Source organism: Echiichthys vipera (genome assembly GCF_963691815.1).
Source record: "Echiichthys vipera genome assembly, chromosome: 13".
Taxonomy (NCBI): Eukaryota; Metazoa; Chordata; class Actinopteri; order Perciformes; family Trachinidae; genus Echiichthys; species Echiichthys vipera.
In genome coordinates, this window is record NC_139838.1 from 9746832 (window position 1) to 9818920 (window position 72089).

Sequence of the window (72089 nt, forward strand, 5' to 3'; positions counted from 1 at the left end):
CAGCACTATGTACAACTTTTGCAAACTGGCAGCACAATTAGAGCTTGCATGAATATGTATTCTACATCTCAACAGATGATAGCTTATTCCGTTGTTGTTGTTTTTTTGGGGGGGGGGCAATTTTGTCATTTTATTATGTTAATTTAATGATCTGCTCAGCAAACAAGCAAGAACTTAGAGAGATGGAAAAAAATGTCTTGTACAGCGGGCATATTTTCAGTGAATTAAGGGTTTACTTCGACCAAAGCAGAGCTGGTGATTGTTGGAACAGTGACAAGACTAAAACCAAGACAGTTTTGACCACACATACACCTGCGCAAATATATCGGTAACTGCCGGTTGTTGGGCTGATGGTTGCCTGGTTCGGTAAGGTTTGATAACTGTGAGCATATTCTTCTGTGCCATTAAAGTTCTTTGTTGTCTAAAAACTGTTATACACAAAATAATGAGTCACATTGTTGCAATCTGTGACACGTTCCTGCGCACTGTAGTTTATTTTGAGTCAATACCATAGCATTCTGTTGCTCTCAAAACTCACTGGTGCACCAAATGTGTATATACCACAGCTGGAAATAGTCCCTAAGAAATAACACTTTTTACTTAATCAATGAGGAAATTCATCATCATTATTAAAAGAGAAATCATAACATTTACATATTCAGGACTTTCCCACTCGTTTAGTTACCACTTCATCAAGGGGTTTATGTAAAGGAGCAAAGGAGTCCGGCAGAATTATCCAGCTGAAGATGAAGTCTCATTATCTTCTTCGGGGCTTCCTGTTCAATTATGATGTGTTATCCACAGAACTGCAAATGTATTGGACCCCAACCCCTGAATCCTGACGCTCACCAGCTGAGTTCATGAAAAAGTCAGACAAAAGAAAGAAAAAAAAACGCTGCCGAGCTGAACTCAGCAAACTTGCAGCTATATTAGAGATAATGAGTGGCTGTCTGAATGCCTCGCTGGTTGAGATGACTGCTAATCAGCACCTCATACACACACACACACGGATATACACACACATGCTGGATTTTATATACTGCCTTGTGTATTTGAATATTGCCCTGTGCTGAGAGACAGCCATTACTTTGCCATCTAAATCATCAGTTCTGCCAGAACCCTCACCCTCTCCCTCCTTTATCAGCCTCCACTTTCACCAGCCACCTTCATGAGCCTTCATCCTTCCATTTATGACTTTCCCCTTACTCTCCATCCCTCTGTCGCAATGCTCTCTTTCTCATATATCACTCTACCCGCCCTGGTTTTTCCCCTTCACCAGTCTTGTCCTCACTTCTCTTCCCTCTCCCCTGTTTCTCATTATATCCACTCTCAGACTCCCGTTAGCCGCCTTCTCCCTCTCTGCATCAGCTCATTCGGCTCCGGCCCACTACCTATCCCTCACTCTTCTGCTCATTTATCACCTTTTCGTCTCAGACTGGCCTGGATGGACACTTCAGCTGGTACACAAGTAAGGTGAAATAGACTAGAGGGAGGAGGAGAATGAAATAATCAATAAAAGAGGAGAACTGACAGGAAAAGTAGAGGTACAAAAGGTGGTGGTGGTGGTGGGGTGGGGGGTGACATGAAAAGCACATACCTAGGTGGAGTTTTAAAAAGGAACAAGATTTGTCTGACAGTGGTGATTTATGTGGATTCCTCCACATGTTGGTGTGCACGATGGCTGTAGTAAGGACGATATTCATCATTTAAAGAGTTTGAAGGATGAGGATGAAGACTTTTTGCTTGGGACATGCAGCTTTAGCCTCCGTCTGTTGGCACAGCATCGTGTAGGGAACTGCTGTGTGCATATTGATGGTTTAAAACCAGTCAGATGGAAACATTAAAAAGTAAGCCAGAGACGGCATTTTCAACCAACTCCTGGATCTTAATTTTGTTTAATTAGCTAGCTGGCCACAGCGGGAGCGTGCCTTTGTTCCCCGGGTCCTATGTTCCCCGGGTCCTATGTTCCCCTGGTCCTATGTTCCCCGGGTCCTATGTTCCCCGCTTTGTATGTGACCGGGGAACAGCGGCCCTTTTTTTTAAAAAAAAAAGAAAGGGTCCGATGTACCCCAGTCTGTTATTTTTTCCACAATCAGTACCGAATTCCCCGGCAAATAGGCTTATGTAGACCCTCCTAACCCCGTCCCTCACCATATCCTCTAGTCCTAACAAAATGCTGAATTAAATCCGTGAAGGCAGAGGCTAATGCGACCAGGGAACATAGGGATGACCCGCCACAACTGATAAAATTGGCTAAAAACAATGAGCCTGCTGTTGTCTGTCTCTGTCTGAAATCAAGGACCAATGGGTCCAAAAATACAGATAAACTAAACTACAAATTTAAAATGGTAATCAGCCACCATTTTCATTGTAAACTGCATATGTCCTTCACACAAACTGTATGTGAACTACAGCTGTAACTAAGAGGGATGATGCTGAGCAAAAGCTCGATTGAAAATGAAAGAGAGATTCATTCACACACCAATCTTTCAAGCCATAAGAGTGGTTGTTAAACAAATGCATCTAGAGGGAAAGAGAGAAATCCTCTGAAATGAAAAGAGTAGCTGCAAACAAGCAAAGAGAAAGAGACTTTCCTGAAGCATGTGATAACAGATGTGGGGTATCGTGGCTGACCTTTAGAACACAGCAGAATTAAAGAAGAAACCTGTCCGACAAAGTAGAAACTTGGGATTGTAAGGGATTGAGGGAGCCTGTTAGAAGCTGGAATCTGAGTTGCTGTTGTTGTCCAGTCTGCACAGATGGACCAGTTGAAAGCAGGAGAAGACTCCAGTCAGTTTCCTTGTCGCTGTCATGTGAACATTCTCCTAACTAAAGTTGACGCCTACATGTACATATGCTCTTCTTTCCATTCTTCAACTTGATTATTTATGACATGTTAAGGGTAGCTTGCTTTTATTTTCTTAAGGGACCATTAGACACAATCAGAACTGCTTGGCTGACGGTCGAATAGCTTCAGAAACAGATTACATTTCTGTAACTTTACAAAACCAACAGTCTTCACTCCCACGTCATGTTGTGATTGGCCAGCTGTGTGGAGGTGCGAAATGAGGAAGGGTTTGAGCTTCTCTCTCTAAACCCCTTTTTAACAACTATTTCTTTCACTTTTCATCTAAATAACCGAGTGCAACTGTCCAAATGTCTTCCAGGAGAGACTCAGTCCTTCGAGAAAAGCCTTTCAGAACAACTCCAAGCACTTTTGAGTATACTCCAGCCCTATTGAGGAACAATTCACACATTTTGGCAATGTGCTTGTTTGCCAAATACAATCAGATGGGAATGAGGCTAGCAGTTTCCCTTTTGTCTTTGTGCTAAGCTAGGCTAGCCTGGTTCCAGACCTCTTGATAACCGCACTAATCTCAGATATTATTCGAATACATCATGTGTTATTCAAACACCTTAAGTCGGATTAACAGTCAACCAATAATCTTCGGAAGGTGCTAGCTAGCTACGTATATATAGCTAAGATATGATAGTGAATGTGGATTAGATTGATGCAGCTTGTTGTAAATCAACTTACAGAAATCACAACTCTTAAATGTGAATGACTGGAAACAGAGTGGCAATTCAAAAGCATAAATTCATGAAACCATATAATGATATTTGACTGTCCTCCACCTCATCCCTTATAGGTTGATTGTGGAAGCAGTTTATAATCTTTTTAGTGACCGCTAGTGGCCATAGTTGTTATCGCAAGAGCAAGGAAGTAAAGTGACAAACTCTGGATAAGGAGGCGTGATGGAACAAATGTCAAACAAATACAGGACTTTTACACAGGAGACTGGTGTTTGTGTTCCGTCTGAAACAAAACGTAAACGGTGACCTTTTTTAACTTAACCAACTTTCGTACATCACGTCATCATGATGTAACTGTAGTCATTACATCCATTGCTCACCCTAAGCAAATCCGTGATCTTTTTACAACCCTACCCAGGCAGTTTTGTTACCTGTTACCTCCATTTCCAAACGTTGAATATAACTTGATCACCGCAATCACATATTAGATGAGTTTCGTAGGCGGTTCAGGTAGATTCATCTGCTATCGTCCTATTCTGTAGATTAAGTATGAGGACGTGTTGAATCGTATCCAGTACGCATTTTGTTTTGAAGAGCGAGTTTCTCATCTGACAAGAGTTTGAAAGGCAATAAGCACATTACTCAAAGGGTTGGACTGTTCCTTCAACTATTGTCGTCACGCTCTGATATGTGTCGCTGCATCCTCTCTTGTCTTCAGAAATCAGGATAACTTTGTTGCCTTTGTTCTTCTCTGTGATCAAAGGGGAAAAAACACTGTTGATCATCTTGCCACACGCGACAAGGTGAACTCAGTGTCTCATTAAACTGAATGCATTAACACTATCTGAATCATTGAACATTAATATGATATAGTAGGCCATGAAATTATGAACGTACTTAATAACCGCAATACTTTTGAACTTGAAGTGGTAATTTTCCTGTTTCTTGTATCTAATCCAAGCACACATACACACACACACTTAAATAGTCCATTCTCCGGCTGGCTGCGGTCCAAACTGACACATTGGGAGAAGCAGCAGAAGGCAGGCCTGGCCCAGACAGCTCTGTCTCTGTCTATATGAGGCTGCGGGAGGCGACTCAACAGCTGTTCAAGGTGAACATCCAATGAGGCATGTGCGAATATTGAGCCTGAGACTGGGAGAGTGACTTTAAGACAGACAGAAAAAAGGGAAGATGAGTCAGAGAATCAGAGGGAATTAAATTGGAAGTGACAGACACAGAGAGACCATTACACCCAGTGTGGTTAGGGAGTGTCAAAGCTCCAAGTTCAGTATGATGAGATGTTTGAATGATAACAGAGGTGTTATTGAGTTTAGGACTCATCTTTGAAGCAGCTATGGAAGGGATATTGAAAGAAATGTATTTGGAAACAATAAGCAGTGAAAGGAAAAAATTTGAAGGGGCTCATGTTTTTGATGAACTAAATGTTTGAGTTTGCAACCGATGGACGGGAATGTGAGTGTTGTTCACTCTCACGACAGTTAAGTCACGCACTGTGTTTATATATATATATATATATATATATATGTGTGTGTATATGTTTCCCCCTGCTTAAATCTGAACTGAGTAGGGTGCTTCCGGAAAGATCATTTATGGAAACAAATTTTGACTGGGGAACAGACTTCGACAAAACATCTGACCGAACGTGAGCCACATCGGCAACAAATTTGAAACAACACTGAGATGACACTAGTTTCAGAGCAGCCTTTTTTTGTTTTTGAAACGGAAGATAATAATGTGAACTAGTTCATTTTTAGTTCGAAATGATACATTCTGAGTGTGAACTAGTTCATTTTGATCTGTGGGTGAACTGAACTTTGAGCTTAGGTTCTCTTAAGTGTGATCTTGCACAGCGCTGTATACCACATATAAATTGTACTACAATGGCCAAAAATGTATAATCCACCATAGCTTTACTTTGTGCCCATATACAGGTTGTGGAAAGATATTTGCTGCAGGCAACTTTACCACCATTTATAGATTTTAGTGAATGCTTACTTGCTTTTACAATCTCTCCAAAGCAAAGTTATTTCACTTGTATGGATGGCCCTCAGTACTTAATAAAACTATAAGACTTAAGAAATGTTTGCATTATAAAAAATGTGTCCCACTACAACAAAATGAGCTTCTCATTAAGCCCGGCCTTAAACCAAATTCCTGCTAACCTAACTGTCATGTGCCAATGGAAGACTATGCAAGTAGTTAAAGTCATCCCATTCACCCTGGTTTGCCTGGACTCTAGATGACTGGATGAGTGACTCTTGAGAACCTGAATTACTCACCATAACGTCCTACACATAGTAAAGAATAGTGCAGATTACTTATGGCATATATTTGTACTTGATGTCGAAGCAAATAACCAAGAAGCATGGATTTACAGCAGAATAATGGAGTCGGTGTTTTATGTACAATCATGACGTCTGTGTTTGAACCATTTTGATGTTCATGGGATAAAACCTGTTCATGAGGGCTAGCATGACTCTGCTATCGTTCACACCCATGGTATATATGCTATTTCTATGAAAATATAAATGTCTAATTATGTATTAACACAGGAAAGAAATAAAATATTTTCAATGCACCATTTATGTGTCTTGGTGTTTACTGTACATTACGCTAGTTCTAAATTGATTAGCTGATTAATAGATCCTTTGATCAACAGAGATGAATTCTAACAATGTTCATATGTTTTCTTGTGAACGAATAACGGTTTAGAAAATAATCACAAGTTTTCAAATTACCAATATGTTCTGAGCACTTGAAGCACGTGTCCATGTTGGCTTTAAAGATGAGGTTCAAAGTTCATTCTTTACCTTGGAAACGACAGCTGAGAAAACAATCTCACAACAAGCTCCATTTACAGCTCCATTACATCAGATCCACATACCAACCAGCAGTGATGGAAGGATTATTCAGATCCCATACTTAAGTAGAATAAGTAATACCACCAGGTAAAAGTCCTGCATTCAATATTGTACTTTAAGTAACGATACAGAATCAGCAGGATGCACTTAAAGTATCAAAAGTTAGAGTAGCCTACTCACACTGTGTGTCATGCCATTATGACGCTTTAGTATTGTATCATATCACATGTTATGTTGTGGCAGCCTGACAGGTCAAGGTGGAGTGGTTTAATCTATAGTTATGCTGCATTATATTTCATGCAGTCATCACAGTAAACCGACTGTAGAAGTTTTGCAAAATAACTAGGAACTACGAATGTAAAAGGTACTATATTAACCCTTTTATTGTGTTAGAAAGCTGCCGACAATTTTGGTATTAGCAGGTCAAATTTGCCCCGTGGTTTAACTCAGCCAAAAATACTCAAAAAACAATGGTTATCAACCAATACTGTTTTTCCTCCCATAGCTTACTTATCATATATGCATATACATGTAAACACTGTTTTAAATGCCATTTTTTTTAACCCATGGACCTTAAATCTCAAAATATACTACTTGTTTTCAATTTTAAAAACGATAAAACATTCACTTATTAGATTTCCTTTAATGGAGACAATGGGTAAGTATGTTATCTGACTATAATAGAGTAATATTAGAACACACCTAAAAAAACAAATTATTTGGGTTTTTTTCTTAAACTTACTATTATTACCAATAATGACATCTATGGTGTTACGGGTCAAAACTGACCCATATAGATTTATGTTAGGGTAAAAGGTAAAAAGTATTTTTCCAAAGTTTCATTTGCTCAAGATAGCAAATTCAAACTAACTAACTAACTGATAATGAACAAGAGCAAGTTTCTCTTAAATTGAACATTGACAACGTGGTTCGTATGTGAGTGTTCAAAAGAACACTTTCAAACTGAACATTTAAAAGACGAGTGAGTGCGTGTGTGTGTGTCTGTAGTGAAGAGGCCATTGACCCCAAACACTTGCCTGATTTGACGTCACTGTTGGTAGTACTTTTACCATGTTGCAGCCTAAAATCATTTAAACTAAACCATGAGGTGGAAGACACTGTGGGCAGGACTGTTTGGCCTCAATTCTAAGCATCATGTCTGGAGGAAACCAGGCTGCCAGGGGTGGTTTTCAAGAGATATTCTTAAAGAAGCCCTATTGTGCTTCCTGGGGGTGTTCCTGTCCTTAAGTATGTTAGTGCATGTAAAAGGTTCTAAGTCAAAAAATAAATATTCCACAGCAACTAGAGTTTTATCCCCCTCAGACAGCACTTCTGTTTACCTGCTGGGAACGCTTCAATAGCATTTCCGTGTTTACTTCTGTGAAAACATTACGTCATACCTTGACCCAGAATACCCTCCTGCTAGTTAGGTACGCACTCAAATAGACCTAACTAGTTAGCCGTTAGCTAACTGCTCCGTTGTCGGCTGCAAGGCCCAACAGAAAAGCCTTCAAGTACTTCCATCATCAGAGGAGGTGGAAACCCAGTGGATTAACTTTATTTTTTAAGGATTTTGTAAATTGGATTTTTTTTTTGTCGGAAATGTCCTCACAATGACTGGGTTCTGTAACTTTATGTTACTCAGTCACTTCAAAACTGAAGCACAGGATGGAACTGTAACTGTTACTGACTGTCTGGGATCAAACTTGGACAGAAGTGTCAAAAGTATTCAAATTCATTACTCAAGTAGAAGCATAGATACTAGGGTTTAAAAAGACTGCTGTAGAAGTAGAAGTATCAACCCGGAGGGATAACCACAAAATTGCAATAGCGACAGATAGGAAAGGGGGAAAAAACAGGAAACAGTATAGAGCCACTACAGGCTTCCTTAAACCTGTTGACGCAGTCAAATTTTGAATGTTAACAACTCTCACACCCCTCCTCCTCTACCACAGAGCTCCTCCGCTCTCTCTCATCAGTGCGCGTGTACCAGATTCCCGTGAACGTGCCTGTGTCTTCTCTCATCAATAAACGGCATGGAGTACATGCTACATGGAAGTAGGCTGGCTAACTTACTCATAGATAGTAATTGCTAACATAATTTTGCAAATGGCTAGCTTGACGCGTGTTCCTGTGATATTATAACATGTGCGAGGGGGGAGGGGGGATCTGTGGCGTGTGCAAGAACTGTGCCTGAGAGTCAGCTCTGCACTGAGTTGACAGGATGACTTGGGCGCTGTGGATTTTTGCAAACAACAGGCTCTACGTGCACGCAGAGGCGTGTTTTTGTTTTCTAAAGCTAGATGATTTATGTTGTTCTATTGGAGCATAGTGTCGGCTTCAGTGAATATGATCAAACAAATGTTGCCAATTGCACGTTTAAGGAAATAAAGCACTAAGATGATAAACTCAACCACCGCAAAATTGTCCAGGAGACCCAGAAAACACAAAACTAAAGGCAAAGGTAGCCCAAGAGACCTTTGATAGACAAAAAGGCTGGAGACACAACAAACTCTCCAGCACCCCTACTATACACTAGTAACCAGGCAATGGACAGCAAATACACACAAAGTTCTGCAGTAGTGTTTGTGTAGACACTTGACAACAGGGAGACCCTCTCACTACCTCTGATGGTGAGATAATGAGTCAGTCCAGAGCACTGGAGACTCAGGGTATACGAAGACTCTCCTCATATGGGCTTAATGTCCCTTTACATGCAAAACCTTTGTTGCTCTTATAAGCATTACTACTTGTGGCAATTTTGGAGAAATAAAGCCTCACTTGAGACCGCTTGTGAGTGATACCCTGCCCTGCCCTCTGCACAGGGAGACGGGGCTTTGACAGATCAAATGACTGCAGCTGGAGCTGTGTTCAATGAAAACTGCCATTACACCAGACATGTACATGTATATGTTTGCTTTCCGAGTTGTTAATAATTCTTTGATTTTCTGAAAGGAACTGTGTATAATTATTGTGCATAAGTGTGAATAAACATTTTTTTTAAAAACTTAACTTAAACTGTGTTTCTCTGTTGATTAAGCATACTAAAAAAGGCATGTCTCTTAAGAAAAGTTGTTCATTTTGACAAAAAAAACACAAAAATAAAATTTACAAATTCAAAAATCACAACATTTTAAAGCATGCAAGAAGTGGTGCTGGTTCTAGACCATCAAAGAGTTGGTGCCGCTCTGGAACCAGATTGACTGGCCGAGAGCCGGTTCTTTGGCTGTCGAAACAAGAAGAACCGGTTCTAGATTGGGCTCTGAAGCAGCCCTCAAAATGTCTTGGTCGAAAAGGGGTATGACAGACAAAAAGCCTGTTCAGGAGGATTGCGAGGACTGTTTAGCAGTATGGAAGGGCGAATGTGCCACAATAAAGAGAATGTGCCACAATAAAGAAGAACCAATAACCTCAGAGACTATCACGGTATTTCAAAATCTTGACCCGGGGAAAGTTTAGAACCGGGATTTGGTACCCATCCCTAGTAACAAGGCTATTTTTAAAATGTAGAAAGTACAGATAATTGCGTGAAAATGTAACAAGTAGAAGTAAAAAGTCTTCTGAAAAAGAATTACTCTCTGGCTAGCTTCCATATAGACAGTAGCTGTGTTTGACTTCGTTCCCTCATCCACTCACTTATTATTCTGTAACGAGATTTCAGACACTACACCGGAATTATAACAAATCGTTGCGTCAGTTATGCGCCGGATATATGTGTGACGGAAGGGTGTGGGTCAAGCATCATGAATTTGAAATTTGTTAAATATGTGTTTTTTGAAGATCACAGCATGTAAACCTATTGTAGTTGACCACAAAAATACAAAGATGACCCTGAAAACGAGCACAATAGGGCCTCTTAAAAAAACAACTTCTCATCGTCATGAAAATGTACTTGGTTTGAATCCATCAAACTCAATTAAATTCTTAATTAAAATACCCCACTTTGGCCTACCTCAATCTCTTCCCATCATATCGGCTGTGAGAAGAGTGAAACCCTCCAGGAAAAGCCAGGCAGTGGACCTTGAGTTAAATATGCAATCAAACTGCATAATGAACCTCACACACACATAGTTCCCAATAGATTACTATGACATTTACGGCACCAGTAGTTATTTTCACTATTCACAGATACACCACATTCAGGAACATTTCTGTATTTTGCAAGGGAGAGTCCTGAAGATGGTGGTGATGCAACACTTATGGATGCTACCTGGATGGCATCCATATGTGTGTGTTATTATTTTCAGGATCATGGCAGGCCTTTTTTCAAAAAAAATGTCATGTATTGCTTGCTATCAAAATACATGAGAGAGCATTGGTGTAAATGTTAAACCATAGACAATGCTGCATTCACACACACCTCAGATTGTCCCATTTTTCCTTTCCTTTCCCTTTTTACGTGCTTGTCCCTGCAATGTTCCTGCTTTCAAACACAACACAGCTTTACCCGCATTTCCCCTGAAATGTTTCCAGGTCTTGAGGTGGAAAATTGGTGGTACAGATTCCAATGCATATTGATATCAGCTCCCATTCACACATGACCCCATGAAGGAAATGTTCCTGAACATGTCACGGATAAACTGCATGTACTGTATGAAAGGGGTCCATCAAACAGGTTTTTCATGCTGGCCTAGAGGTGATCTAAGTGAAACAGGAATAGTTGCCCGATACATGGGATTTCTTGAGTGCTTGGTAAGAGCAGATGTTTTCTCTGTGAATGCTAATGAAGGGTGTGGGTGGCCCAAGCCGGCCTCCAGCATATGGGACGTGACAAGGTTATATTGGCACAAATGTGGCCCAGACCTTCAAACTCAAGACTGGTTTATGAGGCTGGATCAGCAGCTGCCGTGCATCAATATAACAACCTCTACACACACGCACGCACACACACGCACACACACACACATACACACACACTCATCCTGGGTATCCTGTGGAACCAAAAACATAAATTAGACTTTGTCTCAGGAGTGTTCAAGCGCAGGTGTTCACACACTTAGGCCCACATACACACAAGGTAATGGTGTTGTGTCAAGTAAAATGGTGATATTTGCTTTATAATGAATGAGGTAGTGGCAGATGATGACTCAGTAGATTGTCAGAGGAGGCTGATGGAGTCTAATGATGCAAACACTTCTGTTCTTGGTTCTAGCCTTGGATGACAGGGAGTGGTGATGTGTGCGTCTGATGTGACGTGGACATCAAGAATGAAGACAAAGACACTCAGACACACCCACAGCACATACAGAGACACACACACACATCCTTCTTAAGTCAGCTCTATTACCTATCCTGTTTCTCTCTCACCCTGCACTACTGTTATCTGAATATCTAGATGGAGGAACAATGCAAAGTTAATGTCACCATTTCTCCATCCAACTGCTCCAATACATTACCGCTGGCAGACCACATTAAGCATGGAATTTGTTAGATATATGAATTAAGAATGTCATCGATCGCAGCCACTGCAGATTAATCTTCTTTGAAGCTCAAACTATGGATTAGTTTGCTTCAATGTTTACTCAATGTGGAGCCAGTTTTACCGCAGTGCTTGTCTCAGCTAAACAATACCACTGAACACACACCAGTGAAGTTGCTTGTGTGGATGACAACCGCTGTATACCATACTCGGTACACTGTGACCGCTGCAGAGTCTGTTTACCCATGAGATTTTGCTGGTGAGTGAGAGCTAGAACCTTCCATGTCACTGTCTGCCTGTACGTTTAAGTTGAAAACATTTTTCTTTTTTCGCGTGTGTGTGTGTGTTGTTGTTGACTCTGACACCATATTTGCCCTTTCAGTGTTTGTCTTCATGTACTGTCAGCTAAAGGAAAGGGCCAAGGTGAGGTGAAAAGTAAGAGTGGTCTCCATGATGGCAAACCAGTAATGCTTTTGCTTGAAGGTGACGTCACCATTTCTGGTGACCTGTCCCCGGAAATGTCTGTGACTGAAAGATCTGATGATGAAATATAGGAAAAAATGAAAAAAACGATGCGTTGACCAAACCACATGCATAGTTGCGCACCCTACTACTCGCACAGGCTAAAGACAACCAGGACAAGCACCGCCAGACCAAAGCTCAGAGCACAATGCCCATATGTTTGGTATTCTGATTGGTCAGTAGCTCAGTCAATAGGGACTTGGACTGATCTACTGCCGCCCCAAGATCAAACATTACATAACATATAATATAGATGATTAATGTATACCTGAGAGTGTGTGTGTGTGTGTGTGTGTGTGTGTGTGTGTGTGTGTGTGTGTGTGTGTGTGTGTGTAAACAATAACAACTAAGAGTGAAATGTGAATTAATTGAGGCATGCTTTCTTTCTGTCAGCCAACACTGAGGGAGGATCTCAGTGTGGAATTCTGACATTTCAGTGTCACTCTACCTCCTTAGAGGTAGTTGGTAACTTATCATTAAATAAAACTACCAGGAACTTATTGCTAACTATTCATCACAAACTTGTCAGTGTCAGTTTTGACCAGGGATGCCACTAACATGTTAGCATACTTAGTAACCTACTCTAATCTGAATCCTTTGTTTCAGTAACCAGTAGGCTAGTCTAACGTGTTACTATTTCCAAATCAGTAGTCAGATTAAAGTCACTTATCTACGTCACTGTGTGTTACTGCGGTGACAGACCCACCTCTTCATTGTGTTTATTCTTGAGCTGAGTTGTATCTGCTCTGACAGGACACCTCCTCCAGTCACGTTAGCATCGTTCAAATGATTAAAGATAAACAATCTTTAGAATAATATTCCAATAGCAGCAGGATGTACCAAAAGTTTAAAAACGTTACATATTCTATTCAGTTCAGTTTGGCTCTGGTAAAGACAGGAAAACTTGAAAACAGATGATGATGATAAATCCATATCTTTTCTAAAACCATATAGCCCAGGTTGTCATTCAACCTGAACTGTGGCATTTTCCTTTTCAAACTCTTCCCCAAATCTTGTGAAAGTCAGATGGTGTAAGGAGGAGGCCTTAGTTTGGGTGAAGTGTCTGATACCAGTTTATCACAGCTGGTTTTATGGATCTTCTTGATCTCGCTACTTTGATCAGAGGAAAGAAACTTTTTTAGTTTCAGAAATCTGATCACTTTAAATCTGAAGTGATAAACCCCTGAAAATACTAATAGCCAGCCTGGTCTCACTAAAAGGCGTGTGAATGACACGCTATTTCTCTTAAGCCATCTCGCGTATAATTACAACGCATGTCATGTTTTTTGCGTGTCATTTCACGCCATGTAGTCTCAATTGACTTGTATTGTGCAGAGATGGCGTTGTCATTTCACACACAAATGTCATTGAGGGAAAACCCACGTGTTCGTATTTCTCCGCTACTTTCCGGAGAAATACGAAGTGGTGGAGCTTTCTGTCAGAGGGTTGTTTTTAAATCAATATTTCATGTGAAGGATGGCTGAAATAACGGCCGTGAAATGCCCAAACCCTAACCCTAACCCTTACCCTAACCCTAACCCTAACCCTGGGGAACAACGGGCGTTAAATGACACGCGAAAAGCTTAATATGCGTAGACATGCACGCGAAAAGTCATGCAAGAAAAGTGGCGTGCTATTTATACGCCCTCCCATGAGACCACGTTGTAATAGCTATGAAGCTGATTGATTATTGTTGTAGGCTATTTATATATAAAACTAATATACAAACAGAATTGTTAGAACAAATAATTTATGAATTTAGAGGAGTTATGCATTAATCCTATATTGACAAAAAAAAACTTACCTGACTGCGTACTCCAGATCAGGATGTGCTAAGCCTTTAGCATTAAGGCTTGAACAGGGAGAAAAGGCTAGCCTGGCTCTGTATAAACAAAACAAATGCTGTATGTCAACTCTAAAGCTGACTGTAAAGCATTGTAGTCGACAAGTAGTTTGGAGGGGAGATATATGCCGGACTGCTTCATGACCATGGAGTCCTGTATTTAGCTTCAACCAGCAGAGGCTCCAGGAAGTCACAGGTCCCAGCCGAGCAAAAGTCAGGACAACCCTGACTCAAGCGGAAAACCTCCATGCTCCTTCAACAGTTGTATGACAAGAGACAAGAGGGAAAGGGAGAGAAACTGCAGGGAGATAACAGAAAGAACAGAGCTGAGCACAAAGACACGTACATTGCTAGCTTACAGCTAGTCTGGCTCAGCACATATATAGTGCTAGGAAGGGATAAGGCCTTACATCCATCTTTGCCTCTGCCCCTGCTCTCCTTCTCTTATCTGCATCTTACCATTCTCAAAACCCCTTTGCTACGGAAAAACAACAACCTCCAAGGGGGTCATCCCTATGTTCCCGGGGTCCTATAGGGCATAGGACCATTTTTGGGAAAACCTCCAAGCTAGAAACCTAGGCTACATTCATTGTGAATGTACCTGGAAAAAGGCCAGACTCTGTCTCACCGGTCAGACTGAATGAAAACGGAATGTCAGATTTATATATATAATATATAATACCGTAGGGTGAAAAATTAGCTTCCTTTAGTTTTCTGAAGTCACTTACTTTTTATGTGTCCTGTTTTGTTACCTTTGGATAGAGCCATGCTAGCTGCCTATCGCTCTTTCCAGTCTTTGTGCTAAGCTATGCTAACTTTCTCTGTCCAATATTTTGTTTTTATTCCTAGACTGCAAAGCAAGAAAGAATTTGACTGATGTATTGTTTTTTTTTTAAATCTCTGTATACTGAATAGGAAAAACATTCAGGCAAAGATAGTTTTTATTCATTAAATAGGTCAGATTATTGAATGTGCAGGAAGACTCTGGATTTAAGAGCTTCCTTTACCAGGTTTGACCTCTGGTGTTGTAAAAAGTAATACACTTTATTGTGTCAATACAAATATACCAAAAAAGCTAGCTACCAACTAGTTTAAAATGGGTGTCGGACATTCACTTTGCTGAAAATACACCTCATGTTTTTCTGCTTTTATCCATTCTGAATCACTTGACCTTGATGCCAAAAAACTCTCTTTAAGTCTTTAGCCCTCATTTACATTTAAGTGTGTGTGTGCCTACGGTAACTGTCCCCTTTCTGACTGAGAGGAGACTTTTTCCTGGCTGTATCAGTGAGCATGCTTTCATCAAACTTACAAAGAGTGAGACAAAGAATTGGAGCTCCCTTTGCGGAGAGACTGTTAAATAATGCAGGTGGTTAAGTAAGCTTGTCGGGACGAATTGTAAAAAAGCCCCTGCTTCACTGAGTCAGAGCCTGTTAGAGAGAGGAAGGGGGGGAAACTGCGTGACTTTCAGCCCTCCAGAGTCCTGTTCACAGAAACGGCTCGAATACAGAACATGGCAGCCAACATATGTGTGTGTGTGTGTGTGTGGGGTGGGGGGGGGGGGGGGGGGGCAGATGTGATGATGAAACCAGACACACTGAAGACCCCTGCCATAATCTTTTAGTTGGTGGTTTATAGGTCAGTCTGACACGAAGATCCTTTTTTAGATTGTCCTCCTCATGACATCTTTATTGGGTTACTGTCACTTAGAATGTAGGCAGAATTAGACATGTTATAACATCATAATCTGGCAATGGAGAATACAAATCACCGATTTAGCTTAGAGATGAAGATGTGACCAGCATCCGACTCAAATATCAGTTGTCTCAACTGCACTCATTGAGTAGTACAGGGCTGCCCCCTGCTGCTGGTAGAACTAAACTGCACCCTCATGTCTTTAGGAGTACTTTGTCAGTCAGTCATTCCATACAGAAGGGACCAAATACACAGATGGATTTTTCGGTGGAGATGATGGAAACACTCACAGGGATCCAAACACATGCATCGAATAGCAGGTGGTCTGCCTTTATGAATCATTTGGGAAGATTACTGTAGTAAAAAAAAATACTTAATGTATGATGTGAGAGGCCCACTCCACCCCAGTTTGATGCACTGATTCGCAAAATCTGAATCCTCACCAATAGCCATGTAATAATTCCAACAACAGACATTATATTATAGCACTCTTGCATCGGCTTCCTCTATTTCTAATTAATTCATATTTTATTTGTATTACTAGATTACAAAGCTCTGAATGGTTTAGAACAGGCATCTCCAATCCTGCTCCTGGAGGGCCGCTGTCCTGCATGTTTTAGGTTTCTCCCTGCTGAAACACACACATGTCTAATGATTACCAAACCTGTGACAAGCTTTAGCTGCTTGCTAACAAGCAAAGCATTAGAATCAGGTGTGTTTCAGCAGGAAGAAACCTAAAACATGCAGGACAGCGGCCCTCCAGGTGCAGGATTGGAAAAGCCTGATTTAGAAGAGCCATACTTAGTGGCCTTAGGTCATCCGAACCCACAGCATTGAAACATATGACAAGAAAGATAAGAATGGAAGAAGCCCTTTTTTAAGACCCAATATCGTCCCCCTCTTAAAAGAATGGCCTATGTTAATTGTAAAAGAGGTTGAGGTGCTATATAAATATGGTCATCAAAAAGCTTAATCCAGAGAAATGCATGTTGTGATGTCACAAAGTGGCGCTACAGTGCTGTAACGGTCATTCCCTGGCTACATCAGACTGACAGTTTGAGAAAAATGATGTGTTGTTTTTTTTAACATTAAAGCATGTGAAACGTCTTCTAGTAAAAACCCAACACACAAGTAGGATCCTGAAAATGGGCAGAATATAGGAGCTTTAAAAGCTTTGTTCAAAGTTCATTCTTGATCTTGGTGATAATCCAGAGCTCCACAACAGCTTGTGGTAAAAATGTCGATGAACTTTGAACCTCAACTCCAACAATGTGTTCCCCATACTGCATACATTCGATATATGAATTTAGAAACTCCATTTTTATTATTAATAAACACTGAAAAAATATATATGCACTTGTTTTCAAATATTATAACATTTTAAACAATATACCAAAAGAGTCGATTCATTCTTCATGAACATATTTTTATTCTGTATAATGCTGGTAGATTAAAATGTACAAGAAATGGCCACAGTGGAATCTGATAACCTTGAACGCATCTGGGCTTCTGTTTAACGCGGTGGAAAAGTACCGCTGCATGGAACATGTCCACTGCTTCCAAGGGTTCATATAAATACGATTAGCTTGATTTTTAGATTTTAGTCATAAAACATTCTTCAGTTTACATCCACAGTGATGGAAGGCCATATCCTGACATTAACTACATCCACCGAAACGGAATAGTGTGGCCGATTGTCCTGCTGTTATTAAGGCTGGCCTGTTGATACAGTCTGTACATCAATCTGAATTAAATTCTACTCTTCATCCATAGAAAAATAATTACAAATCTATAAATTATAACTAAACACATATACAAAACACTGATTATGATGCCAAACTACAATACAACAATGGAACCAAACAACAAAGGGATGACATATGATGACTTGGACATAAGTATGCAAGGATCTTTGCAGTGTTATGACAGGACAGACGCAGGAACGTTAAATGGAAGATATTATTGCTTTGGTGTGCAGGGGCAGCAGCCTGAGCTGTTTCCACAGAGAAGGGGAGAATTGTCCATGTGAAGAGTGCAACAACAAGGTGAGGAGGCCAAACTTTATATCACAACTCTACACTTTTTTCCCTTATGGACTTATACCGTAGCCTCTTTTTAAATATAGTGATGCCTTGTTAACTCAGCTGAACACATAAAGACGCCCTCCTCCCCTCAGTTGTCGTCTCTCTCTATGATGTGCTGTAGCGGTCAGAAGCCGAAGATATCGTCCCCGAACACACTGGGAGCGTTTCCGTTGGTGGTGTCCCAGTCTGGTTCAGTGAGCCAGTCTTGGGGTGTCACCCCAATGTCCAGGACCTGGGGGTTAGTACGCGACACTGCCAGTCTGAGGAGACAGATGAGAGAAAAAGATGAATAGAATAGACAAGGAAGAAGGATAAGGTTGGCGTTATTCTATTTTTGCTCTATTTATTAACAAATCCCATTAATAGACCCAAACCAAAAAGGGTTAGTTCATCATCAAATACACAGCATTACCAAACATGACTCAAACTGGAGTAAATAGCGCATTTTCTGTGACTATTTTTACAAAATAAAAAATGTTGCACACTGAGCAATAGCTATATCTTCCATGGAAAATCACACCTAGAAAAGGTGTGATTACGTTATATTGCACAGAAACCAAAAGGGACATTTTTGCCACATGAGGGCTCTTAATGAACATGTCTGGGAGTCTATTCATAATGATGAGGTCTTACCATTACCTACTTCTTCCCTTACCCCTCTTCTTTTTCAAATTAGGCCTAATGTCACTTAGCCAGCTTAGTCACCTTAGCCGCTCCTTACTTCCTCCCTTCAAAGTTTTGGCAGCTCAGCCTCCCAGGCACGTTTGTGTAACTAAAGCCCCAATCTCTTCTAATTAAGATCTCTCGGTTTGGCCGCAAATGCCTTTTCTCGCTGGGATAATGAAACAGGCAAAGTCCGGGTGGAGGTCAGCAGGATTACTTCATTCAGACATTCAGTTCTCTCGAACCGTGGGATAAATTGTTTGATCTGTGACTAGGCTCGAGTGACCCACTGCTCCACTTTCACACCAGTGACAACAAACAGGATAATTGCACAACAAAGCCCTTGGTGTGCAGTGGAGTCACATCATCCCACTGATTTAGTCCATTTATTGAAGACAAACACAGACTATACAGAGGGTTATTAGGTGATATGAGATGGGAAGGGAAAATTACTTTTTTCATCTTGACAGAAACGGAATCAGCTTTCTTTTCTGAGCCCAGTCCACAATTTTTGCATCAGGGAGGGAATAAGTGACACTATTGACAACATTACTGAGCTTGGAACCGTTGTATTGGGTTTGGCAGGGAATGAATGGAATGGGTTACAGTTAGGTTAGTAAGTAGGACTACTACACTAAGTAAGGCTTGTAAGAGCTGACAGTGGTACTTAACTTTACCTGAACATGAACCATAGCTACCCAGAGCACAGCTGGAGACACAAACACACAATAGATTGAGGACAATTCAAAAGGATTTCTCACTGATTGTATAGTTTGGCTTGAGATTATCCCTTCATTCCATCATCTTCTATATAATCAGAGACTGGAGGATTTGTATTCGGCAGTACACAGAAATCATCAGTAAGTGGCGCTGTAAAGCCGAGCACTATGAGAGTGGACAGTACAGTATACCAAAGGATTTGACAAGGCACAGTTTGGGGATGGGTGTTTTAATCAACTAGGATTCATTTCACTTAATAATAAAACCATTAAGACAAATATCTCACCTGGAAAAGGCTTCGTCCAAACCATCTGCTATTTCCTGGAAAGGAGAAGACATATCTTGGCTTAATATTCACCCAGTGGACATTATATACACATGTGGGGATTGCAAACAAGGTGTTTCATAGAACTACACTTCAGACTTTATGTAACACCTATTTAATACTCAATCAAAGAAATCTCATGCTTTTCTCAACCATTTAAACCTGATTTGAGATATTATATTATATTTCAAGACGAGAGATACAAGGGCTTCACTTGTCCACAGGTGCGACATAGAGCCAGAGGAGAAAAGGATCTTACCCAGGCAGAGTTATTGTTGGTCTCAGAGGGCCTGTGATTATCCAGCTGATCCTCCTCTACATTCCCATTGGTCTCCACAACCACATTCACACCGTCCTCAAAGTCCAATAGGTTGTCTGTGGCAACATCTACTTGGAATTGAGGGAGCGACAACCCATTAGTTGTTGTAGCGGTTGTATTATACACATGTAACCTGTGTTTACTGAATGTAAAATACATGTGAAAGGGACTAAACACAACATTTGTATACATATATACACACATTTCTAGATTGTAAAGAGGTAAGATGGAGAAGTTGGCACATTTCACTGCTATTTTTGATGATTGTGTGTAACTTATTGTGTGTGGTTATTCACTATGAAGTGTGCTTTTAAATCTTCTTTTAATCAAGTCCTTTTTAACCCCACCAAACCAGGTCATTTAAAAGAATTTGAAAAATATTATGCATTATAAAAATATACAATTGTCAATTTCAGGATGTATTAGACTCAACTTGTTAGGCTAAGTTTCAAAATGTAAGAGCTCAAATCATTGCTCATCTGCAAAAGAATTAAAGCTCCCATATTGTGCTAATTTTCAGGTTCATACTTTGGGTTTTTTGGGTTTCCACTAGAACATGTTTACATGCTATTATTTCTCTCATACTGTTTGTTTGAATATACCTGTATTCACCCTCTCTTCACCTTCACCTCCCCTCTCTTTAAGAACCCCTCCTGGTCAGTCTGCTCTGATTAATCAGTGTTTCTGGGTTAAGTTTCTGCACCGTCATTTCAGCCGAGGAATGACTGTAGCAGCATTGTAGCTGCACTTTCTACCTCTATATATTATAGTTGTGACATCACAACCGTACAGAAGTCCTGACGGCTCGTTTAAAGGCACAGTTTCTGAATACGGGCTGTGCGCATTTCTCTGTGGATTGAGTGTTTTGATACTTTTGCAGTATTTATATAGCACCTCAACCTGCTTTGTAATAAAAAAAAGACCTGGAAATCTCACTTTTTACATTTTGGGACCTTTAAAGAAATGAAGAAAGAAACACTTTATGTGACTAAGATTTTGGCTAACTTAAACAGTGTTTTTACCTGTCCCTTTCAGGCTCCCCAGGCTGTTCGATCTCTCTGAATGGGAACTGCTGCTGGCCTCTCCAGCTGAACCAGACTTCACTCTTTTCCCTTTCTCTAGGATAGAGAGGAGATATTACACAAGTAGGACAAACCGTGTTAATTGCAACCTTACATCAGATATCAATGTCCTTGGAACATCAAGGCTGATTCAGTACAAACACAAACGGTATCGGACGTTGATAACAACTCCTCCTTTGACAGTGCTTGTGTGTGTGAGTGTGTGTTTGTGTGGCAAGAGTGTGTGTCATTTTCCAGAACTTGAAGGGTGGCGAGTGTCGTGCCTTACCTTCTTTGGTCACTTGCCAGAGTTCAAAAGCTACTGTGAAGGCCTGGGCTACTGTCAAAGCCACCGCCTGAGCCTGGAGAACAGGAGAAAAATACACTTTGTTACCGACAGTTGCCAGGAAAGAGTGCATTAGTGTTGACCAACCCAACTGACTCTCATTTAAGCATAAGCATGATATTTGATATACACTTATATCATGTCAAGATACATTTTGGAGACATTTGATGTTGTGGATAGCTGTTATAGCAGAGGACAGAAAGAGGTCATCACTGCTGTCTCCATAACCAGGATAAGAGAGACACAAGTATCAAGGAAGTAGAATACTATCGTGTTATTCTGGGAGAGAAAGGGATGTGTGTGGAAGCAAGTAAAATGAGAGGAAAAGTGCCCTTCTGTTTTTCAACATACAGGAAAATGACAGATGGTCTGGGGAGCAAGACTTCTTTGGTTTCCTCTTAAGAATAGATGATGAAAAAGGAGAGCTATGGTGTTGGAGAGGCAACGAAGCACAGTTGCAGGAGAAATGATGTCTACTTCAAAAAGTGTTTGGATGTTACAAAGCTGTACTAGATAACCCACCCAATCATGAAGAGAGATTTACTCCCTTTCAGACTACAGGGGGAAAAAAAAAGCTACACTCAATCTCTTGGGAGTTAGAAATTCAAAACAAACTGACGCAGACCAAGTAAAACATATCACTGCACTGGAATTTATTTATCTTCATCTTAAATTAAACAGAAAAACACAGATACTGTAGTCAAACAACTCACCACTTTCCTCTTAGAGCAGAGATAGGCGTGACACTCCAGGGTCCCATTCAGGGTGTTTTGAGCGATGTAAGCAAACACTTTATCATGCAGTTTGTCCACTGTGCAGTAGGATATTCTGCAGGCCAGAGGTGACAGGTTAGAGAAACAACATACCAACAAGTCAAGGAGAGTTCACACGGTGTAGGCAACATGCCACTAGAATTACGTGGTAATGGTCTTGTTAGGTTGTGACGTTGCATTAAGCGGCGTCAGAAGTGCGACAACACCGTTAATTGGACCTTTATCTGAAGAACCGGTGGTGCAATTAACACACCTGTATATGGAGACATTTTCCAGGAGTTTGTTGGTCAAGCTGTCGTGCAGGACGATTCCCTGAGGGGAAACCTTGAGAGCAACCTTTAGAGGCTTCTTCCCACTGGCTTTAGCCTGTTACAGAAAGAATGATTAAAAGAGCGCACTAGTGTGTTGAACTAAGGGACTGGGTACAGGTACATACAGAGGCTTTAAAATCATTTTGACACTCAATCTACAATATTTGTTTGCGGTATTTTTTTCCATTTTATTTAAAAATGACAAAAGTGCAATAGAAACAGATTTGGCCAATACATTATGCAGCATGGGACTTGAATTCTCCGCTTCACTGTAGATGAGAAACTGCAGCCGACTAAAACATGAGATCTGTGTGGACCGATGAGGAGTAAAGCTCTTTTAATCATGTCATCTCATTGGGTCTTGTTGCTTGGCAATGGTTTGATGGCACCTGACTGAAAAATTAGCTCCAACTGTTTCGCGATGCATCCAACTTCTAATGTTCACATAAATAGTAATGGGTGGAGACTTGCATTCATTCTTCTTTGCCAATTGTTTTTGAATGAAACCAATTAACCTAATTTTAAGGCCAGGCAAAACCAGTTTTCATGCACTGGTAAATTTTGAGCTTTTATGGGATTTTTGCATCCCTGACATGTCTTCTTTCAGACCAGTTATTTAAAATGTTTACCCTATTCAACCACAATGTCTCCCTTCAGGTTTTACTTTATGTAAAAAAAATTAAAAAAAAGATCTTGGAAAATTCTTCAATTCCACTAGGTGAGCTTTCAAATTTGACAGGATAGAAGCTGTTCCAGAAAATGATTGATTTTGAAAAGTAACAGTGTAACAGACAATGTTTTTGGCAAGATATCCAAGCATTTACATTACTTTTACAAGAAAAGAGTAACTAAGGACGCAGTGATCCTGTGAACTGTGTGACATTCTGAATAACATCGTGGCTCCAGCTCTCACCGTGGCCACAATCCTCTTTACTGCGGCAGCTGACAGGTCCTCTCCCTTGGGCTGGTCCACTAGTGTCATGCCCAGGTGACGGAGATTAAAGGTCATGCCCTCGACGATGGTCTCCCGTGTGTCGGTCCAGTTCTCCGGGAGCTCTACAGAGAAAAACACATATTCAGAGAAAAGCGGGTCAATAAATTGATGTGTTGCATGACATCAAATATTTGTTGGTTACAGTTACACATAAGCTATTACTGCCCTGCTCTCCCCTTCCACTTCATGTTCCAGAATAAATAACGTTAATCGTGAGAACATTCAAAGAGCTTGAGCAAAACACAAAATCAGAGGAAATGTAAACAGATGATGTTGAACTTCAAGTTGAGACGTTTCGTCTGCTCGCTCCTTGAAGTGAAAAGGCAACAGGGTATCTAGGTCGGAGGTCCTATCGATGTGAAGTAAATAACTCCAAAACAACTTAAAGGACTCAACACTAAAAAGGCAAGGAGTTAGGAGCAAGTTCTCATGGACTGTGGTAGACTCTGATATGAGGAAAGGGTGGTTTTCTGTTTTCTGAAAGTAACGCAGCAGATCTATCTCAAACTAGGCCATTGATCTCCCTCTCTACTTTTGTGTTCAAAGAATTGAAAAGTCAGCTCGCTGATATGTTCACTGCAGAAAAAAAAGAGAGAGAAGCGTAAAAACTGTAGCTGGTGAAGGAACAGCTGCTATCTCCATGCGTTTTCTTATCAGGTTTTGTGTGGTGCCGGCCGGCCCTGACCCTCTGGCTTTGTTTACGGAGATTTCCTCAGAGAAAGAAGGGAGGGGAGAGGGGTTATGGAAGGCATGAGCAGAAAAACATCCCCATTACCTAGAAATCCATCCTCCTAGCATTTACCTCCTCTGGGAAGTGGTGCATACCACATACTCGTGCAGACACATGCTCTCACACACACATTATAAAAAGAAAGAGGACTACAGATGAAAGAAGATTATTCTAATTTCCAGGCTCATACTTGTATTTTTAGTTTCTACTAGAACATGTTTACATTCTTTAATGTTCAAAAGATACATTATTTTTCTAATAGTGTGTCTGAATATACCTGTATTTACCCTCTGTCTGTGTCTCTCTCTTTATTTTACAAAACCTTTAAAAACGGTTTTGTGATGTCATGTTAGTTAAATTAAACTTAACGTAAACAACATTTGAAGTTCTTCTGCCCCCATGCCACCTTGACAGTTGTAAAGTTACAAATTTACAAGAGTCGAGGGGTGGAACCAGAAATTGTTTGCAACAATCTGCAATGTTTTAAGTTCAGACTGTAATGTCTGCATGTTGACAGTAAGTGCTGATGTGACAAAGCACTTGTTACAGTGAAAGAGATTACTCATGCCCATTGTTGAGTTGACATTTCCTGCCAACACCACAAAGCGACAAAACAAGATTTCATATATTACAGATTTTTGAAAAAAGGCCACCGACATTTTTTGACCCTAAAGCTTTTGTTTTTAAAATTGGACCATCATCCAAAAAATAAAAAAATATTCAATGTCAATGCCTCTGGAACAGCACCAAACATCATGGGAAAACAAAACGGACCATTTAAAGCCAAAAGAACAGCATTCTTTTAACAGGGAAACAGACAGAAGCAGGTCTCCTGGCAGGTTCTACAGACTGCTCAGTAAAATCCTCTCACACCATTCTGGACTAACTGTAGGCTGTCAGGTCAAAACCATCATAATGGAGGAGGACAGCACTCAGTGAGCCTGAGAAAAGGGTAAGAGTGCAGGTACAGTACCAGGCACCGCTCAGCTGGAGAATGTGGAGGGCTTTGTGATCAAAGGTCAGCGCCACCTGAAAGGAAACAGCTGTGCGCACGTGTGAACTGAGACCACATAAAGCCTGACCCTTATGTAGATACAAGTTGAGCTCACCATCTGTTGGTGTTAGGAGATTGTTTGCTGGGTGTGGAAAAAAGGGACTTGGATGAGAGTGAGAGAAGGACAGAAAGAAGGGAAGAAGACAGATAAAACAGTCCTCAACTCTTTAGTCATTTAATATCCAGTTTAAGTATCAAAGCAGGAGCCTCTGTTGAACACTGTGACGACAAACGTGCCGATCCAAAAAGGGTCCAACTGACAGGCAATTCACGTCCTGGCTGATTTGTGTGTCTACACCAAACACTGAATCACTGTGGAAACCACCAACTGTGGCCCTACAACTTAGTTGTAGTTGTTAAAAATAACGTGTTTTTTTTCTTAAACAACTTCTGTCACTATGTAACTTTTCTTTCAACTCCACTGATCTACATGCACACAGCAACAGAATCGAGTTTCAAGAAATCCAAATTGATCACAGTCACATGGGTATCTACTGATGCAGAGAGAAATAAAGTGATAACGTGCTGGACTGGAAGTCGCTGCAGCAGTGCAGCTGCAAAGTTAAACAAACATTTCAGAGGCATTTAGCCTCAAGTTCACTCATCAGGCTGTAATGATCATGGGCCAAATAAACAGAGCAGGATTCAAAGAGGACAAACTTCCATAACTATTACAATGCAAAACAGATTATTCTTACCAAGTCACTTAACTTAGCAGCAACTAGAAGGTTGTTAAATGGGAAAATCTGTCAATCGGATGAGAGTTTTACTTTTTAGTTACTTCCTTCTCATAGCCTCTAGAGAACAGATGCATTTGTCATTTCTGGTTGGACGTCATTTCTGCCAACAAAACCCCAACTCTAATGATTTTCCATTTTCTGTCATATTATGGCAGCTGCAGAGCCAATGTGTTTGTATAATTTAGTTTTAAGAGGACCCGCTCAACATGAAGGAAACTATAAGTAGACCTATACATACTGTGCATTTCAATACCACAAGTATTCCCTCAAATACTACATGGGGTCTGGGACCCCTTGATTGACACTTGAGACCCCCTGAAAGCCTATACAGCTTCAAGTTTTTGGGTGTCTCTGGAAAAATATTGTCACTTGCAATTGTCCCTAAAAAAAATTCCAAAGCTTACTATGTCCGGCAGTATTCATTATTCAAGCGACAAAACATTTACTCTCACAATATTGCAGCGTTTCCTCTCATATTTTCACTGAATACCCTGATGTTTTTGATAAGGCCTTCTTGATGGGTGGCACTGTTACAAATGGTCCACAATGCAAGATTTGTGTAGTTTTTGAAAACCTAACTTTGCCCTGTACAACCTTACTCTGCTTTGACATCATTGTTACACTCAACTAAAAATCAGGTCGGGAAAATCTATCAAACAGAGAGTAAAGTTCATTACTTGCTAACTTTGGATTCACCTCTAGAAAGATGAGTCAGTATAACAACAAAAACGTAGCGTAGCGTAGCTGGTGGTGGCTATGGGCAGGGGGGCTTTCATCACTTCTAACCCAAAAACAATGTTGAGTCTGAATAATCTATTCTAGCCAGATACCACCTGCTGTATCTGCGACCGGTGCCTCATTGCCAGTAAGGTTATTGATTTTCAATAGCTGTGATGCAGGCAAAGTTACATTTAACTGGTTCTTGCAGCTATTAAAAAGCAAATCTTACCATTCTGGTTCAATAGAAGGGAAAAAATCCTCATCAAACTAGAAGAGCTCACTTGAGCAAGTGCCACGCTTTGGTGAAATAACTTCATAAATCGGGTAAAATATGCCAAACTGACCATGACTGTGTTGACATAATCCCATGCTTCCATTTGAGAAGGTCCCTAGAAAAGGCTCTTTGCTGCAGACAAGCACCCTCTGGCTGGTCCTCGACACTGGCAGTGTGCCGGTGTGGGTCGTCTAGGGCGACCAAACCAGGGCAATAAGAGCTGAGAAGTGGATAAGGAGCAGGGGAGGCCTTTCCCATCTACAAATGGGGCAGTCCCCATACGCTTGAAAAGGTTTCTCCTCAATGCAGACACACAGTACACATATCTGCACTCACAGTATGCAGATATGTGAAGTTGAGTGGCAACGGCTACAGGGACTCATTAATAGCGATATCTGTGTGAAATGCTGGTCCTCAGGTGGTACTTCCCTGTTGGTTTCCTGTCCGATCAGTTAACTGCATTCACCTGATATCCTATGTGCAATTAAGTCCCTAAAAAGATATAAATGTAGGCTGATCCATACTTGGTCCCACAGGCCAAAGTCAAGCCTGGAAGTCGGGCATGGGCAATATGGGTCAATGCTGGTGAGGAATGTGTGCCCTGCAGTCTAGGGAAGACCTGGTAATCTATACTACAAAACACTACTTCTAACAAGTGGGTCACTAGCTACGTTCACAGGAAGCTTTTAATTTCACTAGTAATCAGAGTCACAGTCCAATTAAAGTAAAAGTAACTCATCTAAAGCTAGTTTATCAGCTAATTTTACTGAGTTTACCGTAGTATTACAATACATAAAAGGAGTTCAGGCTGAACATTTAAAAGGCCTTTTCATTAAAAGCATTCTGTGGTGCTTCATAATAAAAAAGGATGTTGAAAAGCACACCACTGTACTTCTAACTGTTCATTGTTGAGCATTTAAGCGGGACACTTTATAAAACTTTTAATCAATGTCAATATCCATGTAACCGCGGGCACTGATAGCTGTGCAGAAGTAAATACATCAACGTCGCACCCTCATCCATTAACTCAGAAATACGCTGGCGAGATATAGGGCCGCATGTGTGTCTCAAATTCCTGAAGAATGGCTACTTCTCCAGTAGAGCTAAGGTTACATATAATAACAGGGGATATGTATGCAGTAGGCCTCATTCTGTATTTTCTAATCATCATATATTCTTTATAATGGCCTCTCTGATGGAATTTAAAATAGACCAGCTTGAACTCAAGCCAACAGGAGCCTTGCACTGACTGACTCGCAGCATTCCTGGCTTGTCCTCTTGGTTACATGCAGGGGAGCTTTCAGGCGCTCTAAGCCACCCAGTCATTCCCCCAGAACTTTACGGCCAGGATCAAGTGAGATTTAGCTTACAAAGTGGCCCTTGAGTCATACAATGGGCACCAGAGTGCCTTAAAGGAGTTTTGTGTTAATGTTGCAGTATGGGCAAGCTCCTGACCCGCTGAAGGGCCCTTGAGCAAGACACAAAATACACTGGAAGTTCTAGTAGTGACTCTGACCAGTGTGGATGGAAAGAGGGAGAGTGGGGTTGTCCACAAATCCACAATACTGCTGTAGTGAGTGTAGGCAAAAAACAAGGCAATGCAAGGCTTTTTTATGAAAACATGATAGGCCTACCATTGCGAGGGAGAGGATTTCCAATATCCGATTAAAAATAATCATGATATTTAGAGTTTCCCTTAAAGAAGGCTCTTTTTTTGTTCCTGTGGTCTACTTTGTTCTGCCCGGTTTCAAAATAAGATTGAGGCTATTTCCGGAGATTTCCTTAAACAGGATAAACCGCATTGCAAACAAACAGACTTACTCAATCTCCAGGGGATACAAAAAGTCACATACGGTGTTTTCAACAAAGCACAACCACTTACCAGAAAACAAGCGCTTCATAAAGTAGCATTTTCTGTAGTTTTACACTTTAGTAGTCGTGTCTACGCAAGTTAAAGAGGTGTCAAACTTAATCTTTGTAACTTTATTGCAACAGCCAAAAACAGCCAACATAATATAACATGACATACTACTTGCTACCTTTCGCTTTTTTAAAACTAAACACTAAACTTTGGTAAAGTCAACCCTCGTCATTGTGATGATTGAAATCACAACGGCACAGCGGTGCGCCAAAGTCAACTTTGGCACGGTGAAACTGGGAAATGTAGCCAACGGTAAAGGTTAGAAACCGTTTTTCTCCGTTTTCTCTCAAGTTATTTCTTACTTCTGTGTCTGCCGGCAGTCCAGGACTGTTTCGCCATACTTGGGCTCCGGATAATAGCTCTCCCAGCCGACTTAAGGGCATCCATGTCGGTGTTTTTAGAGAGCAAAGAGTCGGTGAAACGTGCTGCTGGTGAGTGCTCCAGGAGAAATGTTGTTGACCAGACTGCTGATGGAGAGGATGGACTTGTGCTGCCTTCCAGTGCTGTCAGAAATACCGCTATTTACGAGCTCAGCGCACGTGAACGAGCCCACCGGGGGAGTAATGATGCGTTCGTGTTAAATGGGACATTAGAAACCGTTAAGGCAAAGTGCAGGTGGTACGACAAAATACACACACAAGGAAATACCAGGGCAAATTCATTTTCAGATAATTATTCAGTCATTTCCTATTCGCGTGTATATGTATTATTATTATTATTATTGTGTAGCCATATTAGGCTACAATGTTGCTCAGAAAGTAGCATCTTCATACCTATATGAGCAGGTGAGGCTGAGCAAACGTTTCTGCGATTCATATCTACTTAGTTGACATTTCAGACTGCAGTTTTTTCATTAAACATGCGCCATATTTGTTGAGATGTGACATTCATACAGCGGCAGTTACAGAAGTTTTATCACTTACTGATTCTAAGAAATTCTGATTTTGATTTGGTTTACGTTTCTATTTTCTTTCTGTGGCCTCCGGATTTCTATTTTTTTTTAAAGCAAAGCAAACAAACCTAAAGCAAATGAATGCAACTTTTCTGTGTATTTTCCTACAACGAGTTTGCTGTTTACAAGGAGCACCTGAAGGCATCGTCAAAACACAGAGCAACCTTTTTTTTGTTTTTAAATGGTAGAATAACAAGATTTTAATACATAAATCAAATGCTTGAAAGATGTACAAGTTGTCGTCGACATGATGCAAAGTTTTGTTTGCAAATAGATGTCAATTTGTGCTGCCACAAGGTTCTTTTAATTTGTCTGTGACATTAAGTTTTTTATTTGACCTCCTAATATCACGGACCACTGTCCTCATCTCTTTGATGATTATGGGTAAAAAGAATTGGCCTTTTGAGCATCATAAAAAGGAAACCTAGACACACAGACCATGACACAAACACAGACTGAACAGCTTACATTGCCACCAGCAATACTTTCTTTAATAGTGATGGCCAAAGTAGAGAGTGTGACACAGCCACCATCACTTGAGTAGAGAAAACAAACGTGGTGGAACAACGAAAAAAGATGAAACAAAGCACTTTTTTTTCAACCTTCTCTTTCTTCGACACAAACTTATAAAAAGCAACTCGAGAACTGGATTCACAACACCAGAGGGATCCACAAATAATACTTTTTTTCCCCAGGTAGGCAACATGACGGCACAACATGATCAAACGGTTTCGGGGAGGGGGGGGGGGCTTTTCCCAACACAACACATTCACAGAATCCTTCCTGGTAGAAAATATAGGAAATCAACTGAATATGATGGGAAATATCAAGGAGGTGCCACTCAAAAGTCTGTAACAAATAAATAAAAGGTGTGAATAATACAATCAGTCCAACTGACCACCAGCTGCTTCGCCATGATCAGCCCAGAACCTTGTAAACACAACATCATCCGAATATGTTCTAATGACAAAAAAATAACAGCACTCTTCTGCAAACATTATGCTAGCTACATCGATCAAAATGTGGATGGAAACTGAACATCAACACTTGGCACTTAAGAACTGAAATAAACAAAGAAAACATTCCTCAGTAATTGAATGTACATTGTTGTAAACAACTAAATGCCACCTCTAGGGCACGATAATAGACAATCAGTTTGGCTGGTGTTTGGCGTACCAAGACTGTGTCACTATGAAATGACATGCACCATGTCCAGTGTTACGTTTTCCCTTTAAGTCTGTAATATTGTGATCAACTCGTTGGAAAAAAGGGTTGAATGTGTCTGAGGTGACACTTTTGTTTTAGACTTTGAATCGAAAGGATCAGAACGTGAGAAATCTTGTGTGAAAACCCGGCAAATCAGAGCTTCGAAGCTTGATGTTTTTAGATTCCCAGGATTGCAAAAAACGTAGTTTCTGCATCTTAAAAAAAACTGAGAAACTGCAAGGCACTGTAAAATCCGCAAATAATGGTAACGACCAGTTACCTCGACATCATTAAATCCAGTGAACAAATATGGCCTAACGGGTTCTAATTTGGTCCGGAGGGAAAGGAAAAGGTGTCTGCAGCGAACAGGTGAATGTTAACATTTTGGCAGTGCCAGGTCGAATCTAGCAGTAGCATTTTTCTTTTTTTCTTTTTTTTAGGATACAACAACATCTTCTTCATCCACTAACTGATGATCCTGGAGGCTTCACTATTCCATTATTAAGAGGATAAATTGTTTTGGAATATCTGAAGAACACAGCAAACGTTTATCTGTTCAACATCACTACTTTAGAAGAAATGTACATTGTCGTAACTGAACTCAAACATTACAAAACAAACAATCATTGATATAAGTAACTTGTGATAGCAAAACATGAATAGTTTTACATTCATGTATCTCTCACCGGGCTTTACTTTACAGGTGAGGTTCAGACTCAAACTGAACTGAAAACTTCTGCCTTAAAAGGGATAATTTGGATTGTTTTGAAGTTGGGCTGTATGTGGTACTTATACCCAGAGTCTGTGTATTACCCACAGTAGATGGCGTTTGGCAGTACTGGCACGTAAGCTAAGCCACCACTTTATCTGGCCAGACAGCTGTTCACTTAGTAAAGTTGCTCTCTTCAAACCCACCAGACTGCTCACAAAAACAGTAATTTTACCTCCCAGGACATGGGAGTTGCGGGTCGACTGCTGCCTCCGTCGGTTAGTTTGTTTGTGTTATTGTGTGACTTTGGTGAGTCTGAACTTACCTTTTAAAACACCAAAGTCCCAAAATAACACAAACAAACACTCCGATTGAGGCAGGGATAGACCAGCCACTCCTGTGTTCTGCAAGGTAAAATGACTGTTTTTGTCGGAGAAGTCTGGCTGAGAGAGCATAGATGATTTAATGGCTTCCATTTCCCGTTGGAAAGGGCTGTCTGAAGGCATATATACCTTTTTCTGGTAATTCAAGAAATAAATAATGCCTATTTTTGTATAATCCTGTGTGAATTTAATACGTAAAAAATATTGAGTAGCAGCACATTGCTTAGCTTCCATATCTGTACTCCTGCCTGCTTCTGACTTCAAACTGGTGTGCGCCGACCGCCATCTACGATACGTAATACACTCACTAAGGATAAGTACCTCATACCACCCCTCTCCAAAAAAATCTGAACCATCCCTTTAATATAAATCATCGTGAAAGACAGCACTTTTTAAAAAATAAAACGTCTGTGTCAGTTCACTATAGTAGCAAGTAATGGCTGTGGGAGGTGTATACTGACAGCAAAAGAAGACTGACATGAAGCGATGCATGACGGCTCTTCAGTAGACGTTTGTTCCTTTCTCCTCCTTCAAACAGATCACGCTGTCTAATGGCTAAATCCAAACAAAAAAAGTCAGATTGTGTACAACCCTCTCAAAAGTAATAGTTCTCACAATAGAACTGAAAAGGAGCCAAATACACATATGTATGGAGGGGTTGTGTGTGTGTGTGTGTGTGTGTGTGTGGTACATTAGAGTGCAAAAACTGTCAGGGGCTGGTAAACTTAAAGAAAACCCAAACCGGAGCTGAGAGCTTCACCGAAAGAAAGAAAGAGACAAAGTCCTGTCTGACAAAAGTGTGGGTATCAGAGTCACTTTTTGAGGGGCTGGTAGACTGAGGCGTTGGGGTCCAGGGAGGAGGGACTGTTGTCCATGAACTTGGAGGAATAGTGTGGGGTGACGGGGCTGAGGTTGCTGCCATCTGATGAGTAGGACAGGCTGGGCATCACTGCCATCACCTCTGCTATCTTCTGCTTCAGCTCTGCGATCTCCTGCTCCCTCTGGTGGATCTGGCCTGGGGGAGACAAAGCAAACAAGAAGAATTCATTTTACTATTTTATATGTTTTCACTCCGTTATTGTTATTCACACACACACACACACGCACACACACGCACACGCGCACACGCACACACGCACACACGCACACGGCCCGGCTAATGTCTTTCATATCACGGTGTTAAGATGAGAGCAAGGGGGCAAATGCTCTGAAGGTACCCTAGCTAATTAAATCCCTGGCAGCGCTAGGATAGGTGGAGGGGGGTAAAGAGAGTCCTTACTACATGTTGGCATATGGGTGGGCAATGTAGATGAAATCCTCCATCGTGGAATGCCACAAATTACCGATATTCATCGTGGTAATAGCCATTTTTCTTGAGAATGAATTGTGAATTAATAAACCACAGGCTCGTTTTGCTTCTGTTAATTAAAACCCTGAGAAAAAAGTCCAACTTCATCATATCAAGACAAAAAACTATTTCAGTTTTTCTAATGTATCTTATAGGTCTGTATAGGTAGGCATAGAGCATGGGTGTCAAACTGATCGAGTAAAGGGCCGTGTGGCTGCAGGTTTTCATTCCAACTAATCAAAAACACACCTGGTCCAACAAATCAACTGTGTGAAGACAGTTCAGGTGATTGAGTAAGTCGTGTCAGGTGTGTTCTTGTTTGGTTGGAATGAAAACCTGCAGCCCCACGGCCCTTTACTGGATCACTTTGACACCCCTGGCATAGACCCTATTTGGACAGGATTAGTTTGACGTGGGGATGTGGGATAAAACAGTTTTACCTCAGGATGTCTGTAATATAAATGGCCAATTCGATTAAGAAATCCCTGTGTCGAAGCGTTACTTGATTGACGCACTGCCGACTTATCTCCCTGTCGCCATGTGTGTGCTATGTTGCTTCCTGATATCACAAAACTAAGTAAACACGAAACTAAAGGACAGAATTGATTATAAAAAAAAAGTGTTAAGACTTCTTCAAGCGCCTCCATGCTTAAGAGAAATGTGCAAACTACGTATTTACAGGATATGACAGAATATCTACATACATTTTACAGAGGGTCGTTTTCGTACAGGAGTAGTTTTACCTGAGGTATTTGTTCTGGACTGTTTTACAGAAGGTGAAAGTCACCTTCATTTTTACTGACATTCACCAGAATATTTACTGTACATTACATTACGAAATGACCTTACCCTACGTCCCCACATTAAACTAATCCCGCCTGAATAGGGTTATACATGTGTATGGGTTCACTCACGAGTTAAGCCCTATTTGGACGAGATTAGTTTAATGTAGGGACGTGGGGTAAAACAATTTTACCACAGGACGTATGTAATCTAAATGGCCATTTTGCACAGGATTAAGAAATCCCTGTATTATACCAGTGGTGAGAGAGATTACTCGATTGTCCACCTCCTTGTCGCCATGTGCGTGCTACGTAGCTTCCTGATATCACAAAACTTACTAAACAGGAAACTAAAAAGGACAGAATCGATAATCTAAAAAAGTGACAGTGCTTCTTCATTCTCAAAAATATGTGGGAACTACATATTGACAGGATATGGCGGTCTATCAACATATGTTTAGGGTCGTATTTGGATGAAACTAGTTTTACCTGAGGTATTTTTTCCAGCCCGTTTTACAGGGGACGAAATTTGCCGTCATTGTTACTGAAATTCGCCGGAATAATTACTGACATGGCACATTCGGACAGGACTAAACTTCTGGTAAAAATGACCTCACCCCACTTCCCGACAATAAAAGTATCCCGTCCGAAATAGGGTTTTGGATAGTTTCTTAAGAAGATCTCATTGATAGCTTGGTTTTTTTACTGAAAAATGTAAAACAACTAACATTAATATTGACTTAGATTGTTGCACTGTTCAACTTGTGTGATTTCTTTATTTCCAACATTTCTATCTGTATATATAGCATACTATAATATATATAAAAAATATAATATTTTAAATATATATATATATATATATATATATATATATATATATTTAAACACATTTTCTTTTTCATTTCAAATGAAGAAAGCAAAGACATGTGATGGCTGATGTAAACATTCAAATATGGTGGATAAAAGCACTATATAGCGCCACTTGATCCAACCCCCACAGCGCTGTTATGGTTAGGGCTTTGTGGTGGAGTGGTAATGGCTAAGGTTTATTGATTCCATTTCCAAAAGGAGAAATAATTATGTTGACACATTAGGTCACAGATGGTTAGCGTCATGTTTTAATCTTTGATAACGTGATGTTAATGCTGGCACATAAGCTTATTAACAGCAAAATGTTTTTCACTGCCGTGTCATCACCATACAAGGACGGAGGCGTTCAACTTGAATGTAATGGAGTAGTTGACAGTAGGCTTGGTCAGTATTTATTTCTTCATACCTTCCTGACATTTCACTTGGGTATACGACGGTATTTATGACACGCCAGATACCGACACATTAATGGGATGAACGGAGGTGAAGAGCGGGTGGTGGTGGAGGTTTCAAGTGTTGCCCTCTTTAGCACCCACTTTCTTGAGGTAGATAGTGCACACAGCTTTGCCCGTGTTGGTTGGTTCACCTTTATCATCGGAACTAGCCCCAAATACTCCTACATAAATGTTTCTTTTTGACTCGTCCTGTATTATCCCCACTCGCAGTTGACAGTTGAGTGATTTTTGACAAGTCATTCATGCACTTTGCACAATTGACAGGCACTGGAGCATCTGGAATTTTAACCATTACAAAACAATGATATTTAGGAGTGACCAATAATAATCAGTACATCACTTTTTCCCTACCTTGTGCTATCTCCAGCTGCCTCTTGGCATCCCCCAGTGCAGAGAAGAGGTCCAGTTTGATCCTGGTCTCAGCACTCAGGCTGTTCTCCAGGTGCTGGGTCTTCTCCTGCATGGCTGACAGCGCTGACATCAACACCTCTGTGTCTTTCTCATTCTCTTTATACTTCCGCAGCTCCTGTACATGACAGGAGAAGAAAGAAACATTTTTACTGTAAGCAAACATTATAATAACTGTGTTATTGACACAAGGTCTATTTATTTAATTGTATCAATTACAAGTACAGCAGCAGCTTGTTGATAAGAGCTTACTCAGTTAAATTCATTGAATTGTAGGTATTTTACAACCGATTTAATGACCTAGGGAGCACACATTTATTAACCCCAAGCGTTATCTTATCAGAATGTGATAACAGAGTTGTGCTATTCCTTCTCACCTGACACTTGCCCTCCAGATCCCTAATCTGCTCCTCCTTAAGTTTCATGTCCATACTGAGCTTCTTACACTCCGTTTCCAGCTCTCTGATGCGACCACGAAGAGAGTCAGTTGACTCCACTCTGTTGGGCAGAAGAGGAAAAACAGCAGTTTTCATAGTGGAAAAGGCACCGATCTTTCACTTCCGGATTTAATATTTACTCATTCAATGTGTTCACTTAGTAAAGTTAATTTTGATGACAAAAAGCTTGGCTAGATTATACACTTATCTGTACCTGGTGGCAGCTGCCAGTGCTACGGCTCTGGCAGCAGTGGCCTCCTCCATCTTCTTCCTCTTCCTCTCCTCAGCCAGCTGTTTCTCAGCCAGGGCACGAGCCTCCTGCTCAGCCTTTAGCCTCTTCTCCAGTTGGGAGATGGTTTGCTTATCCTTCTGCTTGGCCTGGACGGCACTGTGGAGCCTAAAGTGTGGAGAAGAATATCGTCAGCCTGGCTGGATCACAAGATCCTGTCTTCCTTCTGGTTGTTGTCGTATCGTAGTGTATTAGTTGATGTGACAACAAACCATGTGACCTCATCTTAAAACTCTCTCTTTGCTTTACAATGCAGTACCTTTCCTGCGGTCAGTCTGCCTCTTTAGCTGCAGTTATAACTCACACTCGATTTAAATGGTTTAAACTTCAGGTTTGTGCACTGATAACACACAACTACCATGACACTAACAGAGCAAAAGAGCAAAGTAATGCGTATGTACCAATGCCTGTCACTGATAGAGATAAAGGTCATAGACTTAATACATTTTCAAACCCCCTATGCTTCAAACATAGTAATGTGTGTGTTGTCTTCAGTTCAGTAGTTAGTTCAGTCTGTTGTAGGTCAAAAGTGTTACATAAATACAAGCACTGTCATAAGGTTAAAGGGGTAGTTTGTATTTTTTTTAAGTGGGGCTGTATGAATTACTGATCCATAAGCCGTGTATTACCTACAATAGATGGTGGTTTGCAGGCAGGAGGACAGCCAGGGAAGCTAAGTAATGTCATGCTGTGGACAGGGGCAGCAGCTAAACACATTTTAGACACCTAACAAAATCAAAATTAGTTTAAATGTACATTATATTTAGAATTTTTTACTGCTTTACCTTGCCGTCACACAGCCCTGTGTACGTTTAAACAGGTGGATCAGAAGCTGTTTTATGGTCTTGTCAAAGCCACCAGACTCTTGACAAAAACAGTAACTTAACCTCACAGAACACAGGACTTGCTGCTCTACTGCTGCCTCGATTGGTTGTGAACACTGCTGTGTTCTGTGAGGTAAAATTACTGTTTTTGTCAAAGGAGTCTGGTGGCTCTGAAGAGAGCATAGACTGATTAGTTTGGCCTTTTTTTGGTGACTAAATACTTTAGCAGTTTAGCTGTTGCTCCCATCCACGGCAGTGCATTGTTAAGCTTACATGCCTGCACTCTCGCACGTTTCTCCAAACTGGAGGTGTGCCAGCCGTCATCTACTGTAGATAATACACTAACTATGGATAAGTACCTCATACAACCACACACACAAAAAATCGAACTATCCCTTTAATATCTCAGGTCGAATTGACACATTATGATTGTTTCAGTGGCTTTTGTAAGTCTGTAATAAAGCTTCTCAGGAGGAAATAGCGTACTTTGATCATAGCTGAGATGAAAACGCTGCTGTCAGTCATCCAGTGAGTAGTGCTCAGCTAGGGACAGCTGATTTGTCAGGCGATTTGGTATAGTCAGTCGAGTTTGGAGATGCTGTATTAAACATTTGTTTAGCACAGTTCTTTCCTCAAAGACATTTATAGTTATGCTATCTTGGCTAAACTATCCATGCTTTCAAGGCAAAACGAAGAGGGAATGGAAATACAGGGAAAGTAGCATCAAATGCTCCATCTATTCTACTTCACTGTATTTGAAGGGATTTTGTGAAGTGTCTTTGGCAGATCGGATCTCCAAAACCCAGTACTCCCGGTGTGTGACTGAAACCCCACAGAAACCACCACACAGCCCTTTACTAACCAGCTGCCTACCTCAACATACTGTCAAGAAATGATATTCATTGCATAACAACTGAAGTAGGATTGTTGTCAGAGTTAAGGTGAGTACAGCATAGTGTACTGCACGTGTACCCACTTGTTCTGTAGCAGCTCGTTGTCCTGGCGGAGCTGGCCCAGTTCAGAGCGTAGGCTGCGGTCCTGGCTGCTCAGAGAGGAAAGCTGACTCCGCAGCTCTGACTCCAACTGCCTGTTGGCCTGAAGATCTGCCTTCAGTCGCTTCACATCCTGCTCCAGCCTGCCAGAAAAAGAAAAGGGGGCCAAGAGATCATCAAAAGGCAAGAAAATGTTGGATGACATTCACAACTTTGAGCAGAACATGCACAGTCAGACAAGGAGTGGGTATTTGAAACAGTACGACAGAGTGCATCTCACCGTATGAGAGCGTCCGGCTTGCCCAGCTGGTTGTTGGGGATGCAGTTCTCCACCGGATCCTTTTGCGCCTTTCCTGCCCCCTTCTGCTTCTTTTCGTTCTTGTTGGTGGATGAACCTGGAGGCCCGCTGCCATTTGAAGAACTGTGATTCCGTGGAGACGAGTTGGAAATGTTCCCCCCACCTCCACTGGCATTTTTGTAGTTCTTCCCCGTTCCCCCCATTTCTTCTTTAGAAGTAGAGTGTGAGTTGGTATCGGCGTGTGTGTTTTCTCCCGCCAGGTCGTTATTCAGTCTCTTTGCCCCAACGTAGTTCTCTATATACTCTGTCTCCTGTAGTTTGGAGTCCAGTGGGTGTATAATACTGTTGTTATTGATTCCAATTGTGTTTTGTTTTTTGCCCTCACGATCTTTTGCAGTAGTGTCCTTCCCTTTTTCCCGGTACTCCAGTTCTGGTAGCGGGACAGAGGTGTTTTTCTTTCCAGGAGGTGCTCCGTTTTGGGATATAACTGCAGGTTCTACATCAGAGATCCCTTTAGCTAAAGCAGCTAAAGGAGAGCACATGCAGGCAGTGTTAGAAAAGACGAAAGATACTGGATAGAATTAACCAAATTCCTAAGTAAACTGGGAGCAAACAGATTGAATGATGGCCTTTGTGACTGACAAAAGTTTCACACCAGTAAGCTTTTGCAGAAATCCTTTCCTGCTTTCTATAGACTACAAAATAGACAGAAAAACTATTGGGGCTAACCTGTTTTGTGCAATCAAATGAACCATATTCACTTCCTGATTGGAGCTTCTTATCCATTACTTATCAGTTAGCCCAGACCTAGTTAAATTTACATACCTTTTGTGATTATCCTATAATTATCCTATAATGCGCCTGATACTTCGCTGTATTTGCTTTCCAATGACTCTGGATCTGTGTTTTCCTCCACCGTTGCCCCCTTATACTTCGGTCCAAGCAAAGTAATATCTTTTCTTACTTTTTGCCCTTGTTGTTCTTCCTCCATAGTATTTCCCCTATTTTCAACTAAGCTAAAACTCTTCGTTTTTGTTTCAAAACGCTGTTTTAAAATGAAAATGTATTAGGCTGGAAGTAGCCTAGGTTTAGATCTATGTTATTTTACTTGTTATTTTCAAGCAAAGCAGACAAACCACAGTATTATGTGATAGTAGATAGCTAACCTCTAAGTGTACTACTGACTGCATGATTTCTATTAAGCATTTCTACAGACCGTGTTGCAGTAAGTTTTGCGTTTCATGTGTGTGCGTGTCTCACCCTCCTCTGCCTCCCTCTCCTGTCTCTGCAGCATCTGTTGCTCTGGCGGTAAGGCTTGCAGTAGAAGCTGCATGTAGAATTCGTTCTCCTTCTGCACTTCCTTTTGTTTTCTCAGTCGCATCTTGTAGCTAACGTAGCTCTTAAAGCCAAAGCCCAGAGTCACCACTGGATAGCCGATACTAGGAGGTGCAGAGTTGAACACAAAGTTAACTTTAAATATAGGGTGTATCCTTACAGTTTTAGGCAATAAATATTGAAGCATCTGCTATTTTATCATGAGTTTTTTTCAACCATTGACAAGACTCTTCTATGACGTTTACCAGTGAGCTGCAAATGGTCGACACAGGTCTACGTGAAAGTTCTTCAGATCTTTGAACCGTATTGCAGCTTCAATGTAAACAAACAGGATCCACAGCGATACAGTGGGTAGACAGACTCCTCTTTCTGCGTGAAAGTAAGAGACAAGAAGAGAACAGAAAATCAGCCCCTGAACACCAACACAGGTGTTTTCAGCTGGTTGATTAGACCTCTTCTCAGGACTGTGTGGGTGGGTCTACTGTGATTGATTGACACCTTCCAGAGTCTCATGTTAGCTTTGTTTCACCTGTTAAGGCGGGACAAAGTACACCTTTATCAGTCTTAGTGGTAGACGGACATTTATGACCTCATAAATCCCCATCACGTTCTCATCAGGCCCCGCCCACCTTCAACCCAAGCAGAGGTGTAGCCAGAATAACTGAAAACACCTGCGTAGGTGTCCAGGAGCTTTAAGACTAGCAACAAAGTAATTTGGCAGCTATCACTTTCTTGTGAGTCTTTAAGGTGAAAGTGGCTGTTTGGCAGGCAGAGAAATACAGAGTCCACAGAAAACTTGGACTAACCTGTGTGCCAGACATATTGGACCCATACATAGGTGCTGGCAGCGAAAAACAGCCACTGGACGGGGATGAAGAGGAGGCAAATGATGTCTGACGTAAACGCCACACATACGAAGAAAACAGAGAACGCCTAGGTAGAGGAGAAAGAGAGACAATTAAATATGCCATAACAACTGTGCATGAATACAGTAGTTTATATACAAATTTACACAATAACATGTGAACTGTAAAACACACTCAAAAAAGCTTGTCTTACTGGTTCACCACCACAGGTTACTTCCATAGCATAAAATCTGGGTTGTTTATCTATCCAAATGAGCTCCATATCACCTCTATCTTAGGTAACAACCTGCAAGTTCATTTCAGATGGAAAGGGAGGGTCAGGGTCATGTAAACAATCTCTTACCAGTCCCTGATATCTGAAGGAGTCGTAGACGCTCCGGATGAAAAGCCAGAAGGGCCACAGGTACTCAAATCTGAACTCCAGCACAAAGTCGGCGAGCAGAACTAACACCCACACCACCAGGAACTTCAGGTACAGGAACGTACTGGCAGATGACAGGATAGGGGCAAAAAAAATGGAGAAAATGTCAAAAGAAAGACACAAGAAAGAGACAAAGGGGGAATTACATACCATCATAACAAGCATCAGGTTTAAACACACCATTGTGTCTTTAAGAACATCTCCAGTGTGATGCATTTTTAAGGCAGATGATCATTTAACAGTGCAACATTGAGCATGAATACATATTCAAGACAAGCCTATAATCATGTGTTTCTATTATCCAAATGAAAATAGATGATAATGGGGGTCAGCGATGGGTGGACAGAGAAGAGAGAGAGAATGAACATACAGTGTCTGGACATGTTGCTGAAAGCACAGCAGGTTTCTTTTTCTGGCTTACCGTGCATCAATCTATAGGAAAAGGCGCATGCTATTTTGACATTATATCCCATTAAATAATACGTGCGCTTCACATGTTCCAGTTAGACCCGATTACGTCGGCAGACAAAGAAAGTACAGGTGAGAGTTCCGCCGTCGGCGTCTCCCCGGACTTCACAACGATCGCCGCTGACATTGCTGCCGTCATCTCAAACTCGAGCTCGATTATTCTCACAAGTTCACGCTATCGGTTGTTTTGTTTTTAGCTGAAGAGATTTCCATTGAGCCGACTGTGTTACAAATCATACTTCAGTTCAACAGAGCCTCATCGCCACCTTCCATTTACTCTGAGCCCGTATTTGAAATTGACAAAAGCGACGGACAGATAATGTACGAAAAAAAACCCACACAAGTAACGTTAGGCCTATCGTTTTGACAATATGCGGGCATATTCATTTAACGTTAGCTCGCTGTGTAGCTACAACCGAAGCGTGCTTAAATATGAATGTGGCATAGCCTGGCAGACCCGTCTTGACATATGCAGAGAGGCGCCATTGTTATACAATAACGTCCCTCCAGCCCCTTTTCTGTACCTGCTATATATACCCTCGGTGATTCGGTTCCGTTTTAACGGCCGTCGGAGTTTGCTGCAGTCCGCATTGCGCCGCTTCATCCTCCCCCTGTTGATTCACTTGTGATATCGGCCTGGTAACTGTGACTGGAAATGTCATTCGCTCATCCTTATGTTCACACTTCTTCAATTATCGACCATTGTTGTTGTTTTATTCACATGAAACAAAGAAATAAATAAAAACAGTCCGCTGAAGGCCCTCCCCCTTTCACGACACGCTGCGTCCCCATGCTGACGTCTGACGTCATGCCGTCATCGTCGGAGGCGTTGAAAACATGGCTGCCCCCGACGAGTCGAGACGTTTCTCGGTTTTAAGTGCGTAATATTCACTTCTGAACGGTAAGAGTTACAATAACCAGTTGGAGTGATATTACTTTAGTTAATGCGCCGCAGTTTGTTATTTCAACGCCGCTGCTATGCATTATAAGCCTATATAAACATGACGTTACGTAGTCAAAGTTATCCATGCTGGCGCAACCACGTTTGTTTGGTCAGGCATTTAACCTACTTTTTTGCTCCCTCAGCAAATATTTTTTTTCGTCTCAAGTTTATTCAGCTGCGACATCCTATCTTAAAATAACATATCATATAAAGCTGTCCGTGGTGTAAAACCAATGTATTTAGGGGGGACTTTTTGATATAGCAGGACCCATATCTGCATTGATGTAAATCAATGAATGTGAAATATCGCTAGTTTTACATGAACTCTCCTGAACAGTAGCATTAACCTTTTTCTCATAATATGCTGTTGTTGTTTTTACTATTATATGCTATTTCACTATTGCTTTAAATAATGTTGTGGTTGTTGTGTTGCCTAAGATCTAAGATGGGCTTATGTTTCAACAGATAATATGGATAAGGCCGAGGAAATGGTGCCATTGGCTGAGGACGAAGAGATCATGGTAGATGAAGGAGGAGAAGATGGTTCTGCAAAGGAGGAAGACGACGATGGAGACAATGCCGAGGTAATGGTGCCATTGGCTGAGGAAAAACAGGAGGAGGAAGAAAGCATAGTAGATGGAGAAGATGGCTCTGTAAAGGAGGAAGAAGATGATGAAAAACAGGAAGGTGGAGATGAAAAACAAGAACAAACAGTCCCACAGGCCGCAGATAAAATTGAGAAAAGCATTCCTTTGCCTGCTGAACCTAAAAAGAAAAAGCAGGATGATAGCCTGAACCTCAACAATGAGGTGGTGAAGATGAGGAAGGAGGTGAAGAGGGTGAGGGCTTTGATTTTCAGGAAGGTGACACGACAGATTGCTGCCCTGAAGAAGAAGAAGGGGAAAGAGATGGAACTTGAAAGGAATCAGAGGAGAGCTGCCAGACTGCAGGATGAGATCCAGGCCATGAAGGTCCTCTCACCAGACTTGGTAAGTTTATAACTCCTGTACATTTATTGACTCCTCTGCATGAAGACATAATCTTTCTAGAGAGAATCACAATACACTGTTTGTTTACTGTCTATTGTTTACCTCCTATATCTAACCAAGAGGTTATCGTTCACTGTTTATTGTTTTACTTTATCTATTTTATTTAGTTAAGAATTTATTGTTTAGCTTACACTGTATTTTTTTATACCTCCTTTTTTTCTAAACAAGTTTTTTGTAAGCTGCTGGAAATTCAATTTCCTTGAGGGAGGCATCCCAAAGGTCTAAGTCTTTACCCCATCCCCAGTGTAAACCCATCCGCAGTAATGTTAGACACAAAGAGGAAGTGCTCAGATTTTCAGGTGATGTAGTAGAAAGAGCGACAATGTCTGTGTAGGGAGCAGGTCAGGATGGATGGATGGATGGATGGATGGATGGATGGAAGCATGGGTCAAATAAGCCCATGATTTCACCCAGAAAACTGCTGCTCATGTCCCGTGTTAAACCGTGTTTTGTTGATAAATTAACTTATGTAACAAACAGTAAAACTAATTTTAACCAAATGTTTTCCTAAAGATGAAATTGTTTTGTTGCCTAAACCTATACAAGTAGTATTATTGGAATTTATGGTGTTAACTACGTGTATAAAACTGCGACTGTAGTGGCACATCATAGTTTGATGCAGTGTGTTTAAAAAGTGATGCCAAGTGGTCTGTGTGTGATGAGTTGGGAATGAGAGCAGGTTGATTCATTCCTCAAGATGCAAGTTCAATTGAGTGAAAAATGTTGAGAAACTCGGAGAAACGTCTAATTGGATTAACTGTTTTATCCGTTGCCAGGTGACCAAGACAGCCCTGCAGAAGACTCTCAACTTTGAACATGTGTGTAAAAACCCCAAGTCGACTATTTCCGACCGGGCCGTAGCGCGCATCGCCACCCACCCTCAATTCAACAAGAAGATTGAGAGCATCAAAGCTGCTGTGAAAGCCTTTAAGGAGGAGCGGATGAAGGGCGGAAGGCAGGGAGGGAAGGGAAAAGTGCAAACAAATGCTGGGAAGGTGACTTCAGGGTTACCAGACAAAAAGGGAGAGAGTGAGAAAGAAAAGGACATTACAATGGAGCAAAAGGTCATCATGGACAACGAGGAAGGAGGTGGTATCCTTAAAGACACTGAAGACGCAACTGTCGCTAAACCTGAAAAAGAAACGGTAAATGCAACACCTTCACCTGACACTGTTGATAGTCAAAGGAAAGTAGTGCCAGCGTCTAAGAATGTAAGACCAGAATTGATAAAAAGCAGTGAAGTAAAGCACACTGTGAAAACTCCATGTCAAAGTAAAGGTGCAGAAAAGAAACTCGATCTCAAGTCTGCACCCGTAGTGCTTCAGAAGAAGACAGGTGAGGTTGAGAGTGATTTAGAGTCATCGGATGATGAAGAGAAAGAGTACTTTGATGACAGCACAGAAGAACGTTTCCACAAGCAGTCCTCCCAATCTGAGGAGAGCGACGACGACAACGGCTTCTTTGTCGGGAAAGTAAGCAAACACAAGAAGAAGAAGAAGCAGAAAGGCGTAGAAGAGAAGAAGGGTGATAAGGGGCGCGAAGTGAAAAGTTCAGACCGGCTCCAGAGTGAACTCGATGAGCTCGAGTCCCGGTTGAAGTCTAAAGGGTCGCTTCAGTCTGTTTTTTGTTCTTCCCTCTCTAAGCCTGGTGGAGGCAGAGGTGCAGGCAGAGGGAGAGGTGGGGATAGATTTAGGGGCCAACGAGGTGGTGGTGGTGGTTTGAATAGAGATTTCAGTAAACACTCCAAGTTCCAAAATCAAGATACAGGAGCAGAAAGAAATTCGGGGTCCAGGTACAGCAATCCCTCCCCCGAGTCATCAGGGATGGGCCGCCCATCTGTCGGCAGAGGGAGGGGGCGCGGCAGAGGTGACGGTATGAGGCAAAATGATCGCAGGGGTGGAGGTGTCTTTTCCCAGCAGGCACCACAGCAAGCACTGCATCCATCCTGGGAGGCTAGTAAGAAAAGGAAGGAACAGCAAGGACAAATCCAGGCCTTCCAGGGGAAGAAGATCAAGTTCGACGATGATGACTGAAACTGTTTTTATATTTGTTTATTAAGGCTGCATACATACCTCTTTGGTTTAGTATCTTATATGCTATATGTGGGTTATCTGGCATACTAGTCACTAATTCATCTTATTCTATCGGATGCTCAATATCAGTCAGTGGTGATCTCAGTATAGTTCAGTTGTGGTGTGAACTTATTTTGTATCCTTATGGCTGGTAAAAGACAACAAAGCTGTAATTTTTGTTTGTTTAAAACAAATATTTTTACTCAAATACAAATTAATTCTATGCTGTGAAATGCACCACCTGGAATATGTAATTTTTAATAAGTTTAACAGTTTGAGAAACAAGTAATTTCAGAATTCTGTTAGAAATGTACAGGTGGGAAGTAATGTTTTTTAATCTATTGACCAGTACCCAAATGGTTATTAGGGCTCAATTGTTATAAAGTACACCTGAACACCATCTCTGAAATTGATGTATGATAACAGGTTGCACATGATTACCTTTTGCAGCAAGGTCTTTAACCAAATATTTCCCCCTATTTTTGATACTTGTCCCTCACTAATACGTACTTTGATGTCTTTATCTTTATTCCAAGAAAACCTAATTAAATGCAGAAAAAAAGTGTTACTTCACTCATAAAAACTAAGAGTTTTACTTGACTGAAGAAAAATGAACCACGTTGTTGTAGAGCTCTGTAGCCGTTGGTCGGCTACTGCTACGTCAGACGCACACGGCGTGGCGAACGCAGCGTAATGACCAATGAGAGCTTACATGCAAATCTCGTTTGAAGCTGTCCCGCGAAATCGGAGTTGCGCTCATAGTGAATCCTCTCGTGTCGTGGGTCTTAACATGATATGTATCTGCGTTATTAATAAGATAACTGGATATGTTTGCGGTCCGATATACGTCGTACACGCGGTAGAATTAACAAGAGCAGCATAATGAAAAAGGGGGCTCCCTCGGTGTCGCAGGTCTCTGTCGATATTAACGCGGGATGTTCCGGGATTACCCCGACCGCACTGACCAGGAGCCCTTCGTCCGTGTACGTCGGCAGGGCCGTGAGAGTGAAACTCCGGTTATCCCAGCCGACTGACGGTCCCACGCACGCTACTACCCCCCGGACCCTCAACAACCGGGACAGGGCGAGTTCAGGTAGGTACGTCACGATGCAACATATGCGGGGAGCTGGATCAACTTTGTTATTAGAGTTATGGAAGAAATCCACACCCAACCGGCCGTAACAGTGGGCTGGGTTTAGCTAAAGTTGCTGTTTATTTCCACGTAACATCATCCGTTTTATCTGGATTCTAAAAGTTAACGTTAAAGACTTGACGTTAACTATGGACATTTTGTATTTAACGCACCTGAGCGTGCTGAGCAGTTATTTTTATTATGTTAAAATAAAAAGGCACCCGGACTATTCGTGAGGACAGTGCATTTTCTCGGTGACATTAGCATCATTGGTAACTCGAAATGCAACTTGAGTTAGCTGCGTCACGTACGACAAGGTTACCGTGGATGTTACCGGAAGCGCAAAATGTCTTCAGAATAAAGGTATTTAAAGGAAGAACCGTTTACTGCTTTTGGTTTAATCATTGCATTTTAATGCAGTGGTATGTTATTTACAGCAATTATTGACCCTCTTGTATTAGTGGACTTGATAGAAAGGAAATATAACATTAATTTGTGAAATCCAGCTATTTTGCAAGCTATAAGCAAAAAGCTACAATAAGCAAAAATATTGGAAGGTGTGTTTTGGGGAAATTATTAGTGAAAAATCCAATGTGCTCTTTAAAATGAAATAAAAACTTGTCACTACCTGGAATTTGGCCAGAAAAAGTATATTAGGGGCTCAGGCCTGAAAATACGGTTGCCACTTTTAGTCACCCTACGTTTTGAGTAATATGTAGTTTTACATCAGCTTAATAAAATCTGACATTAAAGACCTTTCCTTTTTGTTTTCCATTCAGGTTCGTCTTGTCCTTTGTCAGCTGAATTAGTCACAGTCACACAACTTAATCTGCTTTGCCATGTTCTCGCACAAAAGACGGAGCAAATTAAGTTGCAATGTTGTCTGGTTCTGACTGTAACAGCAATATTTAAATGTCACTAGTGCAACAAATGTCTATATACATTATGGGATGTACATTTTGCTGTTTGCTTTCCCTATTTTTAACATGTTAAAAAGTGTTTGCCACTGATGGCAACCAAAGGCCAAAAATCGGTGGCCCATTACTCAAAATGGTTGCCAATGGCAACCTGGCAACTGTTACTGTCGAGCCCCAGTATTAATGTTCATTGATACATTATTGGACTGACCATGTTTGTCACAAAACCAGAATTATAAACTTGGACACAAAACTAGTATAAAAAAAAACCCAAACTAAATACCTCTTTAAATGCCATGGCTAAAAGAAAAAAAAAGTTCTAGACACAAAATAGGATATCTTTTTTTATTTTCGCATACAACCTGCACACAGTGCTGGCACAAAAAAACAAATCACAGAACACACACTTAGACATAATAATGTGATTGTTCGATTGACACAAGACTTTGATTTTTATTTTATTCTGAGTTTTTGACAGTCTTACTGACCACTATAGCTGGCTGCTTACCAATATTTAGTTAATGTTAATAATTGGTTATATGCTATGGCTATAATTATGTCCCACCTCATTTCCAGATGAGGATCGTCCTGTCATGTGAAAAAGGAACACTAGGCTTCAATTGAATAGTTTTATTTTGAAGGTGAATTTGTGAAGCTCAGATCACTACACTGTATTTCCGGTAACTTTACACTTGTTTTACCTTGGGCTGAGGCAATTCACCGCGCCTTGTCGGAACATACTTTTGCACACTTTGGTCTTCAAGTGGCGCACACGCTGACAGCGCTCTTTAACAACCGACTTTGTGTGGAAATATATCGGTAAGGCGGCAACTGTAAACAGCACTGTGTTCATTATTGCCAGAAGCAAACTAACCTTACTGTAGGCCTTGGGTGAGCGTGGTAGGGGGATGGGGAGATGTTGTTCCAACTAGCTACACACTAGTGAGGGAAGCTAGCTTCGGTCCCGACCCCAGGTAATGACAACCCTCAACAGCGATGATTAACCAGCTCCAGACGACAACCGGAACTTATTCATTCATGCAGAGAGCCATGCATTGCTTCTAAATTCATACAGCAGTGAAGTGACAACGACAATGACAAGTTTATACTGTATTATTGCCCAAAATGGCTGCCCTGTGAGCCACTTGATTCAGAGATAATTGTGAACTTAAAGTCTTAAGTTGCATGATGGGCACACGGAGCGTTTCAATAGTACATTATGTTTTCTTTCACTCAGGCAAAGAGAAGGCTGGAGCTGGAAGCCGGTGACCCCCAGGACTTTCAGGATGGTGGCTGGACCCCCAAAGCCAAAAAGCCAATGGCCTCTCAGTCCTACACAGGAGGAAAGGGTAAGACTATAGTGATTTGTAAGTGTTTGTTTTTCTTAACACAGTGTTGCAGTGCTGGGCAACAGAAGTGGCAGATCCCAGCTTGCACACAGTTTTTGTGTGAAGCTCTCAAAGCCATGTTGTAACCAGGTCACATATTGTGTTCAGTCTGTGAGAAAACGAACACATAAGTCCAGTGTGTGGTGGAAACGTGTAACGCTGGGATGTTCTAGATATTTTTGTCTTCTAAGTGATGTTTCCTAGTGTCTCACATATTCTCTCAGACGGTGGTGGTTACAGTGTCAAATCCACGTGATTCTTTGTGCACCATCCAGTGCCACTTTTCACAGCACATTATATTCTCACTACTTTAGAATCATAGTATAAGCATCTCCTCGTTCTGCTCAGTGGCAACAGAAGATTGGCAAATGTTAGAAGACATCATCACAATTAGCACACTGCAATATGACATATTAGAACAGATAAAGGAATTCACAAATCTTTAAATATTTCTCAATCCTTCACTTTCTTCCCAGCTCCCGCCCCCCATCCCATAGCACGCAAGTCCTTGTTTGAGAAGTCACGCAATGACACCTCGCTCGGTTTCTTGACGCAGAGGTTTGCAGACATGCTGAGGCGCTCCATTGATGGGGTGTTGGACCTAAACGTAGTCGCCCAGGAGCTCAATGCCCCAAAGAGACGCGTCTATGACGTCACCAATGTCCTGGAAGGAATCCAGCTCATCAAAAAGAAGTCTAAAAACTATGTCGAATGGTTGTAAGTATCAGTTCTCATTTATTCACGATATGGCGGCTTAAGCTTTTAACGTTATTATACTTTAGACTGGTAGCTTATATTAGCTTTCAAAGATGGTAACAGCTGTTTGGGATACACGGCATTAAGTCTTCAGGTCCTAGGCTTCATTTATTGACCGTTAATATATATATATATATACACATCCACATACACAGTTATTATTTTTCCTCAGTTATCTTGTACTTAATTTCCTTTGTGAGCCGTAAAGCCGTTAAGTGATGTTTGCTGTGGTGTTAAATGCTTTGCTGCTCGTATGCACAGGGGCGGTCAAGTGAACGCAGACATGGATGAAGAGCTGAAGGCTCTGGTTGAGGAGGAGAGGAGGCTGGACGAGATGATCCGAAGCTGTACACTGCAGGTTCACCAGCTGTCTGAGAACCAGAGCACTCAGAGATATCCTTTTGATTGTGATTTCAGTTTCTTTTTGTACATTTTTGTACTCTTGTACCCACACCGAGATTTAAGTTCTCCGTCGCTCCAACAGATTTTCGTCTATTGGACTCAGTACTTGAAGTTTCCTTTGGGCTGTTTTTAGATATGAAAAATATTCTTTCTTTAATGCTACAATGAAGAGGCTGTTTGTGTTGTTTCAATCACTGCCGGGATCCTTTCTGCTAATTTAGTAACCATTTGACATCATGACCGAAAAGAACGAGGTCGCGGGTACAAGCGGCCGAAATGGGTTTTCTCAGGAGGGTGGCTGGAGTCTCCCTTAGAGATAGGGTGAGCAGTTCAGCCATCCGTGAGGAACTCGGAGTAGATCTGCTGCTCCTTTGCGTTGAAAGGAGCCAGTTGAGGTGGTCTGGGCATCTAGTAAGGATGCCCCCTGGGCGCCTCCCTAGGGAGGTGTTCCAGGCACGTCCAGCTGGGAGGAGGCCTCGGGGAAGACCCAGGCCCAGGTGGAGAGATGAGATCTCCACACTGGCCTGGGAACGCCTTGGGATCCCCCAGTTAGAGCTGGTTAATTTGGCCCGGGAAAGGGAAGTTTGGGGTCCCCTGCTAAAGCTGCTGCCCCCGCGACCCGACCCCGGATAAGCGGATGAAGATGAGATGAGATTTGGCAACAGGTGGATTATAAGTCGATTATGCAGGATAACTTGCACAGTTTAGAAACCAACAGAGGAACAAGTTTTGAAGTTTGGATCATTATGGCTTTCAAAGTTTTGCTTGGACTTGATGCAGTACAACAGACTACATTTTCTGACTGAGGAGTGGATGAGTAATAATGTATTTTCAGTTTACTGCAATCTATGTTGGAGCTGTTAAGTTAACGTTTGGATTGATTCTTAGAAAACGGTTAGATTTGTGGTTCTTGTCTCTGTGAAACGGGTCGCGATATGATCCACAGCTGTCATACGACTCCATCTGGCTGCTAGCCTGCAGCTAGGTTGTGTTGTTGTTTTTTTGTAGCCTACTCAAGACCAGTCTGAAGGGCAAGTCACTAAACTTCCTGTGCGTTGTCTGATATATTTGCAAATGTACATTAATGTTAGATAATGTAAGCTCTGATCTAGACCCCACCCTCCCCGGTTTTGCTCCCTCATTTGGGTAAGAGGGGTAGAGATGTGACAGCAGAGTGGAGACCGACTGATGCTCCTCCACTTTATGAAATAATAATATTACATAGGCTGCTTTGCCTGGCCATAATTATATAGCACATTAGGGCTACTTTAAGAGTGCTACTTTTGAGTATGAATACACAGTTGCAGGTCAACTATCTAACTTTTTAACCAGTCAAACAAACTGCTTGTGTGTTTCCACAGTCGTGAGCACCACTCTGTCTGATTCCCTCATTCACTTTATCTTTCCCACACTTGGTGATACTTGCATATAACATGCACATCTATCCCACATCTCAGTGGAGGTTTAATTACCTTACACATTATTGTTATTACTATCATTTTTAAGGAAAGACAGAGAAAAGTGGAGACTTAAACAAATTGAAAATGTTGAAACATTCTGTACTGAGTGATAGTTTCTAGGGGAAGACAGGACTTACCCAGAAAACCTGATGCTTGCATGAACATTGTATTGTGTTAGGTGGATCGTTAAACATAAAGATGGTTAAGTTGATTTCAGCTCCTTAGTGTTTGTTCATTGATGTTTGGTAAGAGAAAACAAAAAATACCACACAAAATTCCCTGCGCAGTGACTTTTTTAATACACTTTTTTCAACATACTATTCTAGTGAGGAACCTCTATGTGGGAATGTGGATCTTTCGGATCAATTTGAAGATGGTTTTACAAATACAAATTGTAGATAGGCAATACAACTTGGCCTGAAAAACAAAACAATCAGTCAGAAGATTTTTTTGCTTTAATCCTTTTCCACATTCAGCATTATTGGTAGTTTGTCTAAAGGTCAATCCAGATCAACATTTTGTTTTAGTGTGCACTGGATGGAAGAATGTCCTCCCACCCCAACCCCCATTAATGTGCCACTTATGATGCTGATTTTGGGTTTGTCACTGAGTGTATACCCAGCTGTACACAAACACACCAAGATTGATTTATATTCCTTAATCATGAGGTTCACATTTGCCTATTTGACTTACGAGGATGTCCAAAGGATTCCCAGCCTGAAAGAACAGACTGTGATCGTGATCAAAGCCCCTGCAGAGACCAAACTGGAGGTGCCACACCCAGAAGAGGTACCATTTTAACTTAATCACTTAATTGCATCTTTTTTTGTAATGGCACTATTTCATATTATGTTTTCACTTGATGACCCAGGACTGCTTTGATTTTTTTGATGCAGCGTTGCCGAAAATGATATGTTCTTGCCACCTTCTCCCTAGATACTGTTCACAGGACCATTTAATAAAATCACTGTCTATTACGCTGTACTCAGAGCCTCCAGGTCCACCTTAGCAGCACACAGGGGCCCATTGAGGTGTTCCTCTGCTCTGATGACCCCGTCCCTATGGAAGCCACTGACAGCTCTGCCGCCAACGGTGCCAATAGCAGCCATTTAAACCCATCCTCCAATGGGAACAACTCCACCCCCCTCACGCCTTACTCATCCTTTGTCCAAGTGTCTTCCAAGGGTGAGTCTTCCACTTGAATATCCCATGGTCTGTCTTAAAGTGTGTCGCCACAGAGAAGGTTTACCATAAGCGCTGGCTGCCGACCAAACAGTTACTTTATTATATTCTTTTTTCCGATTCTAATATAATAGTTTTGATTAACAAGTTGCTTTGTACGAATGTGTGTGCGTGCTCTTGGCTGAGTGGTTGTGTCCTGCCGAGTAGAGAGATTAGCATAACACAAAGAATTGCAGTGATTGCACAGACAAGCGACGTCCTCATTAGTCGGGCTACTTCAGAAAACCTAATGAATGAAAAAATTAAGGAATTATCTTTGTTTGCATTGTGCTTTTTACCGCAGAGCAGCTCTAAGACGCATTGCAAACACACTAAAACAGGCAATGTTGTAAGTAACAGGCTGATGTTATATGGGGGAAATGTAGGCTGGGCCTCAGCCTAACACTAGGGATGCTGATAAATACGTGACGACACCTGTGTCACCAAGTACACCGCAAATGCACCACTGCTTTGTCTGGCCCCTCCAGTCGAGCTTTTGCTGCACTGCCCATCGTGGCAGCCGCCGGGTTGAGACAGGAAGCAGAAGCACCACCAAGTGCTGCCCCCTTCTTTTGGGCACCCATGCTAACGATAGACTGTATATAAATCTGATGTTAACCAATAAGGCTGTTCAGACCATAGAGATGCAGAGCTCCACAGTCTGAGTGAATCTGCAAGAAAACTCTGATAACCTATCAATGTATTATATAGGATATAAAGCATCTGATTCTGCACTTTTGGTGTTCACCTTTCACTAATTTTCAATTCACTGGCATCGTCTTGTTGGTCTCAACACATTATGAGTGAAATTTGACTCCCACTGTTCTGTGACACTTTAACATGGCGGCTGATACAAAAAAATTAGCTAAATTGAGTTATTTCTAAAAAAAAAAGAAAAGCAGAACAGCTGTGGGAAAGTAGTTTAATTGGTGTTTGCCAAACATCTAAAATGTCCTTGAATGCTGTCAGATGTCTCCAATCAATTTTAAAATTCAATTCATTTTTAACTAATATGAGTTGATTGAGTAGAAAAGTTCACTAATTGATTTTATAAATACTTTAAATTAAAACCATTACACAGGCTAGATAAGACACATTCCCTCTTAAACTAACCTTGTTCATTTTAATTGACTAAGAGTAGATTTTTGTTTATTGTAAAACAATACAGTAGCAATCATTGTGCCATGTTTTGATAAACCTTACAGTGAAGGTGTCAATAAATAAAAGGTCTAGGTCAAATCTTTAAATTACAAAAATCTGATCAGTGTCGCATCTGTGGCATTAATGCATGGCGGAGTCAGCAACGTGACCAGCCGTCAGTTGATTGGCCGACTTGCTGTTTCCGCCATGCATTAATGCTGCTACACTGGTCACAGAAAATAAAACGGACATCATCTGGTGGCCAACAGGTGCTTACAGGTCCCCTTTTGTTGCTGCACCAGCTTTCGTCAGATTGTACCCACCAAATGACAGCCGCTCTTCTCCCAGCGATTTGCGACACGTTATGGCCCACCAAAATGATTCTCCCCCTAGTCGGCTATACCATATTCTGCACAGGAACCTTATAAGATACTGTATTTATTTCTAACCCTCTATTGTTGGCTCATTGCTTTGGGGTCTTTCACGACTCATCTTTTTTCCTCCATGTCTCCTTATCCACACTCCCATTATCTTTCCAGACAATGCTAACCGCACTTCTGGAATCGATAGTATCTCCAGCCCGCTGTCTGAACCAACACAACACTCATCACCAGTTACTGTGACCCCTGTCCTCCCCATGCACACCTCCCTCCAACCCCGCTCTGAAGATCAACAGAGCTTTGTTACCCTCACTCCACCTCTAGCTTTCTCACTTGATGGGGAGGATTACCTCCTGAGCCTGGCTGAAGATGAGGGCGTCACTGATTTCTTCTCTTCTGCTCACCTGGACCAATTGTCCCTGGATATGCCCCTTCTCTGAACAGTTTTTGGAAATTCAATAGTTTTGGAGGGCACCTTCTCACAAACGAGATATCGAGGATACAATAAAAGAACAAAGTGCTGATCTAAATGTGAGACTTTTTTATTGACATTTGCCTATCCTGGACAACGTGACTGGGATTTACTGACGCTCAGGTATGTGAAGGAGTGTGATCTTTTTATGGCTTCCTTAGGACCTGGACTGACATGCATGTTTGTTTCAGAGCTTTAATCTGTTGCATTGTCAGGTTTTCTTAAGTGTCCTTCTCCAAGATCTGAGTATCACTGTCTCAACACAGATATTCTTGTCCATTGACCATGTCACTGGAAAGATGACGTTTTGTATTGTGATCACGAAGGAGCCTTCACAACAAAGCCTGATCATTTAGACACCCATTTAGTGTCAAAAAGTGTTGAATAAAAGCATTCAAAATGCAAAGAACCCACATGTCTTGTTTTGACTCTGCTACAACAAATGCACAATCCAACTTTTTCTAATGAAAACTCACTTTATCTCATGATACCAATTCCAATACCTCAACTCGGTATGCTGTCATTTTCTGCAAATCTAACATATTTGTGGAATTTCCTGGAATCATTTTTATGCAAGATAAGACGAGGTAACTGAGTTGGTGACCCGGTATGACTCAATGATTGTCTGAATGATCTGACATTGTAAATACTGAATTTTATACAGACACTCATCATAATTAATGCGATTAGGTCACAGCTGATACCTGAACCATTTATTAATGTCAGTATCATCTTTGTCTCCAGTTTTGGCTTCCTAGTTTTCCTCAGGGCTAGAGTAGCTTCTAGTGCAGACTCAGACTTGCTTCACACAACTTCCACTGAGTTCCTTTAAGTTTGGTTGGGAGTGGTTTATCAAGATTGTAGCAATACTTGATGACTTTTAGGGAACCGTTTTGCAACTCTCAATCTCTCAAGATGAAGTTGCTGTTTAACATTTAGGCCAGGGACTTAATGCAGCCCGTCTTCACCGTGTGGCCGTTTAGAGGCATGTAATGGTCCACTGACAACACACTGAACAACTTTAGTCATTGACTGCAGAGACATTCAAAGTATGACTATCCATGTGAGGTGAGCAAAGCTCTGATGGTGTTAATTTAGGCATTCAAAAGTCATGGAAATGTTAAATTATAACTTCACCCCCAGGTCTGAACCTTACCACCCACTGCCTCATTTTGAAAAATGCAACAAAGTGTGCAAGAGGCTCAGTGGGGGGGCTGAGAGAGGGAAGGGTATTTTTAAATTTGATGACAGAGACGTCCCAACCAGTTGACTCTACCTCAGCACTGGACTTGCAGAGTTGGGGCTGATTTATAACAGTAGGTGGCGTGTTGAGCCATTTTCAACCCATGAAATGCGGAGTTTTGTACAAATTTGGTGAGAAATGTCAATATTAACACCAGCATTGATGTTTCATCCCAGCACAGTCCTCTCAAAAGTCAGTATTTGGACACCTATATAACTGCTGTTGATGATAATAATTTGAAGATAAAACCTGATTAATGACAACTTTGTTTCTTACTAATTAATATTATTTCTTCTCCAAACTAAATGTGGAGAGCAGCATCATGCAGTTTTCACTTGGCAATTAAAAATAAATAAAAACAGCTTGAGAGTCCAAATGCCATGAAGAGGCCGAGGTGATGAGCACTCAAACTCTGAAGTTCTGGACTGTTCCACTGTAAGGATGATTAGATAAAGACCATGAGCATTCTTAAAAATGTGATGTCTAGACCACAAATGTCAGCCTAACACAAAATTGAAGCAACTGTTTGTACCGGTTCCGTCTGGTCAGAGCATTTCAAAGTGGCGAGCAGTAAAGGAGTAGACAAACCTTCAGTGCAGTGTACAGTTTTCCCTCATAATCCTATAGACTCTGATGAAGTTTGACCGAGGAGAGAGGATGAAAAAAACCTCAAAATAAGAATAACACAATCCAGAATCAATCAATTAGCAGCAATAAAGAACCTGACATGCCATCAGACACAATAAAATCAATTAACATATAAAAGTTGAATTGTTGAAATGATCAAATAATGTGATAAAACCCTCAAATATGTAGCAAATTGGAGTAAAGTAGTAGCGTTTATGCACATATTGTCGAAAAATCGACTTGAGGCCTAAATAAACATGTACGGTTGCATTGTTGTCTGTGAGACAGAGTGAGTGAGAAGGTTTTGATTGCTTTTGTTTTTTAAATGTTTACTTGCTGAAATGTTTATTGTTGAATTGTGATAAATGGCCGTCAAAAATTAGGACACTAAGTTAGTCTGGCAAGCAGCGAAGAAATGGAAGTTTTTTCACATTGTTTCACCAAGCTAGGGAAATGTTTTACTTTATACACTGGAAAAGGCATTAATAGATCATTTAAATAATTATACACTGTAATTGTGAAACATTATAAATGATTGATTAGTTGTTTATTAACTAGATGTTGGTTTACCTGCGTACTTTAATCATAAAATCTGATTTTAAAAGAGTAATTGAGTGAAATACCTTCCAAATCCTGCAGTTGAACCACTGCTACGTTTCAGTTGACTTCATAATACAGCTCTGTTTTATTATCCAAGAGTCCTGCAGATTGTACAGCCTGTCTTGCGTGCAGTGACTCTATTGCAGTATATATGGTGACACTAGGAGGCAGTGTGATCCCACAGAACCTCTTCTCTCCACAATCACATAACTGTGATGTTTTGAAACTATGTGACAAAGTGTTCTCTTTCTGGGAATTTACTATCACGAATTTAGCAAGTGGAAATTACTTTAGAGACGTCAACTCCGGTAGAGTTTCTGCGCTGCCGTGTCAAAACATGGGGATGTTAAATGTTCAAATCCATGAGTGGAGAGAGTTATAGAAAGATAATAGACTGATCAAATTTAATGCCCACGTGTAATGTTTTGCCTCAGCTACAAAACATCACCTCTGGGGCTAGTAGAGCTACAGCAGGACAGGCACCTGCTGACATGGTCATGTTTGTCCTCTCATTGAAGTCTGAACCTTTTAGGCATTACTGCTGATGAATTACATTTGGAAACAGAAGATCAGCTCTACCTACTAAAGGAGAAAAAAATGCAGCAACCCAGTTAGCAGACTGGATTAAAAGGTTTAAAACCCAGGTGTGGCTGACATCATTGGTTCTGCTGACCTGATTACACTTTGGTTAGTGTATCTAGGCTAGTTCTGACAAATTATGATGAATATGTATTTGTCTTGGCTATCATACTTTAAGTAGGTACACGTTAGTCAGATTTAAATTTATATGACAATTATAATGAACTTGAGAGCTGTAGTTTTCAGCAGAAGACTGGCTGTTTGGGAATGTAGTCAATAGCCCACTGGCATTTATTGCAAGTTGACGATTGAGCAAATGAAAACATAAATGTGAAATATACATCATATGTGTAGAAAAGAAAAGAAAAAAGGCCTAAGCTTCAAACTCCTGATTTTCCTGTATACGTCCACATACATGTCTTGTTATTTTGCCCTGATCTCATTCCTAGGTAGAACACAACTATCTCCATCCCTTCTTCTCTTTGTCTGAGCCACAGCATCTTAGAAAAACACATCAGTGTCCTTAACATGATGATGTAATCTATCTGCAGCCTGCAGCATCCAGGCCCGTCCATAGATGGCAGTGTTGCACCTCAAAACCCCCTCTTAAACCCAGTCAACCCACAAACGGTGTCACACACACACACACACACACTTTGAGTTCACGGAGAGTCACTGGATCACTGCTATTATTGATTCATGTGGCTTTCTGTTGTTTTTCTGTCCTCTCTGTGCCACTAAGATTTGCACATGGAAAAAAAACCCAAAGTGAATATTGAATTTGGTCATATTGAATTAGGCCTGACGTCGGTCCCTTCCCTTCTCAGAGGGCTCAGTTAAAGATCAGTCAATATAGCTGTCAATCAGCCAATCAATCTCTCCATAAAGTTTCATTTTTAAAGTGCTTTTCCCTGTCACCTACAAACAAATAACGTACGGTAGGATGTTTTCAAGCGCTGAACAAAACACACAGATTGCTGGGCTTAAAGGGTTGAGACAGGACTAAGTCACCACTTAAGACTTCGCCCCTGAGGGGGTTCAGAAGTGACTCGGAGCCAGTGCAATCCACTCTGAAAGTTGTAGGTTGATAGTCTTGTCCAGCTGTCCCCTCTCCCTGAAATATATAGCGCTTGTTTCTACGCTGCACTTTCTTCAGCGAGGCTGTTGTTTTGACTGCTGTAACGCACTGAGGCAGGGAGTGTGAGAGAGGGAGAGAACAAAACTAAGAGAGGGTTAAAGAGGGAGCATGAAAGCAAGTGAGAGAGAGAGAGAGTGTACTACTCGCTTCTCATTGGCTACCGAGAGCACGCCGTCTTTTTGCGTGGTGCGTTCCCGGCCAATGGGCTACCTTAGCAATATTTTGGGTTTATGAATGAAATGAATAGTGAAAGAGCAGGACAGGAGTAGTTTGATTCATCTCCCGTTGCTCATAGTGTGCGGAGTACACCAAAGATATATGTGAGCCTGTTCGCTGGGCAGGCTGGCTGAAGGGCCTTAGGATATATTGGGAGAGAGCAATGACCATGGCAGTACATGCAAAAATCACCTGCAGGCACACTTCTACCTGTCTGCTGTATCTTATAAAGACACGTCTTCGGTCTAAATGGAGGTTTCAATGCAAACCTGTGGCCTGATCCGCACTGATGGACTGCGATGTAGAAGAGCAGCTTCTTTAGTTACAGATATTTTTAGTTTGTACAGTCATTTTATTCTGCTACAAATTGATTTTGCCTCCAGTCTGTCATGTTCATTCCAACAGCAGTTCTCAGCCTCCAGAAAGGGTTCGAGCAATGGTGCCCTCTAGACCACTGGTCCCCAACCTGGGGGCCCTGACCCCCACTAGGGGTCGCCAAAGCTTCATGGGGGGGTCTCGAGGCCTTCTTGATTTTAAGGGGTGCAAGACAAATTTTTAAAAATATATATATCAATATATATATATATATACATCTTTACATATACACAGTTGAACTATGATAAACAGCCTTGTCTTGCATTAGATGTACACAGTTCAAACAACCAAAGCGCTGATAAAACAATGGTCATGCTTCAGGGAGAAGAAACAGCTGAATTTGTCAAAAGCCTATTAAGTATGTGCGATTGTTAAAGAAGAAGAATTCCTTTTATTTATACCGCAAGGGGAATTCAGTTTTTTCACTCTGTTATTATCATTGTGCAGGTTACACACACACACACACAGGCCCGAAATACACACACATGCACAAACAGGACCTATATACAGTATATGCAATTAATGGAGAGATGTCAGAGCGAGGGGGCTGCCAATGGATCAGCGCTCCGAGCAGTTGGGGGTTTGGTTCCTTGCTCAACAGCACCTTGGCAGTGCCCAGGATGATCTGGCACTCCATTCATTGTCCACACAGGGACTCGAACCGGCGACATATTAGCGAACCGGAAAACGCTAATATTCACAGGAAATCATCTGGTCAAAAACTATCCAAATCACTAATTTTGTACAAGCATATGTATTTCAGAATAAATTAAGTATTAATAATTTGTTTGTTTGAGTCAAAGAACTGTTCACTGATTGGCTGAGGGTTTACTCTGGCTGCATTTCACTGCCACAAGTCACACTATCCCCAACTTTTAGATTTGGCCGCAAATGGAGCGGCCGCTGCAGTCTTGCATAGATATATCATGGCAGCTCGCCGCAGGCTGCACTACGCCACTGTTTGTGTTTTTGGCGTACGTCAGGGGTCGTTGGTCTAAAAATAATAAATAGGAAAAAGGTTGGGAACCACTGCTCTAGACAAAACAAGTCTGTGACATTGTTTTGTCCTCCACACCCCCCAAAGGACAAGGCAATGTAAGAGTCATAAGTTGGTACTTAACATTGTTGAACTAAAGGTTTCAGTATGCTGTCAGTGAAGTGCTTGTCTCAAATAGCATCTCAAATAGCGTATGAAACCCCTTCCCCACACCCTCCAGCGTTAGAAAAGTGGAGGCCGCATCATACAGCTTTTCCTTCCTTTCTGAAACCGACAATCACACCCTCTTCACACAGAGTTCGGCTGGTGTGTGAAGGAGATATTTAAACTTCCCTCTCGAGCTCTCTTTCATTCATTCTCCAGACAATTATACCCCTCACTTTTCATATGTTCAAGTGCAGCACCATGGCTGATACAGGCTGGGAGGGATCACTGCGGGTGTTTCTGGGTTTGAATGCTTTTTTTAATGTATAAAGCAGCATGTTCAAGCTGAAATGGGGTTACGTAAGTGTCTCATCCATATGGCATTATGGCGAAGGGTCCATACCGTTTGGTGACCCTAGTTCATTTCCTGCTTGGAGCATTTGTTGCGTTTTATCCTCTTTGCTCTCTCACCCTGTGTCCTGTCCCTCTTTACTGCCAAGTTTTTAAAGGCACCATAAAGTAGCATCCTTACCAAATAAACAATGCTGAAGGATTGGGGGAAATTTGCAGAGATAATGACTAACTTGGGAAAATGCTAATGCTAGTCAGTAGCAATATTTCTACAACTGGGGTGGAAAGTAAGGGAATACTCGGACAGACATTCCGTAATTAGGATACAAAAAAGGTAACTATATTCTGTTAAAGTAAACACAATCAGATTATAGACACATTATGTGTGTTTATTAGCAGGACTACAATTTTAAAATACATTTTAACATAAAAAAACAATATACTGTAGATTATGAAAGGTGCCTTTTTTATGAATGTAATATAATAATAACACAGAGGCTCCGTAGTTTGAACCAAGATGACAATCTCTTAATTGGCTATCACATTGTCATCATTACACCGTCCCCGTCTGTTCTTACCTTTCACAATAAAAGCACAAGCGGTAACTCAACAAAATACAGTACCATAGACATGCACATTCTCACACAGCACCACAAAAATCCGCTGAGCAGAAGACACTTTTTCTTTTCATAGGTCACATTGTTCTGTTTTTCTTCCAGAATGCAGTAAGATAACTTTTATTTATTAACATAGTTGGAATTGAGGTCATCCAAACAAACCGAAACTAATAAAGTTGCGTTAATTTAATATTGTGATACTTGTGATTAGGTTACTAACTATGTATTTTAACGGGTAATTGGTAACTTTATGGGAACACATTTTAAAGAGCGCGTCTGACTCTGTTCTCCAAGCTTCTGTTTTCTTTGTGTTGCGTTGTTAGTACATCAGACAACACTACAACACAGAACTTTCTGCAAACAGTTTCTTTAAATAAGTTGTAGATGCGAGTGGGAGTGGGCCTTGAGGACAAATAGTCCACCAATTGCCAAATACTTGGTTTGGAAAGAACCATATAAAGACTGTTTCACATTTTTCTGCAATGTCTTCTTCTCAAAGCATACTATTTTATCACACTCACACTGTCAAGATAACAGAGGTTGTACAAGGCCGATTGTGTTTTTTTTTTTGTTTTTTTAGTACACATATAAACACAGATGAATACAGTAAAAGTTATCTAAGGTAACGTCCACATGACTCATTCTTAAGCTCTACCACTTCAGTGGGTGGCCTTCAGGGAACTGAGGCCTAGGCAGCTCCTCCTCCCCAGAGGGGTTTACTGTGGATTCACTATAGTGTCACAGCAAGTTCCTTCCCGTTACCTCATCAATACAAGTGAGCACATTTTAGGCTCCTGAAAACCTTTTTGTGTCCTTAAAATGTGTACAAAAGAAGACAGGATTCGGAGGTACCTTTGGATTGGGACAGACTTGGCAACCTGTCATTACACTCGCTGTTGAATATTGGGCTATCGGGCTTGGTGGAACACTATCCTGGGAACCAGACGGATCTGCGGAGCTCACATTTCATTTGCTCTGGCACATATGTCTGGCCTCTCTCATATTCAGACACATTTCCAGCTCCGGGGAAGCCAATCACAACCATTTATCTCGTGTTGGGCGGCTTTAAGATGACGACTGAGAGAGGAGCGACATGCTCGAATGCAGTTACGTAACTGACATCCAACGCAATTTACCAGGCTCAGGAAACTCGGATCAAACTCTCAAACTAGGCAGCGCTGATTAAATATGACTCAAGATTCTGTTACTGTTGTGCCTATTTATCATCTTAAATGCTTTCAGAAACGTGTTATTGTACTGTTTAATTGTAATTGACAAAGTTTGCGACCCGGTCAGCAATTGTTTCGTGCTTCAAAACAGACCAAGCATCACCACTTGCATGTGTCTCTCAGTGCTGCGGCGTGTAATTGCTGGTATTGGCTGTAGGTCATGATTTGTTTCTCTGATTGGTTGTAGATTGGTCTAATTGTATCCAGAGGCATTTTATTTTGCACCGTTGATAACACCCCTTGGAAATCTAAATGAACTGAGAGGTTCCAGACTAGCAAGCATTTGCCAATTAGTCTAGCGATGCCAGGCTAGGTGAAACACTCAAATTAAAAGATGAACTGTAAAACTTCACTGGCTACAGATCTTATGGGGAGAGTGCAGGATTTAAATATACACAAAAAAGAAGCAAAGCAGTAGGTCCTCTGTTCATAGCGTTCACCCCTGTGGATGTTTAAGAGAGGATGGAGAGGGATCAATTAACTGCTCCTGTCTGCAGCAATCCATAGTGGAGGTGGGTGTATGTACTGAGCATTAGAGAAAGTGATTTTCCTCTGTCACATGATCTTTGGGGGCTTGTCTTTACAAAGGTTTGACCTCTTCACAGATACACTCTCTGTCAAGTGTTAATACAGCTCTGACGAGATTGCCATATTTATATGTGGGCTTTATATGGCTCCATCTCAGAAGTGAATATATGAGGCATGGCTCCAGATGATGTAGGAGTTGGCCGGATCGCAAACAGCTGGGCCCTGGCTTTGGTAAATGTGGAGCGGTTGGAATGTAATGTCTGTTTCCCTCTTGTTCTCTGGTTTGAGGTTTGTATTTTTCCTCTCCTGCACCGGGCCACGCGGCTGTGGGTGTATAATGCTTCAGCCGTTGTGATGACAGCCTCCTGACCTGTTGTGAACCTCCTCCATCGCTCCACCCCTCTCTTCATTGGGTATTTACTTTCTTTAGTTCCACTTGGATACATCAAATATTTGCATAGACATAAGCAGACGTGAACCCCGAGCCCATAGGCTGCTACCCTTTAGCCAATGGAGACAAAGACTGTCAGTTGTCATTTGCATGTAATTTGCATCGGATCCCCCCTGTGACTGTTTGCAATGTCAGGAGGCCAAATTAACCAGTGTTCCGTTTTAGCCAGATTTGCATCTCATTTACATTAGAGTTGCTTAACGAGGGTTACTTAGCCGAGTGACCCCCTTGGAAACTCCTTACCTCGCATGCCGAGAAGGCAGATAGTGCGATTGGCTAATTTCATTAAGGGAAACAGCCGTTTGACTGAGAGAGTGCCTTTGGATGTAATCATTAAAAGGGACGAGGGCTTGCAAGCTGTTTGTAATCAGGCTGTTTTCGCCTGCATATGGACATTGTGTCATATTTACTGTAAGGATGAAAGATTAGGCATGGAGGGGATAGCAGGCAGCATCAATCTCACTCAGCATCTTAGAGCAGGCGCATTAATCATCCCATCTATGGAAAATCATCCTCATCAGACTCAGGGCCACAGTGCGCACACATGGTGATGATCACTGGATGCAGGAACGGACAGAAGGAGAGTTAGTGGCTGACTGAGCAGAAGCGCTAAAGCCAATAGCTCCTCATTGATCCTGGGGACTTGGACTGGATGCTAGACGGTGTTTTTTCCTGCTAATGCGCTCATATGGCGGGGCCTGGCTGCGTAAACGTCCCCGTGTGCCGAGTGGCTTCACACGCGGGCCAAATCGTTTAAGTTCTGCATCCTCCCAGGTTCATCGGTGGCTCCGTTTTCCAGAATGCCCTCCCCTCTTCACTTCAATCCTGTTGTTGTTTTTTATATTCTTTTATTTATTTATTTATTTATAGAGGGCAAGTAGGCTTTATTTGCAGATGGATTCCCTCACATAGTATGTGGTGGATTTCAATAAGGAGAATCAATTCTGGCTTTGTTTGAGTCAACCCACACTACACACCTCACTACAGACTTCAACCAGGGCACTATATCATGCACAAAAATTTCATTATGTTGTTTATTTGCTTTGAAAAGAAAAAGGCATGGAATGGATGTCAGAAAATAGACCCATATTCTATGAGGATTTGTGGCCCTGTTACTCAGTAGTGTTTTCCTATTCATATAACCTCCAGTTCTACCTGTTTTTTTTTTTTTTTTCAATGAATGTTACATCCAGTAAAATGTGATTAAATCTTTTTTCTCTCTCTCTTTTGCTCAAGGACTTGTCAAATGCTTTCATACATATTGTATACACTCTTCGGGCATGGTTCCAGCAGCATTTTCTCTCCTGTTGAGTGGTTTTATTAGGAAAATGTGACTTCTGTTTTCTGTATGTGCGCTAATCCCATCTATAGAGCGGAATGTAAATGCCCTTGTTGGCTAAATCTGCAATTATTCCCTCTGTAAGGACTAGCCAGCACTCACATTCTCATTACCAGTGTTTAAGTGTTTAGTGTGAGGTGCTTAGCAGTGAACATGTACACACACGTGCACACATACAGTCTATGTGCAAAGCTGGTTGGTAGGTTTAATGGGGGAGAAGGCCTTGAATGGTTCCTATGCTATGATGCATTAAAGCTTAATAACCTGTCCTTTCAACTCGCTCTTAAGAACATGCACCAGAGCTGATAATTGGAAAGATATTTGCCTCTTTCTCTTGCTCTCTCTGGTCGCTTTTGTCTCATGGCTGCTTTTAGTTCAGTTGGGTCTATTATTTGTCCCTGGAAGATTATTCCTCTTCTTCCAAAGTAATATTTTGTCTGTTTATGTGGAGCTCAGTTTATGGATGAGGTGAAAATGGTATGTTTAGTTCTGTTGTAGCTGCTACCCAAACATCCGTCCCATTTGGCCTAACAGTGATGGCAAAATAAATGGAAGGGGTAGTGGAAGGGCAGTTGTCCCATTAAAATGTTGCTTTGGTTTGGTCACATTAAATCAGGAGTAAACAGTGCTTGACTGTAACAAAAATTAACTAATGATAGCCTTAAGAAATAAAGCTATCCTCTCTGCTGGAGGGTCTGTGGGTGTCTTATTTCTCCAACTGTAAGTTCCAATAAGCCACTGTAGCTCCATAAAATGGACTAATCAAAGAATTAACCAAGCTTGGAATTACAACTTACTTGCCTTTTTCAAGGGCTTCCTACCCTAAGCCTTGTTTAAGCTACTGAGCTTGCATGTAAACAGATCCATCTCTGTGACAACTGAGCAAAGTCCATCGCTGGTCAAGATGTTGAAACAAGGAAAAATCAATGGAAAAAGCAAAGACAAGGATCTATAGTCGGGATTGTTTTGTTAAACTATCATTTTCATGTTAGAAATGAATTTTGATGGGGGCCTAAAGCTGCCTAAATGCTGAAACATGCTTCTCTGCATGTGACTGTACTTGCACAGGTGTAGATTAGAGACGTTTTAGGGGCAGCTCCCTTTGTACTTCTTTGTTTATGTGCTCTTATTTCCATTTTTTTAAAACCAACTCCCAACAGGAAGGTGGATCAATCAGGAGTTTTATCAAGTTTGAGAACATTACTGGCGTTAGTGACCTATATTTTTTTTTACACAAAGCCTGCAATACACAACACAATAAACAGGGGGCGTAGTGTTTACCAGTCAGAGATGGTCTGACAAAAAGACGCTATCAGGACGCATCATGGGAACTGTAGGATTCCAATAGCCCTGAAACCAGACAAATTTCCCAAACTCCTGTTTCATTTACATCTGGCCCCTCTCCCGAGAATGTTTTTGTTAACTGGCCGGCATTGTTTTTCACGGAGCAACCACTGCTGTTTCGTTGCTGTGATTGCTTGTAGGTCATGTTTCACAGCTCTGATCGGTTGTAGGCCTATCCAGTTGTGTCCAGAGGCATGTTGTAACGCCCCTTTTAAATCAGAAAGACCAATCGATCCAAGCTTATACGCATTTGCGATTCGTCATCTCCAGGGAGCAAGGAGGAAGTGTGCAAGGAGGAAGAGTGCTAGCACTAGCCTAGCTCCGGCATTGGAGCTTGAACCACACAGGGGACAAAAAGGTCATTTCATCTCTCAGCTTTCGTTTTCATCTTAAAATACGTTTCTCAGAAGTTCTGCTTTATGGTACTGCAATACTTAGTTTGTAGAAACCCCTTTAAACCACTAGCACCAGCTTAATTCATGCTAAATGGGAACAATTTGGCAAGAACCCTCAACAGGTCATTCTTTCCTGCTTGATCGTCATCCACTGAGCATCAGCGTGATTGGGTTCAATTTTCCGACATGCTTCTCAGACTAGTCACTGGCTCAGGAATTTGACATGAAAATAAACTACTTCATGCGGTATGCCCTGCTGACAACTCCGACTTGCAAATCACTCGTGTCACATATATTCCATACCATGTCCTGTACGTGTTACCTCCCAATGTTTACGCCTTCAGCTGTGTTCCTAGGACCATTACTGATGAGAGTTGAGGTCAACATTCGTGCCAGTCAGCACACACACATCCCCCGCTGCTGGCTGCCGGCTTCTTAGATGTATTTTTGTGTGTGTCCCTTTATGCTGTGGATTAGAATAAAGGGCAGCTTTATGTGTTGACGCCCTGAGCAGTGCCTGTATGGCTTGCAGTAAGTGCCTAATGTGTGGTCACAGTTGGTAGAAGCCTGTCCACATTGCTGCGTCGCCACAGGGCCGAGGACGAAGGCTCAGCGCGCCTTGTTTAATGCGCTCTGACCCAGAAACTAGCAGTCTGACCTCTTTAGCTTCTGCTTATATATATCTCTCCCTCCTCTACACCTCTTCCTCCCTTGCCCTCTGTTGGCCTTCTGTCCTCCTGCGATTTGACGTTTCACCCTCTACACTTTTCATATAAAAAGTCTTTCTGAATCAGTCTCAGACTTTCCAGATCATGCTCTTTTTTTTGTCCTTTTAGAACACCTTTCCTGCAACCCAAATCTGTGTTTCTGAAGTCGTGCTGAGATTTTGAACATCCTCTGTCTATCCAATTCAGTTTCTTTCACAAAAGAAATGTAGCAATCAACTCAAAAACTTGATTATAGTTGGGGTTTTTTTCTTTCCTGACAGTCTTTTTAAACATGGGATTGAAATTGATTCTTCAAGACACTTTGCTGATTGATTGACCTCCTTAGTCAGTGTATTGTCATCAACAGGTTCGTATGCCATCTACGAAAAGTTATGTACAAAACCTAGCACCAAACCTTACGAAACGGTGACAGGAAGAAGTGCCTCCTCGGTACATAACGCTTGTTGCAAACACAGCCCTCAGACATCCAGAAGCTCAAATCTCAGACACTGTTTACAAAATATGTTCAGAAACTATTCTGCCCTGTTTTTAAAAAGAAATGGTAAAAATGCTCAATAGCTGCAGTGCTGTTTTTTTTCCTTGCACAAAAGGATAGATTATGTAACTAGAAGTTATGGAAGAAGCAAATTGAGTGTCTTGGTGAAATAACTGCCTTCAGCAATAATTTAGATAATTATTGAGAAACAAAGTGAGTTTTTACTCTGAAAATCCTTACACACACACACACACACACACACACACACACATTCACAAACCCTCATCCCTCTTGTGCTCTCTCCCCGCCCCCGTTATTGTGACTTATATAAGCTGTGTTACTGTTTCTGTTTGACCTCTCACTGTGGTGACAGTTAACGCTGTGAGAACGCCGCCTAGTCCCGTTCAATCAGGCTCAACAGATATGTGTGTGTGGGTTTGTGTGTGTGTGTATTTGTTCATGTCCATAAGTTGGGAGGCATTCTGAAATATTCAGCTCAAATTGAGCAAACATTACTTTAGTAAAGTATAAGTTAAGCAGAAGTGCAAGTGCTCCTATGGGGAAAAAAGTATTTGAGTAAAACATAAGAACCTCATCAAGGGGAAAGCACAGAACTTTGTAAACGCTCCAAGCTTATAAAGTTAAACAAGAGCAACTTTGACTGTTGAAAATGGTTCCGCATTCTTGTGGGTGTTTGCATATGTTATATGAGTATATATGCTGTGAATGTATCATGTGAATGAGTAGGAAGTGCACACAAAAGCCACTCAAGTTCTACACATTTAGGTAAAGAGTGTAGAGGCCTTCGAGCTTGAATGGCAAATAGAAATATTATTATAAATACTGCAAGTTTAGTGAAATAAAGTGGAGAAACTTTTATTAAAAAGTGCGAATGCTCATATTGAAAATTGTGTGTGTGTGTGTGTGTGTCAACATGTGTTTGTTGCCACTCAGGACCCCCGTCTGGCCGATTCTAAATGTCCCCCGCCCCTTCCCCTTGTTTGAACGGCGAGGGAGATGTTATGCAACTTTATCCCAACGACCGCAGCTCTCACAGCGTCAACAAAGCCTGCCGGCTGCAGATCTGTCCACGACAGCCTGTTGTTTTTGTTATGTCCCGCTCTCTCTGTGATTACCGACTACATTAGCGAGTTAATTATATGACCTGACATGTACCGCTTGGTGAGAATCGCGTCGGGAACACCGCCACTTCGATAGCCAGAGAGCCCATCTTGAATGGCTACGATAAACAAGCTGAAGAGAAGCAGGTTGAGGGATAGTTGTCGGTCTGTTTATGTGTGTGTCCTGAAAACTTGTGTGTGACTTGTCCTCATTCTAGTTCAGCTCTCGCATTCCCAGGCTACGGATTGCACCGTTTGATGACTTTAAAGGCCCAGTTGCCTCTCTCTCTCTCTCTCTCTCTGTTTATAACTATGTAACCAGTGGCCTGGTTGTTGGGTTCTTGTGCACTGAGTTCACCTCTCTCTCTCTCTGCCTGGATGAGTCATCGCAGGATAATCAGCCCCAGAGCTTTACAAGGATAACTCAGACCGACAGCAAAGACACGCTCTAACCACCATCACCACCCCGTCAAACTAAAAAATGGTAGATAGAAAGAGCGACGAGAGAAAAGGAAGGGGATTGATTAGGAAGCACGGACGAGGCGGATGAGTTTATTTTGTCTGTGTACACAAGATTTCTTTTCTCCTCTGCTGACTTTGTGTATGCATGCATGCCTTTGCATAAATAAGCCCGTGCATGTGCATGGGTGTGTGTGACAGTGTGTTCCTTCCCTGCTGGTTTTGGTAGGTCACCGGGTGCAGTGAGTTGGCACATCAGGGTTTTCCCCAGGTTAGTGCCAAGGCCAGTGCCCAAGATAATTATGGTATTATTGTGTGTGTGTGTGTATGTGTTTATTTTACCAGAACATTCTCCTCTTTCCTTCATTCCCCTCACATTCCCGCTCTGTGCTGTGTCTGAAGCCAGTGGTGCCATCTGTCAGCTGTGTGTGTGTGTGTGTGTGTGTGTGTGTGTGTGTGTGTGTGTGTGTGTGTGTGTGTGTGTGTGTGTGTGTGTGTGTGTGTGTGTGTGTGTGTGTGTGTGTGTGTGTGTGTGTGTGTGTGTGTGTGTGTGTGTGTGTGTGTGTGTGTGTGTGTGTGTGTGTGCCCGCGTCTTGAGCTTCAGAGGGAAAGAGTCTATTATGCAAATTAGAGAGAGGACGAGGAAAAAAAAGCAGAGGGTGGCAGTGAGCGGAAGGGTGGAGAAGGGGGAGAAGTGGAATGGAAATGATTGTGTGTAAGTGTGTGTGCGACTGCAAGTGTGTATTTGTCTATTTGAGCGTCTGCCCGAGAGCTGCAAAGTCAGCCATTAATTTGACCCCTTCCTGGCAACGAGAGTGTGTTGTGGTTTGACACTGTGTGTGTGTGTGTGTGTGTGTGTGTGTGTGTGTGTGTGTGTGTGTGTGTGTGTGTGTGTGTGTGTGTGTGTGTGTGTGTGTGTGTGTGTGTGTGTGTGTGTGTGTGTGTGTACTGTGTGTGTGTGTGTGTGTGTACTGTGTGAACTGGAAAGCGGCTGGTACCACCAGTTTCTTTACTGGAAGCACACTGTGAAGCTGGAGCCATCCAAGTGTTATTTGGTGTGCAGGGGTGGAAAGAGCATCGGCAACAGTTCCACTTTTAGTCCTGCAGAAGTGATACTATGGTGAAATGGTCCTTCATTAGAGCTGCACTTATTGGCCCCAAAATGTACGATGTTGTTAATGAAAAATGCTCCACTGATTTAGCAGAATTACAGATATATTATTTTATACCACACATTTTTCTTCCCTCTCAAAACAGGGTCCATACATTACCCACAATGCATCTCGGACGTAACTCAGTGTTATGCTAGCAGCAGCTATTGTTGCCTCGGGGCTCTAGCCTCAAGCAGCGATTAGCGGGTTACAGAAGCTCACTTTTTTTCATTCCACATCTATGGAGAGAGATGAGTCTAATTATTAGTGATAAATAAGTGTTTTATGATCTACATATTAATTCAGTTCAATTATTCATGGAACATATATTTGTCACCATTATTGGGTCTAAGGGCTCGTCGGTTAGGCCGACCATCCAAACGCAGCCGGCGTTATCGGAGCCTGAAAGTCGTATTTTTTGTAACCAGGTCCCAGAGTGGGAAAATTTGAGAACACCCCCCGCGGCGTTGTCGTCTGGACGGCGAATTTGCATACTTTGTTAACGATGCAGTCATCTCCCCACCTCCGGCCTCTAACCCCCGTGACATCACATAACAGTGCTGCTGAGTGAAGAGAGACACAGACCCACAGACTAAACTGTACTCTGAGCGACTGCATGGGAATGAATGAGGCCGACCATGTATTTCTCCCATTTCCCTGATGGTCTGAATAAG

General features: G+C 41.6%; 4 protein-coding genes across 5 annotated transcripts; 2 read left to right on the plus strand and 2 right to left on the minus strand.

Annotated features, from left to right (window-relative positions):
• Positions 1-18085: 18085 nt before the first annotated feature.
• On the minus strand, positions 18086-29320 carry ldlrap1a (low density lipoprotein receptor adaptor protein 1a; the record flags this gene model as incomplete). The annotated part of the gene is made up of 9 exons (XM_083925934.1): positions 18086-18242; positions 19652-19686; positions 19950-20077; positions 21032-21127; positions 21360-21432; positions 22130-22244; positions 22443-22555; positions 23414-23556; positions 29236-29320. The coding sequence occupies 9 exons, from the start codon at positions 29318-29320 to the stop codon at positions 18107-18109; spliced, it is 924 nt and encodes a 307-aa protein (XP_083782060.1). The 3' UTR covers positions 18086-18106.
• A 1314-nt stretch (positions 29321-30634) lies between these two features.
• maco1a (macoilin 1a) lies at positions 30635-42638 on the minus strand. The gene is made up of 11 exons (XM_083925131.1): positions 42501-42638; positions 41431-41572; positions 41028-41154; positions 40467-40590; positions 40147-40325; positions 38869-39412; positions 38573-38731; positions 36698-36880; positions 36424-36544; positions 35990-36164; positions 30635-33198 (listed from the first exon to the last, which is right to left on the minus strand). Exons 1-11 carry the CDS (start codon positions 42578-42580, stop codon positions 32996-32998), a joined length of 2037 nt encoding a protein of 678 aa, XP_083781257.1. The 5' UTR covers positions 42581-42638; the 3' UTR covers positions 30635-32995.
• A 157-nt stretch (positions 42639-42795) lies between these two features.
• Positions 42796-46511, plus strand: srfbp1 (serum response factor binding protein 1). Its single transcript, XM_083925326.1, has 3 exons — positions 42796-42877; positions 43385-43908; positions 44745-46511. Exons 2-3 carry the CDS (start codon positions 43390-43392, stop codon positions 45999-46001), a joined length of 1776 nt encoding a protein of 591 aa, XP_083781452.1. The 5' UTR covers positions 42796-42877; positions 43385-43389; the 3' UTR covers positions 46002-46511.
• Positions 46512-47001: 490 nt separating this feature from the next.
• Positions 47002-55642, plus strand: e2f3 (E2F transcription factor 3). Of its 2 annotated transcripts, none has more exons than XM_083925980.1 (7): positions 47002-47133; positions 49327-49438; positions 49954-50194; positions 50495-50626; positions 52770-52884; positions 53085-53280; positions 54996-55642. In XM_083925980.1, the coding sequence occupies exons 2-7, from the start codon at positions 49408-49410 to the stop codon at positions 55274-55276; spliced, it is 996 nt and encodes a 331-aa protein (XP_083782106.1). In that variant the 5' UTR covers positions 47002-47133; positions 49327-49407; the 3' UTR covers positions 55277-55642. The 2 variants fall into 2 exon arrangements, with proteins under 2 accessions (XP_083782106.1, XP_083782107.1); XM_083925981.1 differs by lacking the exon at positions 47002-47133 and adding an exon at positions 48830-48908.
• The last annotated feature ends 16447 nt before the right edge of the window (positions 55643-72089 follow it).

Excerpts from the sequence above, each read along its gene's own strand:
- srfbp1 (XM_083925326.1), top strand. The coding sequence starts at position 43,390 with ATGGATAAGGCCGAGGAAATGGTGCCATTGGCTGAGGACGAAGAGATC. Across the intron at positions 43,909-44,744 it reads AGGTCCTCTCACCAGACTTG|GTGACCAAGACAGCCCTGCA; the intron begins GTAAGTTTATAA and ends ATCCGTTGCCAG.
- maco1a (XM_083925131.1), bottom strand. The coding sequence starts at position 42,580 with ATGAAGCGGCGCAATGCGGACTGCAGCAAACTCCGACGGCCGTTAAAA. Across the intron at positions 41,155-41,430 it reads CCTTCAGATATCAGGGACTG|GCGTTCTCTGTTTTCTTCGT; the intron begins GTAAGAGATTGT and ends TCCTCTACCTAG. Across the intron at positions 36,545-36,697 it reads GCACTGGCAGCTGCCACCAG|AGTGGAGTCAACTGACTCTC; the intron begins GTACAGATAAGT and ends TCTGCCCAACAG.
- e2f3 (XM_083925980.1), top strand. The coding sequence starts at position 49,408 with ATGGCCTCTCAGTCCTACACAGGAGGAAAGG. Across the intron at positions 49,439-49,953 it reads GTCCTACACAGGAGGAAAGG|CTCCCGCCCCCCATCCCATA; the intron begins GTAAGACTATAG and ends CTTTCTTCCCAG. Across the intron at positions 50,627-52,769 it reads GAGAACCAGAGCACTCAGAG|ATTTGCCTATTTGACTTACG; the intron begins ATATCCTTTTGA and ends CATGAGGTTCAC.